Source organism: Oncorhynchus keta, unplaced genomic scaffold (genome assembly GCF_023373465.1).
Source record: "Oncorhynchus keta strain PuntledgeMale-10-30-2019 unplaced genomic scaffold, Oket_V2 Un_contig_7530_pilon_pilon, whole genome shotgun sequence".
Lineage (NCBI taxonomy): Eukaryota > Metazoa > Chordata > Actinopteri > Salmoniformes > Salmonidae > Oncorhynchus > Oncorhynchus keta.
Genome location: NW_026289513.1, coordinates 12,000 through 84,088, shown reverse-complemented (window position 1 = coordinate 84,088; position 72,089 = coordinate 12,000). Strand labels below are relative to the sequence as shown.

The window sequence follows — 72,089 nt, the reverse complement described above, 5'->3', positions numbered from 1 at the left end:
CTGGTCAGACAACAGACTATCACAAAGACGCTTGTTTTCCCTATCTTACCCACACCATGACCCCTCCCTATCTGCTGCCTGACGACAGGAAATCATGACTCCTGTAAGACTATCCTTCTAACTAAATCCCAGGGGAAGTCCCACAGAACGCAGTCATCACATGACCAATAACACCACAGCCAATATAATAACACCACCACAGTCATTACATGACCAATAGCACCACCACAGTCATTACATGACCAATAGCACCACCACAGTCATTACATGACCAATAGCACCAGTCATTACATGACCAATAGCACCAGTCATTACATGACCAATAACACCACAGCCAATATAATAACACCACCACAGTCATCACATGACCAATAACACCACAGCCAATATAATAACACCACCACAGTCATTACATGACCAATAGCACCACCACAGTCATTACATGACCAATAGCACCACCACAGTCATTACATGACCAATAGCACCAGTCATTACATGACCAATAGCACCAGTCATTACATGACCAATAGCACCAGTCATTACATGACCAATAGCACCAGTCATTACATGACCAATAGCACCAGTCATTACATGACCAATAACACCAGTCATTACATGACCAATAACACCAGTCATTACATGACCAATAACACCAGTCATTACATGACCAATAACACCAGTCATTACATGACCAATAACACCAGTCATTACATGACCAATAACACCAGTCATTACATGACCAATAACACCAGTCATTACATGACCAATAACACCAGTCATTACATGACCAATAACACCAGTCATTACATGACCAATAACACCAGTCATTACATGACCAATAACACCAGTCATTACATGACCAATAACACCAGTCATTACATGACCAATAACACCAGTCATTACATGACCAATAACACCAGTCATTACATGACCAATAACACCAGTCATTACATGACCAATAACACCAGTCATTACATGACCAATAACACCAGTCATTACATGACCAATAACACCAGTCATTACATGACCAATAACACCAGTCATTACATGACCAATAACACCAGTCATTACATGACCAATAACACCAGTCATTACATGACCAATAACACCAGTCATTACATGACCAATAACACCAGTCATTACATGACCAATAACACCAGTCATTACATGACCAATAGCACCACCACAGTCATTACATGACCAATAGCACCACCACAGTCATTACATGACCAATAACACCACCACAGTCATTACATGACCAATAACACCAGTCATTACATGACCAATAACACCAGTCATTACATGACCAATAACACCAGTCATTACATGACCAATAACACCAGTCATTACATGACCAATAACACCTGTCATTACATGACCAATAACACCAGTCATTACATGACCAATAACACCAGTCATTACATGACCAATAACACCAGTCATTACATGACCAATAGCACCACCACAGTCATTACATGACCAATAACACCAGTCATTACATGACCAATAACACCAGTCATTACATGACCAATAACACCAGTCATTACATGACCAATAACACCAGTCATTACATGACCAATAACACCAGTCATTACATGACCAATAACACCAGTCATTACATGACCAATAACACCAGTCATTACATGACCAATAACACCAGTCATTACATGACCAATAACACCAGTCATTACATGACCAATAACACCACCACAGTCATTACATGACTAATAACACCACATGACCACAGTCATTACATGACTAATAACACCAGTCATTACATGACCAATAACACCAGTCATTACATGACCAATAACACCAGTCATTACATGACCAATAACACCAGTCATTACATGACCAATAACACCAGTCATTACATGACCAATCATTAACACCAGTCATTACATGACCAATAACACCAGTCATTACATGACCAATAACACCAGTCATTACATGACCAATAACACCAGTCATTACATGACCAATAACACCAGTCATTACATGACCAATAACACCAGTCATTACATGACCAATAACACCAGTCATTACATGACCAATAACACCAGTCATTAGATGACCAATAACACCTGTTTTTACATGACCAATAACACCAGTCATTACATGACCAATAACACCAGTCATTACATGACCAATAACACCACAGTCATTACATGACTAATAACACCAGTCATTACATGACCAATAACACCACCACCACAGTCATTACATGACCAATAACACCTGTCATTACATGACCAATAACACCTGTCATTACATGACCAATAACACCTGTCATTACATGACCAATAACACCAGTCATTACATGACCAATAACACCAGTCATTACATGACCAATAACACCAGTCATTACATGACCAATAACACCAGTCATTACATGACCAATAACACCAGTCATTACATGACCAATAACACCTGTCATTACATGACCAATAACACCAGTCATTACATGACCAATAACACCAGTCATTACATGACCAATAACACCAGTCATTACATGACCAATAACACCTGTCATTACATGACCAATAACACCAGTCATTCTAATAAAAATATTTTATCAAACACTTTCTCCTGCAGGTGAAAGCTAATGATGTCAGTGTAGAAAACTTCAGCCGTGCCCTTCCAGCAGGGTAAGGCTCTGAGCTGTTATGAGCTGTTATCCCCAGTATCAGGCTGTGGGGTTCAGAGGTGGGCTGAGCAGGGCTGGGGCTGGAAGACATGGGGGCTGGGACTGAGCTGTTATCCCCAGTATCAGGCTGTCTCAGTGGGGTTCAGAGGTGGGCTGAGCAGGGTTGGAAGACATGGGGGCTGGGACTGAGCTGTTATCCCCAGTATCAGGCTGTCTCAGTGGGGTTCAGAGGTGGGCTGAGCAGGGTTGGAAGACATGGGGGCTGGGACTGAGCTGTTATCCCCAGTATCAGGCTGTCTCAGTGGGGTTCAGAGGTGGGCTGAGCAGGGTTGGAAGACATGGGGGCTGGGACTGAGCTGTTATCCCCAGTATCAGGCTGTCTCAGTGGGGTTCAGAGGTGGGCTGAGCAGGGTTGGGGCTGGAAGACATGGGGGCTGGGACTCTGAGCTGTTAAAAATATTTATTTAAATATTTTTTATAAATGTGAATATTTGTAGCTACTTTTTAAGTGAATATCGAAGTCGACTTGTGCAACACGTTATGAGACAAAAAGGGTTGTGTTCTTCATTTCACCTGTCATATATTGTTTGATTTTGAATCTTACTGGTAGTTCCCATACATGTGGTGTTTGTTAACAAGCACAACGACGAGACCAGAGCCTTGGGAGTCAAATAAAAAGGTTCCATTTTATTTTTAAGCCTAAAAGATAAAGTTGTGCAGCATGTGCCAGCTGATCTAGTTACAGGAGAGAATGCACAACTTGATGTTTGCCAGCTAGATATCTGATAACTATTAAGCTAACTGTCTAAAATATGCTAAATGCTCTGCCGTTGTGCATTTGGTTTGTTAATTTAGGAACTAGTTCACTACTTCCCAAATCAATTTTCTTGGTAACAGCAGAGAATTCCCTCCTGGATAAAGAGCCATGTTGTCTACTATCTGTTTTGGGCATGGAGCAAACAGTGAGTAGCATATTTTAGTTACTTGTATAACTTTATGGAGTTGGGATGTCTGTCCTGCAAATACTTTAGGTCAGAGACTGTAGAAAATGTTCGCAATGCTTTCGTTAGCATTTAGGTAGCTTTCTCTATGGGGATTTACATGTACTTGTTAGCATTGCTAAACCTTCAGATTACAGAGTATGAGTGGGGTTTGAAAACAGCGCCCCTTCTGTTCAGTGCCAGTATTACTGAATATCCCAGTAAGGCACAAGGTCTGTGTGACAAACCGCCAAAGACTACTATGATGTGTACTAAAAACTACTGCCCCTTACCTGGTTCCTCCAAACAGGATGATACGATCTCCCACCAAACAGCAGCACTGTCTCCTCCTGGGGCACGGACCTTTACCCTGAGGCTCCACCTTCTTCCATGAGAACGCCTGGAGGACACACACACACAATCATGTTTATCCACCACACCATGGCATTTCATCTTCGCTGATCCTCAACACTGGGGCCTCAAGACTGCGTTCTCAGCCCCCTCCTGTACTCCCTGTTCACCCATGACTGCATGGACAAGCACGCCTCCAACTCGATCATCAAGTTTGCAGACGACACAACAGTGTTAGGCCCACGACGAGGCGGCCTACAGGAAGGAGGTGAAGGCCCTTGGAGTGTGTTGTCAGGAAAATAACCTCACTCTCAACGTCAACAAAACAAAGGAGATGATCGTGGACTTCAGGAAACAGCAGAGGGAGAGGGTAGTAAGTTTTAAGTCCCTCTGCATACACATCACGGACAAACTGAAATGGTCCACCCACACAGACAGTGTGGTGAAGAAGGCACAAGTAGGCAGAAGAAATTTGGCTTGTCATCCAAAACCCTCTCAAACGTCTACAGATGCACAATCGAGCATCCTGTCAGGCTGTATCACCGCCTGGTACGGCAACTGCTCCGCCCACAACCGTAAGGCTCTCCAGAGGGTAGTGAGGTCTGCACAACGCATCACCGGGGTCAAACTACCTGCCCTATAGGACACCTATACCACGCTTGTGTAGTCAAATGAATCTATGATCGTATGCTCTCCATTTGTTGTTTGTATGCTGTTCTTTGTATGACATTTTAATATTTGATTATTAACCAATGATATTAATATATAATAATATAATAATAATAATATATGCCATTTAGCAGACGCTTTTATCCAAAGCGACTTACAGTCGTCATGTGTGCATACATTCTACGTATGGGTGGTCCCGGGAATCGAACCCACTACCCTGGCGTTACAAGCGCCATGCTCTACCAACTGAGCTACAGAATATTAGGCCACTCTTGGCCATGATTACAGACACCTGTGTGTTTTGGCACTACATAAACTAGTCATCCCGCAGTGTTTGTGATTATACCCTGATGAAGACAGCTTGGCTGTCAAAAGGTTGGTAATTACATTTTTGCATCTGAGCTCCTAGAGCGGCTCTCTTTTATTTTCCAGTTTTCTACTCCGCTAGCCAGCACCTCGTCTAAATAGGTGTGCGTTTCTTTTTCTTATAGGATGGAAAAGCTTTCCCAAAAAATACAAAGTAGCCTACTAGGGATCTCCCTGGGCTTTTCCTTCTGAGTACGGCAGGGGTCTGGAGGGGATTGTGTATACTTCTGGCCCTTCCTTGGACACTGTGCTAACTAACCTCCAAACGAGCTTCAATGCCATACAACACACCTTCCGTGGCCTCCAACTGCTCTTAAACGCTAGTAAAACCAAATGCATGCTTTTCAACCATTCGCTGCCTGCACCCGCACGCCCGACTAGCATCACTACCCTGGACGGTTCTGACTTAGATGATGTGGAGAACTACAAATACCTAGGTGTCTGGCTAGACTGTAAACTCTCCTTCCAGACTCATATTAAACATCTCCAATCAAAAATCATATCTAGAATAGGCTTTCTATTTCGCAACAGAATTTTTCACTCACGCCGCCAAACTTACCCTAGTAAAACTGACTATCCTACCGATCCTAGACTTCGGCGATATCATCTACAAAATAGCTTCCAATACTCTACTCAGCAAACTGGATGCAGTTTATCACAGTGCCATCCGTTTTGTTACTAAAGCACCTTATATCACCCACCACTGTGACCTGTATGCTCTAGTCGGCTGGCCCTCGCTACATATTAGTCGCCAGACCAACTGGCTCCAGGTCATCTATAAGTCTATGCTAGGTAAAGCTCTGCCTTATCTCAGTTCACTGGTCACGATAACAACACCCTCCCTCACCAGCTATCTGAGCAGCTAACCGATCACTGCAGCTGTACATAGTCCATCGGTATATAGCCCACCCAATCTACCTGCCTCATCCCCATACTGTTTTTATTTCATTTACTTTTCTGCTCTTTTGCACACCAATATCTCTACTTGCACATGGTCATCTGATCATTTATCACTCCTGTGTTAATCTGATAAATTGTAATTATTTGCTCCTACGGCCTATTTATTCCCTTACCTCCTCATGCATTTTGCACACATTGTATATAGACTTTCTTTTTTCGACTGCGTCATTGACTTGTTTATTGTGTTATTGGCGTGTTTATGTGTAACTCTGTGTTGTTGTCTGTGTCACACTGCTGTTGTTTCTGCCAAACTTGTTCTCAACTAGCCTACCTGGTTAAATAAAGGTGTTCTCAACTGGCCTACCTGGTTAAATAAAGGTGGAAATATATATATATTATGCCCCCCTTTGAACTCAGAGATTTTTGAACACCTGTTCAGTAACTAGCATTTTCCTCTAGACCAAAAAAATCCCTTGATTGATGCTTTTAAAATAATACAAAAGCCATGAACTTGTTTCTACATAGTGGTGCAGCCAGGTCATATTATGTGTGATTTAGAGAGCAAAAACAAAATTAATTGATTGGTAGCCTAGTGGTTAAGCGCATTGGGCCAGTAACCAAAAGGTTGCTGGTTTGAATCCTGAGCATATCTGGTGGAAGATCTGCCTAAGTGCCATTGAGCAAGGCACTTACCCCTAATTGCTCCAGTAATCATGTATTGTAATTAACACTGCACTATGTATTAGACCTAGATATTGTGTGGAGGACTAATATGTAGGCTGTTTGACATTTTAAATGCATTTGAGTCCTTGACTAATAATGTTCTGTACTATGTATTATGTCATGTGGACCCCAGGAAGATTAGTTGATGCTTTTGCAGGGGTAAATGAGGATCCTAAAAGGACCAATTACCATCTGCTAAATGAGGATCCTAATAAGGACCAATTACCATCTGCTAAATGGGGACCCCAATAAAGACCAATTACCATCTGCTAAATGAGGATCTAATAAGGACCAATTACCATCTGCTAAATGAGGATCCTAATAAGGACCAATTACCATCTGCTAAATGAGGATCCTAATAAGGACCAATTACCATCTGCTAAATGAGGATCCTAATAAGGACCAATTACCATCTGCTAAATGAGGATCCTAATAAAGACCAATTACCACCTGCTAAATGAGGATCCTAATAAGGACCAATTACCATCTGCTAAATGAGGATCCTAATAAAGACCAATTACCATCTGCTAAATGAGGATCCTAATAAGGACCAATTACCATCTGCTAAATGAGGATCCTAATAAAGACCAATTACCATCTGCTAAATGAGGATCCTAATAAAGACCCATTACCATCTGCTAAATGAGGATCCTAATAAGGACCAATTACCACCTGCTAAATGAGGATCCTAATAAGGACCAATTACCACCTGCTAAATGAGGATCTAATAAGGACCCATTACCATCTGCTAAATGAGGATCCTAATAAAGACCAATTACCATCTGCTAAATGAGGATCCTAATAAGGACCAATTACCATCTGCTAAATGAGGATCCGAATAAGGACCAATTACCATCTGCTAAATGAGGATCCTAATAAGGACCAATTACCATCTGCTAAATGAGGATCCTAATAAGGACCAATTACCATCTGCTAAATGAGGATCCGAATAAGGACCAATTACCATCTGCTAAATGAGGATCCTAATAAGGACCAATTACCATCTGCTAAATGGGGATCCTAATAAGGACCAAATCTGCCAAATGGTTGAAAAGTAAGGTCACGGTAATAGGTAGGTGGTAATAGGTCATGTGTATGGGGTAATAGGTCATGGGTATGGGGTAATGGGTAATAGGTGGGTGGTAATAGGTCATGGGTATGGGGTAATAGGTAGGTGGTAATAGGTAATGGATATGGGGCAATAGGTTATGAGTAATAAGTAGGTGGTAATAGGTAATGGGTATGGGGTAATAGGTAGGTGGTAATAGGTAATGGATATGGGGTAATAGGTGGGTGGTAATAGGTCATGGGTATGGGGTAATAGGTAATGGGTAATAGGTAGGTGGTAATAGGTCATGGATATGGGGTAATAGGTAATAGGTAGGTGGTAATAGGTAATGGGTATGAGGTAATAGGTAATGGGTAATAGGTAGTGGGTATGGGGTAATAGGTAATGGGTAATAGGTAGTGGGTATGGGGTAATAGGTAGGTGGTAATAGGTAATGGTATGGGGTAATAGGTAATGGGTAATAGATAGGTGGTAATGGGTATGGGGTAATAGGTAATGGGTAGGTGGTAATAGGTAATGGGTATGGGGTAATAGGTAGGTGGTAATGGGTAATAGGTAGGTGGTAATGGGTGTGGGGCAATAGGTAATGGGTAATAGGTAGGTGGTAATAGGTAATGGGTATGGGGTAATAGGTAATGGTTAATAGGTAGGTGGTAATAGGTAATGGTTAATAGGTAGGTGGTAATAGGTAATGGTTAATAGGTAGGTGGTAATAGGTAATGGTTAATAGGTAGGTGGTAATAGGTAATGGTTAATAGGTAGGTGGTAATAGGTAATGGTTAATAGGTAGGTGGTAATAGGTAATGGTTAATAGGTAGGTGGTAATAGGTCATGGTAATAGCTAGGTGGTAATAGGTAGTGGGTATGGGGTAATAGGTAATAGGTAATGGGTATGGGGTAATAGGTAATGGGTAATAGGAAGGTGGTAATAGGAAGGCGGTAATAGGTAATATGTAGGTGGCAATAGGTAATGGGTATGGGGTAATAGGTCATGGGTAATAGGTAGGTGGCAATATGTAATAGGTAGGTGGTAATAGGTAATGGATATGGGGTAATAGGTAATAGGTAGGTGGTGATAGGTAATGGGTATGGGGTAATAGGTAATGGGTAATAGCTAGGTGGTAATAGGTAATGGGTAATAGGTAGGTGGTAACAGGTAATGGGTATGGGGTAACAGGTAATGGGTAATAGGTAGGTGGTAATAGGTAATGGATATGGGGTAATAGGTAATGGGTAATAGGAAGGTGGTAATAGGTAATGGGTATGGGGTAATAGGTAATGGGTATGGGGTAGGTGGCAATATGTAATAGGTAGGTGGTAATAGGTAGGTGGTAATAGGTAATGGGTAATGGGTAATAGCTAGGTGGTAATAGGTAATGGGTATGGGGTAACAGGTAATAGGTAGGTGGTGATAGGTAATGGGTAATGGGTAATAGCTAGGTGGTAATAGGTAATGGGTAATAGGTAGGTGGTAATAGGTAATGGGTAATATGAAGGTGGTAACAGGTAATGGGTAATAGGAAGGTGGTAACAGGTAATGGGATGGGGTAACAGGTAATGGGTAATAGTGGGTGGGGTTATATCCTTCCTGTTTGGCCCTGTCCTGGGGTGTCCTCGGATGGGGCCACAGTGTCTCCTGTCCCCTCCTGTCTCAGCCTCCAGTATTTATGCTGCAGTAGTTTGTGTCGGGGGGCTGGGGTCAGTTTGTTAAATCTGGAGTACTTCTCCTGTCCTAATTCGGTGTCCTGTGTGAATCTAAGTGTGCGTTCTCTAATTCTCTCCTTTCTTTCTCTCTCTCGGAGGAACTCTCCATCCAGACCCATATCAAACATCTCCAATCGAAAATCAAATCAAGAGTCGGCTTTCTATTCCACAACAAAGCCTCCTTCACTCACGCTGCCAAACTTACCCTAGTAAAACTGACTATCCTACCGATCCTCGACTTCGGCGATGTCATCTACAAAATCGCTTCCAACACTCTACTCAGCAAACTGGATGCAGTTTATCACAGTGCCATCCGTTTTGTCACTAAAGCACCTTATACTACCCACCACTGCGACTTGTATGCTCTAGTCGGCTGGCCCTCGCTACATATTCGTCACCAGACCCTCTGGCTCCAGGTCATCTACAAGGCCATGCTAGGTAAAGCTCCGCCTTATCTCAGTTCACTGGTCACGATGGCAACACCCATCCGTAGCCCGCGCTCCAGCAGGTGTATCTCACTGATCATCCATAAAGCCAACACCTCATTCGGCCGCCTTTCGTTCCAGTACTCTGCTGCCTGTGACTGGAACGAATTGCAAAAATCACTGAAGTTGGAGACTTTTATCTCCCTCACCAACTTCAAACATCAGCTATCTGAGCAGCTAACCGATCGCTGCAGCTGTACATAATCTATTGGTAAATAGCCCACCCATTTTCACCTACCTCATCCCCACAGTTTTTATTTATTTACTTTTCTGCTCTTTGCACACCAATATCCCCACCTGTACATCTGATCATTTATCACTCCAGTGTTAATCTGCAATATTGTAATTATTCCCCTACCTCCTCATGCCTTTTGCACACATTGTATATAGACTCCCCCTTTTTTCTACTGTGTTATTGACTTGTTAATTGTTTACTCCATGTGTAACTCTGTGTTGTCTGTTCACACTGCTATGCTTTATCTTGGCCAGGTCGCAGTTGCAAATGAGAACTTGTTCTCAACTAGCCTACCTGGTTAAATAAAGGTGAAATAAAAATAAATAAAAAATTGATAATAGGTAGGTGGTAATAGGTAATGGGTATGGGGTAATGGGTAATAGGTATGGGGTAATGGGTAATAGGTATGGGGTAATAGCTAATAGCTAATGGGTAGGTGGTAATGGGTAGGTGGTAATGGGTAGGTGGTAATAGGTCATGGGTAGGTGTTAATAGGTCATGGGTAGGTGTTAATAGGTCATGGGTAGGTGTTAATAGGTCATGGGTAGGTGTTAATAGGTAATGGGTAGGTGGTAATAGGTAATAGGTAGGTGGTAATAGGTAGGTGGTAATAGGTAGGTGGTAATAGGTAGGTGGTAATAGGTAGGTGGTAATAGGTAGGTGGTAATAGGTAGGTGGTAATAGGTAGGTGGTAATAGGTAGGTGGTAATAGGTAGGTGGTAATAGGTCATGGGTAATGGGTAGGTGGTAATAGGTCATGGGTAATGGGTAGGTGGTAATAGGTCATGGGTAATGGGTAGGTGGTAATAGGTCATGGGTAATGGGTAGGTGGTAATAGGTGATGGGTAATAGGTAATATGTCGGTGGTAATAGGTCGGTGGTAATAGGTCGGTGGTAATAGGTAATGGGTATGGGGTAATAGGTCATAGGTAAGTGGTAATAGGTAGGTGGTAATAGGTAATGGGTAATAAGTAGGTGGTAATAGGTAGGTGGTAATAGGTAATGGGTAATAAGTAGGTGGTAATAGGTAGGTGGTAATAGGTAATGGGTATGGGGTAATAGGTCATAGGTAGGTGGTAATAGGTAATGGGTAATAGGTAGGTGGTAATAGGTAATAGGTAGGCGGTAATAGGTAATAGGTAGGCGGTAATGGGTAATAGGTAGGCGGTAATAGGTAATAGGTAATAGGTAAGTGGTAATAGGTAATGGGTAATAGGTAGGTGGTAATAGGTAATGGGTAATAGGTAGGTGGTAATAGGTAAAGGTAGGTGATTATAGGTAATGGATATGGGGTAATAGGTAATGGGTAATAGGTAGGTGGTAATAGGTAATGGGTAATAGGTAGGTGGTAATAGGTAAAGGTAGGTGATAATAGGTAATGGATATGGGGTAATAGGTAATGGGTAATAGGTAGGTGGTAATAGGTCATGGGTATGGGGTAATAGGTAGGTGGTAATAGGTATGGGGTAATAGGTCATGGGTAATAGGTAGGTGGTAATAGGTAGGTGGTAATAGGTCATGGCTATGGGTAATAGGTAGGTGGTAATGGGTAATAGGTAGGTGGTAATAGGTAATGGGTATGGGGTAATAGATAATAGGTATGGGGTAATAGGTAAGTGGTAATGGGTAATATGTAGGTGGTAATAGGTAATGGGTAAAAGGTAGGTGGTAATTGGTATGGGGTAATAGGTAGGTGGTAATAGGTAGGTGGTAATAGGTATGGGGTAATAGGTAGGTGGTAATAGGTAATAGGTATGGGGTAAAAGGTAGGTGGTAATAGGTATGGGGTAATAGGTAATAGGTAATAGAGGTGGTAATAGGTAGGTGGCTGTGTTGTATCTCTATTTAGAAGTAGACGGCCTCAGGTAGTTAATGTTACATAAACCTGATCTAGTCTCTATTGAACTCTTCAATTCATTCATCTGGTCCCTTTATTTAGAACAGACAAAGAGGACGATAGGACAGAGAGAGAGGTTACAGCCAGGAGGACAACATTAGTTTATTAATATAGAACTTTGTGCATCAGAAACAGCATAACCTCTTTTTCTCTCTCTCTCCACTCTGTGTGGCAGATAGATCAGTGACTGTGTGGCTGCTCAGTATTCAATCATCCCTTATAAGGCTTCACCATGGACCCACGATGGCAACAAGCTGTTCAAGCCTTTCAGCGCCATAGATCAAGGCCTGAACAGAGAGGTTGTGCTGCCATCTAGTGGACAGATTTAGAACAGCGGGAATAGATGGCTCAGTGACACAGTGCCCCAAATGGCACCATATCCCCTATAGATCACTACAGGCCCTGGTCAAAAGCAGTGCACAGACCCGAAACGGTCAGTCCCTACCCTACCCAGGCCCGCGATGTTCAGTCCCTGCCTGTCCTACCAACCCAACACTAGCTCCCTGTCTGTCCAACAAACCCACATGACTGTCCTCCCAACCCACATGCCTGTCCTACCAACCCAACACTAGCTCCCTGTCTGTCCAACAAACCCACATGACTGTCCTCCCAACCCACATGCCTGTCCTACCAACCCAACACTAGCTCCCTGTCTGTCCAACAAACCCATATGCCTGTCCTCCCAACCCAACACTAGCTCCCTGCCTGTCCTCCCAACCCACATGCCTGTCCTACCAACCCAACACTAGCTCCCTGCCTGTCCTCCCAACCCACATGACTGTCCTACCAACCCAACACTAGCTCCCTGCCTGTCCTCCCAACCCAACACTAGCTCCCTGCCTGTCCTCCCAACCCAACACTAGCTCCCTGCCTGTCCTCCCAACCCACATGCCTGTCCTACCAACCCAACACTAGCTCCCTGCCTGTCCTCCCAACCCACATGCCTGTCCTACCAACCCAACACTAGCTCCCTGCCTGTCCTCCCAACCCACATGACTGTCCTACCAACCCAACACTAGCTCCCTGCCTGTCCTCCCAACCCAACACTAGCTCCCTGCCTGTCCTCCCAACCCAACACTAGCTCCCTGCCTGTCCTCCCAACCCACATGCCTGTCCTACCAACCCAACACTAGCTCCCTGCCTGTCCTACCAACCCACATGCCTGTCCTACCAACCAAACACTAGCTCCCTGCCTGTCCTACCAACCCACATGACTGTCCTACCAACCCAACACTAGCTCCCTGCCTGTCCTACCAACCCAACAATAGCTCCCTGCCTGTTCTAACAACCCACATGACTGTCCTACCAACCCAACACTAGCTCCCTGCCTGTCCTACCAACCCAACAATAGCTCCCTGCCTGTTCTACCAACCCAAACAAACATCTTTCTGGTAAGAAGAGGGGCAGGGACGTATGCTTTATGGTTAACGGGACGTGGTGTGGTCACAACAACATACAGGAATTCAAGTCCTTCTGTTCACCTGATTTAGAATTCCTCACAATCAAATGTAGACCACATTATCTACCAAGGGAATTCTCTTCGATTATAATCACAGCCGTATATATTCCCCCAAGCAGACACATCGATGGCTCTGAACGAACTTTATTTGACTCTTTGCAAACTGGAATCCATATATCCGGAGGCTGCATTCATGGTAGCTGGGGATTTTAACAAAGCTAATCTGAAAACAAGACTCCATAAATTTTATCAGCATATCGATTGCGCAACCAGGGCTGGAAAAACCTTGGATCATTGTTACTCTAACTTCCGCGACGCATATAAGGCCCTGCCCCGCCCTCCTTTCGGAAATGCTGACTACGACTCCATTTTGCTGATCGCTGCCTACAGACAGAAACTAAAACAAGAAGCTCCCACGCTGAGGTCTGTCCAACGCTGGTCCGACCAATCTGATTCCACACTCCAAGACTGCTTCCATCACGTGGACTGGGATATGTTCCGTATTGAGTCAGATGACAACATTGACGAATACGCTGATTCGGTTTGCGAGTTCATCAGAACGTCCGTTGATGATGTCGTTCCCATAGCAACGATTAAAACATTCCCAAACCAGAAACCGTGGATTGATGGCAGAATTTGAGTGAAACTGAAAGCGCGAACCACTGCTTGTAATCAGGGCAAGGTGACTGGAAACATGACAGAATACAAACAGTGTAACTATTCCCTCCGCAAGGCTATCAAACAAGCTAAGCGTCAATACAGAGACAAAGTAGAATCTCAATTCAACGGCTCGGACACAAGAGGTATGTGACAGGGTCTACAGTCAATCACGGACTACAAGAAGAAACCCAGCCCAGTCACGGACCAGGATGTCTTGCTCCCAGGCAGACTAAATAACTTTTTTGCCCGCTTTGAGGACAATACAGTGCCACTGACACGGCCCGCAACTAAAACATGCGGACTCTCCTTCACTGCAGCCGACGAGAGGAAAACATTTAAACGTGTTAACCCTCGCAAGGCTGCATTCCCAGACGGCATCCCCAGCCGCGCCCTCAGAGCATGTACAGACCACCTGGCTGGTGTGTTTACGGACATATTCAATCAATCCCTATACCAGTCTGCTGTTCCCACATGCTTCAAGAGGGCCACCATTGTTCCTGTTCCCAAGAAAGCTAAGGTAACTGAGCTAAACGACTACCGCCCCGTAGCACTCACTTCCGTCATCATGAAGTGCTTTGAGAGACTAGTCAAGGACCATATCATCTCCACCTTACCTGACACCCTAGACCCACTCCTACCAACACAACACTAGCTCCCTGCCTGTCCTACCAACACAACACTAGCTCCCTGCCTGTCCTACCAACACAACACTAGCTCGTACGTATCCTACCAAACCTCAGAGCGTAGAATGGATGGAGAATTGTATGTTCTTAGAACGGTTGATCACCTGGGTTGAACTTCCAGAGGTCATTGAAGTGTCGGTCCAGACGAGCGTTATAGCCCCCAAATATATACAGCTCCCCGTTGTAGGAAACTGGAGGAAAAGGAAACAGGAAAATGAATATAACATGAACATACAGGGGAAATGTATTTCTGTTTAAAAAACATATTCCTTCATATGACAAGTATCAAGGTCACACAGCCACCCACCCTAAAGACACAAACACACCTCAACAGGAATAGTGGAGCCCTAAAGACACAAACACACCTCAACAGGAATAGTGGAGCCCTAAAGACACAAACACACCTCAACAGGAATAGTGGGGCCCTAAAGACACAAACACACCTCAACAGGAATAGTGGGGCCCTAAAGACACAAACACACCTCAACAGGAACAGTGGAGCCCTAAAGACACCCCAACAGGAACAGTGGGGCCCTAAAGACACCCCAACAGGAACAGTGGGGCCCTCAAGACACCCCAACAGGAACAGTGGGGCCCTCAAGACACCCCAACAGGAACAGTGGGGCCCTCAAGACACCCCAACAGGAACAGTGGGGCCCTCAAGACACCCCAACAGGAACAGTGGGGCCCTCAAGACACCCCAACAGGAACAGTGGGGCCCTCAAGACACCCCAACAGGAACAGTGGGGCCCTCAAGACACCCCAACAGGAACAGTGGGGCCCTAAAGACACCCCAAAGGAACAGTGGGGCCCTAAAGACACCCCAACAGGAGCCGTGGGACCCTAAAGACACCCCTACAGGAGCAGTGGGGCCCTAAAGACACCCCAACAGGAACAGTGGGGCCCTAAAGACACCCCAACAGGAACAGTGGGGCCCTAAAGACACCCCAACAGGAACAGTGGGGCCCTAAAGACACCCCAACAGGAACAGTGGGGCCCTAAAGACACCCCAACAGGAACAGTGGGGCCCTAAAGACACCCCAACAGGAACAGTGGGGCCATCAAGACACCCCAACAGGAACAGTGGGGCCCTCAAGACACCCCAACAGGAACAGTGGGGCCCTCAAGACACCCCAACAGGAACAGTGGGGCCCTCAAGACACCCCAACAGGAACAGTGGGGCCCTCAAGACACCCCAACAGGAACAGTAGGGCCCTAAAGACACCCCAAAAGGAACAGTGGGGCCCTAAAAACACCCCAACAGGAGCCGTGGGGCCCTAAAGACACAAACACACCCCAACAGGAACAGTGGGGCCCTAAAGACACCCCAACAGGAACAGTGGGGCCCTAAAGACACCCCAACAGGAACAGTGGGGCCCTAAAGACACCCCAACAGGAACAGTGGGGCCCTAAAGACACCCCAACAGGAACAGTGGGGCCCTAAAGACACCCCAACAGGAACAGTGGGGCCCTAAAAACACCCCAACAGGAACAGTGGGGCCCTAAAAACACCCCAACAGGAACAGTGGGGCCCTAAAAACACCCCAACAGGAACAGTGGGGCCCTAAAGACACCCCAACAGGAACAGTGGGGCCCTAAAGACAACCCAACAGGAACAGTGGGGCCCTAAAGACACCCCAACAGGAACAGTGGGGCCCTAAAGACACCCCAACAGGAGCCGTGGGGCCCTAAAGACACCCCAACAGGAACAGTGGGGCCCTAAAGACACCCCAACAGGAACAGTGGGGCCCTAAAGACACCCCAACAGGAACAGTGGGGCCCTAAAGACACCCCAACAGGAACAGTGGGGCCCTAAAAACACCCCAACAGGAACAGTGGGGCCCTAAAGACACCCCAACAGGAACAGTGGGGCCCTAAAGACACCCCAACAGGAACAGTGGGGCCCTAAAAACACCCCAACAGGAACAGTGGGGCCCTAAAAACACCCCTACAGGAACAGTGGGGCCCTAAAAACAACCCAACAGGAACAGTGGGGCCCTAAAGACACCCCAACAGGAACAGTGGGGCCCTAAAGACAACCCAACAGGAACAGTGGGGCCCTAAAAACAACCCAACAGGAACAGTGGGGCCCTAAAAACACCCCAACAGGAACAGTGGGGCCCTAAAAACAACCCAACAGGAACAGTGGGGCCCTAAAAACAACCGAACAGGAACAGTGGGGCCCTAAAGACACCCCAACAGGAACAGTGGGGCCCTAAAGACAACCCAACAGGAACAGTGGGGCCCTATAAACAACCCAACAGGAACAGTGGGGCCCTAAAAACAACCCAACAGGAGCAGTGGGACCCTAAAGACAACCCAACAGGAACAGTGGGGCCCTCAAGACACCCCAACAGGAACAGTGGGGCCCTCAAGACACCCCAACAGGAACAGTGAGGCCCTCAAGACACCCCAACAGGAACAGTGGGGCCCTCAAGACACCCCAACAGGAACAGTGGGGCCCTAAAGACACCCCAACAGGAACAGTGGGGCCCTAAAGACACCCCAACAGGAACAGTGGGGCCCTAAAGACACCCCAACAGGAACAGTGGGGCCCTAAAGACACCCCAACAGGAACAGTGGGGCCCTAAAGACAACCCAACAGGAACAGTGGGGCCCTAAAGACACCCCAACAGGAACAGTGGGGCCCTAAAGACAACCCAACAGGAACAGTGGGGCCCTAAAGACACCCCAACAGGAACAGTGGGGCCCTAAAGACACCCCAACAGGAACAGTGGGGCCCTAAAGACACCCCAACAGGAACAGTGGGGCCCTAAAGACACCCCAACAGGAACAGTGGGGCCCTAAAGACAACCCAACAGGAACAGTGGGGCCCTAAAGACACCCCAACAGGAGCCGTGGTGCCCTAAAAACACCCCAACAGGAACAGTGGGGCCCTAAAGACAACCCAACAGGAACAGTGGGGCCCTAAAAACACCCCAACAGGAACAGTGGGGCCCTAAAAACCCCCAACAGGAACAGTGGGGCCCTAAAAACACCCCAACAGGAACAGTGGGGCCCTAAAGACACCCCAACAGGAACAGTGGGGCCCTAAAAACACCCCAACAGGAACAGTGGGGCCCTAAAGACACCCCAACAGGAACAGTGGGGCCCTAAAAACACCCCAACAGGAGCAGTGGGACCCTAAAGAGACCCCAACAGGAATAGTGGGGCCCTAAAAACACCCCAACAGGAACAGTGGGGCCCTAAAAACACCCCAACAGGAGCAGTGGGGCCCTAAAACACCCCAACAGGAACAGTGGGGCCCTAAAACACCCCAACAGGAGCAGTGGGACCCTAAAGAGACCCCAACAGGAATAGTGGGGCCCTAAAAACACCCCAACAGGAACAGTGGGGCCCTAAAAACACATAAACACACCCCATATGACAGCGAGACTGAAAGGTCATGGAGGAGAGAACTGCAATCAATTACATAATGACATCATAAAAGTAAGAAAGCGGGACAATTTTACCCTTCTCTGTTGAACTTATAATGAATGCATTACCATTAGTCTTCTCTGTTGAACTTATAATGAATGCATTGACATTTAAGTCTTCTCTGTTGAACTTATAATGAATGCATTGACATTAAAGTCTTCTCTGTTGAACTTATAATGAATGCATTGACATTAAAGTCTTCTCTGTTGAACTTATGAATGCATTGACATTAAAGTCTTTTAATTGCCACGGTTCATTACTGAAAGTGCTTTAGAGTTCAACGCTGCCAAAATGCTATAATAACAGTTAAAAGGTTGAAAAATGCAACGTCTGTCTGTGTGTGTGTCTGTCTGTGTCTCTTACAGGCTGAGTGGCTACGTCGTCCCTCTGGTGGGAGCTGAGCAGTAGCAGTGTTCAGCCAGCTGTTGGTCTCTGTATCAAACACCTTTATCTTGTTGCAGTAGATCTCATTACTTGAGTGGAACGGACCGAAGCGATCTGCTCTGCCTCCAAACACAAACATCTTAGTGCCAATGATGGTGGCAGAGTGGAAGTCCCTCCAACGAGCTGGAGTACCCTGGAGAGGAGAGAGGAGAGAGAAGAGGGGAAAGAGAGAGGGGAGGGGGATAGAGGAGAAGAGAGGAGAGAGAGAAGAGGAAGGGGGAAGAGAGAGGGGAGGGGGATAGAGGAGGAGAGGAGAGAGAAGAGAGAGAGGAGGGGGAAAGAGAGAGGAGAGGGGGATAGAGGAGAAGAGAGAGAGAAGAGGGGGAAGAGAGAGAGGGGAGGGGGGATAGAGGAGAAGAGAGGAGAGAGAAGAGAGAGGAAAGAGAGGGTGGGGGGAAAGAGGAGAAGAGAGGAGAGAGAAGAGGGGAGGGATAGAGAGAAGAGGAGAGAGGGAAGTGGGCAGAGAGGAGAGAGAGAAGGGTGGAGAGGGGAGGAGAGAAGAGCGGGAAGAGATGCGGACAGGGGAGAGGAGAAGGGCGGAGAGAGTGAAGAGGGGCGGACAGGGGAGAGGAGAAGGGCGGAGAGGGAGGAGAGTTAGTGGTGATGTGACAGAGAAGAAGTCCCTCCAAAAAGCAGGATTATACTAGAATAGAGGAGAGAATCTCCTTCAACATATCTAATGCCATAACATTCAGTCTATAATCCTGTTCAAGGCCCCATGCAGTCAAACATGTGATTTACCTGTGGTATACAGTGCATTCAGAAAGTATTCATACCCTTTCACTTATTACACATTTAGTTGTTACAGCCTGAATTCATCACGGATTAAATAATAGTTTCTGTTTCACCCATCTACACACAATACCCCATAATGACAAAAGTAAACATGTTTTAGAATTATTAATATTATTTTTTTTTTTTTACATTTATTGAAATTGAAATAAAAAATAAAGAAATATCATTTACATAAGTAATTTTGACATGGAGTCAATGCTGAGACCAAGGTATCTTTCCAGATGAGTCCTGTATTGCACCACAATGCAATAAACACACTGAACTACTGTCATGACATGGCCCTCTTTGGGTAGTGGCTTCCCCTCTCTCCCTCCTACACCCAGGTTCTGTTATCTCAGGTCGTAAATTTCTGGAGGAGACACTCTCCTTCATTCGGTATAGAGAGTTTCATAGTAGAACAAAGGAACTTGAGATCTGAACAATATCAATGTTTTGGAGAATGTATTAAAACGGTCAGTGGAGAAGCCATCTACGACCCGGTCAGTTTTGTTTCATGTTTGTTACCATAACTCTTAAAACATGTGCCTCCGTTATGAGGTTTGCATCTAATTATTGTATAAAATGAATGAGTAGAGATGAAACGATTTGTGAAATGATGTAAGGTGATGTTAGGTGGAGCATTGGCTACACGGCGGGAAATTGTTAAACTCAGACTATCGATCCTGACAGAATAAGAGCAAATCTTAGATACTAATTACTAGTCTGCAGCTAGAAATTGTCAACCTGGGATGCGAAGATCGACACCGCCGAAACATCTAATCTAGGAGAAAATTCCTGAATGGTACTCTGAAGTACCCATTCTAACCATAAAAGACTTCAGGAAAGAGAAAGATGCTGGGATGAACTTTCCAACAGAAAACGGACGATGCCAAAGGAGATCATGACGACAGTGGGCGTAAATATATGTTGATTGCAGTTATTCCCGAATGAGTGAGCGTTCATGTGCAAAGGATTAGCATCTCAATTAATATAATTATCAACTGTGTGTAGTGAGCCCTCTGTTCTTTCCCGCCTGTTTTCAGTCCACACCCACTTCCCTCTGTCCACCAAGCCGTCATATCAGCTTAGCCCACTAGGGAACCTCCACTATCATTTCCTTGTAACCATATCTACTGTTTGTTTATGCATTTCTGTGATTATTTAGTTAGTCGGCAAATAAATGATTAAGACAATTGGTGTATGGATGATTCATAGTAAAGACTGGGTTCGTGCAGATAACCAACAATATACGATGTTTGGAATGAGACTAACGTGAGTTAAAGAATAATTCATTAACCAGAAGACTAATTGATCAGATATTAAAATATCTGAAGAGTTATATTAGGAAAATTATAACTTTGTAATCTGAAGATTTTCCTTGGTGCCCCGACTTCCTAGTTAATTACATTTACACGATCAGTTTAACCTTTTCCTAAAGGTGCTTTTCCTTAACTTCTTGAGTGTAGGGGGCAGGATTTTCGTTTTGGGAACAAAAAAAACATACCCATTTGAAACTGCCTATTTCTCAGGCCCAGAAACTAGAATATGCATATAATTGGCAGATTAGGATAGAAAACACTCTAAAGTTTCCAAAACTGTCAAAATATTGTCTGTGAGTATAACAGAACTGATAATGCAGGCGAAAACCTGAGGAAAATCAAACCAGGAAGTGCCTTCTATTTTGAAAGCTCCATGTTCCATAGCCTGCCTTCGCTCCATTTAAAGAGATTTCAACCAGATTCCGTTTCCTACGGCTTCCTCAATGTGTCAACAGTCTTTAGACATAGTTTCAGCATTTTATTTTGAAAAATGAGCAAGAAAGATAACATTGTGTCAGGTGTTCGCATGAGTTTTGCTTGCGCAACAGCTTGGGCAGCAATCGTCTCTCCCTCTCCTACTGAAAAAGACAGTTGCGGTGATATATTATCGATTATATATTTTAAAAACAACCTGAGGATTGATTATAAAAACGTTTGACATGTTTCTTTGGACATTACGGATAGTATTTGGAATTTTCGTCTGCGTTGTGGTGACCGCTCTTTCCTGTGGATTTCTGAACATAATGCGCCAAACAAACTGAGGTATTTAGGATATAAAAATAATCTTTATGGAACAAAAGGAACATTTATTGTGTAACTGGGAGTCTCGTGAGTGAAAACATCCGAAGATCATCAAAGGTAGGTGATTAATTTTTATTGCTTTTCTGATTTTCGTGACCAAGCTACCTTGATGCTAGGTGTTCATAATGTTTTGTCTAGTGATCGATAAACTTTTCCATTTTTTTTTCAAGATTTTCAAAATCTGACACGACAGGTGGATTAACATCAAGCTAAACTGTGTTTTGCTATATTGCACTTGTGATTTCGTGAATATAAATATTTTTTGTAATATTATTTGAATGTGGCGCTCTGCAATTTAACGGTTGTTGATGACAATTGTCCCGCTAACGGGATGGGTAGCATCAAGAAGTTAAACATTCTGGCATAAAGTGTTTGATGACATGTACAACCTCTGGTAGTGGTGTGTGAGGGACTATTGAAGTAATAGTGAATATTAGCGCATGTTCGCGGTACACCTGGTAATCCGTCTGTCCCTGCGACATTGTGAATGTTGACCTGTTTAAAAAGTCTTACCTACATTGGCTACGGAGAGCGTGATCACACAGTCTTCCAGAACAGCTGATACTCTCATGCATGCTTCAGTGTTATTTGCCTCGAAGCGAGAATAGAAGTTATTTAGCTCGTATGGTAGGCTCGTGTCACTGGGCAGCTCGCGGCTGTGCTTTCCTTTGTAGTCCGTAATAGTTTGCAGCCTCTGGCACATCCGACGAGCGTCGGAGCCGGTGTAGTAGGATTGAATCTTAATCCTGTATTGATGCTTTGCCTGTTTGATGTTTTTATTTGAGGGCATAGCGGGATTTCTTATAAGCTCCTTGAAAGCGGCAGCTATACTGTACATGTTGCATATATCATTTTGTTCAGTATAATATTGTCCAAAATAACAGCAATATGTTCCCTCCGAATTTTCCCCTATCACTACATAACACTTTACAGTTTTCACCCTGTAGTGATATCGTTTTCAGCAGGCAAGGTATGGGCAGGGTAACAGTATAATGTAGTGTAAAATTATCTCCCTTTTAGTTCTTGGCTGATTACCAGAGGATATTTAAGGGCCTTTCTGTTATGTCCACTCAATAAAACTGGACTGGTAACGCCAACCCCCAGGAAGTGAAATGGTCTCAACTGGGCTAGTAAGGCCAACCCCCAGGAAGTGAAATGGTCTCAACTGGACTAGTAACACCAACCCCCAGGAAGTGAAATGGTCTCAACTGGACTAGTAACACCAACCCCAGGAAGTGAAATGGTCTCAACTGGACTAGTAACGCCAACCCCAGGAAGTGAAATAGTCTCAACTGGACTAGTAACACCAACCCCCAGGAAGTGAAATGGTCTCAACTGGACTAGTAACGCCAACCCCAGGAAGTGAAATGGTCTCAACTGGACTAGTAACACCAACCCCCAGGAAGTGAAATGGTCTCAACTGGACTAGTGACGCCAACCCCAGGAAGTGAAATAGTCTCAACTGGACTAGTAACACCAACCCCCAGGAAGTGAAATGGTCTCAACTGGACTAGTAACGCCAACCCCCAGGAAGTGAAATGGTCTCAACTGGACTAGTAACGCCAACCCCCAGGAAGTGAAATGGTCTCAACTGGACTAGTAACGCCAACCCCCAGGAAGTGAAATGGTCTCAACTGGACTAGTAACACCAACCCCCAGGAAGTGAAATAGTCTCAACTGGACTGGTAATGCCAACCCCCAGGAAGTGAAATGGTCTCAACTGGACTAGTAACACCAACCCCCAGGAAGTGAAATAGTCTCAACTGGACTAGTAACACCAACCCCAGGAAGTGAAATAGTCTCAACTGGACTAGTAACACCAACCCCAGGAAGTGAAATAGTCTCAACTGGACTAGTAACACCAACCCCCAGGAAGTGAAATGGTCTCAACTGGACTAGTAACGCCAACCCCCAGGAAGTGAAATGGTCTCAAACTGGACTAGTAACGCCAACCCCAGAAAGTGAAATGGTCTCAACTGGACTAGTAACGCCAACCCCCAGGAAGTGAAATAGTCTCAACTGGACTAGTAACACCAACCCCCAGGAAGTGAAATGGTCTCAACTGGACTAGTAACGCCAACCCCCAGGAAGTGAAATGGTCTCAAACTGGACTGGTAATGCCAACCCCCAGGAAGTGAAATGGTCTCAACTGGACTAGTAACACCAACCCCAGGAAGTGAAATGGTCTCAAACTGGACTGGTAATGCCAACCCCCAGGAAGTGAAATGGTCTCAACTGGACTAGTAACACCAACCCCAGGAAGTGAAATGGTCTCAACTGGACTAGTAACACCAACCCCCAGGAAGTGAAATAGTCTCAACTGGACTAGTAACACCAACCCCAGGAAGTGAAATGGTCTCAACTGGACTAGTAACGCCAACCCCCAGGAAGTGAAATAGTCTCAACTGGACTGGTAATGCCAACCCCCAGGAAGTGAAATGGTCTCAACTGGACTAGTAACGCCAACCCCCAGGAAGTGAAATGGTCTCAAACTGGACTAGTAACGCCAACCCCAGGAAGTGAAATGGTCTCAACTGAACTAGTAACGCCAACCCCAGGAAGTGAAATGGTCTCAACTGGACTGGTAATGCCAACCCCAGGAAGTGAAATGGTCTCAACTGGACTAGTAACACCAACCCCCAGGAAGTGAAATGGTCTCAACTGGACTAGTAACGCCAACCCCCAGGAAGTGAAATGGTCTCAAACTGGACTGGTAATGCCAACCCCCAGGAAGTGAAATGGTCTCAACTGGACTAGTAACGCCAACCCCAGGAAGTGAAATGGTCTCAACTGGACTAGTAACACCAACCCCCAGGAAGTGAAATGGTCTCAAACTGGACTGGTAATGCCAACCCCCAGGAAGTGAAATGGTCTCAACTGGACTAGTAACGCCAACCCCAGGAAGTGAAATGGTCTCAACTGGACTAGTAACACCAACCCCAGGAAGTGAAATGGTCTCAACTGGACTAGTAACACCAACCCCCAGGAAGTGAAATGGTCTCAACTGGACTAGTAACACCAACCCCAGGAAGTGAAATAGTCTCAACTGGACTAGTAACGCCAACCCCAGGAAGTGAAATGGTCTCAACTGGACTAGTAACACCAACCCCCAGGAAGTGAAATGGTCTCAACTGGACTAGTAACGCCAACCCCAGGAAGTGAAATGGTCTCAAACTGGACTGGTAATGCCAACCCCAGGAAGTGAAATGGTCTCAACTGGACTAGTAACGCCAACCCCCAGGAAGTGAAATGGTCTCAACTGGACTAGTAACACCAACCCCAGGAAGTGAAATGGTCTCAAACTGGACTGGTAATGCCAACCCCCAGGAAGTGAAATGGTCTCAACTGGACTAGTAACGCCAACCCCAGGAAGTGAAATGGTCTCAACTGGACTAGTAACACCAACCCCCAGGAAGTGAAATGGTCTCAACTGGACTAGTAACACCAACCCCCAGGAAGTGAAATAGTCTCAACTGGACTAGTAACGCCAACCCCCAGGAAGTGAAATGGTCTCAACTGGACTAGTAACGCCAACCCCCAGGAAGTGAAATGGTCTCAACTGAACTAGTAACGCCAACCCCCAGGAAGTGAAATGGTCTCAACTGGACTAGTAACACCAACCCCCAGGAAGTGAAATGGTCTCAACTGGACTAGTAACACCAACCCCCAGGAAGTGAAATGGTCTCAACTGGACTAGTAACACCAACCCCCAGGAAGTGAAATAGTCTCAACTGGACTAGTAACACCAACCCCAGGAAGTGAAATGGTCTCAACTGGACTAGTAACGCCAACCCCCAGGAAGTGAAATAGTCTCAACTGGACTAGTAACACCAACTCCCAGGAAGTGAAATGGTCTCAACTGGACTAGTAACGCCAACCCCAGGAAGTGAAATGGTCTCAAACTGGACTAGTAACGCCAACCCCCAGGAAGTGAAATGGTCTCAAACTGGACTGGTAATGCCAACCCCCAGGAAGTGAAATGGTCTCAACTGGACTAGTAACACCAACCCCCAGGAAGTGAAATGGTCTCAACTGGACTAGTAACGCCAACCCCAGGAAGTGAAATGGTCTCAACTGGACTAGTAACACCAACCCCAGGAAGTGAAATAGTCTCAACTGGACTAGTAACACCAACCCCCAGGAAGTGAAATGGTCTCAACTGGACTAGTAACGCCAACCCCCAGGAAGTGAAATAGTCTCAACTGGACTAGTAACACCAACCCCCAGGAAGTGAAATGGTATCAACTGGACTAGTAACGCCAACCCCCAGGAAGTGAAATGGTCTCAAACTGGACTAGTAACGCCAACCCCAGGAAGTGAAATGGTCTCAACTGAACTAGTAACGCCAACCCCAGGAAGTGAAATGGTCTCAACTGGACTAGTAACGCCAACCCCCAGGAAGTGAAATGGTCTCAACTGGACTAGTAACACCAACCCCCAGGAAGTGAAATGGTCTCAACTGGACTAGTAACGCCAACCCCCAGGAAGTGAAATAGTCTCAACTGGACTAGTAACACCAACCCCCAGGAAGTGAAATGGTCTCAACTGGACTAGTAACGCCAACCCCAGGAAGTGAAATGGTCTCAAACTGGACTAGTAACACCAACCCCCAGGAAGTGAAATGGTCTCAAACTGGACTAGTAACACCAACCCCCAGGAAGTGAAATAGTCTCAACTGGACTAGTAACACCAACCCCCAGGAAGTGAAATAGTCTCAACTGGACTAGTAACACCAACCCCCAGGAAGTGAAATAGTCTTGTAGTAAAACGCCAAATGGATCTACCTCCTGGTCCTCTTCCCCTGTCTTACCCACCAAGGGTAGAGACAGAGATGACCTCGCCTACTGAAATACCGGATTGGGCAAAGCCACCAGAGGACGACTCAAGCCAACCAACTACTGAACCTGACTGGTGTCAGGAAGAATCGCCCTCTGCCTCAAGTGACACCTCTGAATGGGAACAGCTGATATAATAATAATAATCAGCAATGAGTCTTATTATTATTATTATATTATTATTATTATTATTATATTATTATTATTATTATTATTATTATATTATTATTATTATTATTATATTATTATTATTATTATTATTATTATATTATTATTATTATTATTATATTATTACTGATAGAGTGAGGGCACTGTCATGAACAGAGGCCCATATATGCACTGTAAGAAAAGTGTTTCCTCATTGTTGCAAGAGCAATGGGCTCTGTCATAACCAGAGGCCCATATATGCACTGTAAGAAAAGTATTTCCTGTTGTAAGATATGTCATCACCCTCTCTGCTCTGAGGGAATGGGAGGAGCAGCAGATCGGGTGCAGAGAATCAAAAGGTATATAAAGAGACATTTGCCATTACTTTGGCGCTGACTTCTTGAATTCTGAATTCATTTAGACAACCATTTGACTTTCGGGTAAATTGACACCTGACTCAAATTACTTAAAAGATTCTAACTTGTTGGATCTGAGAAGTGACTCTCCGATATACCGTTTAACTATTGACCAGTTGTTTTGTCGCTTTGCGCCAGGCGCGTGGGTGCTGATGCAAATATATCCAGAAGTGTTCTCCGGAACCTCTCGATTGAGCTCAGCATCTCGACCTTGTTATGGGCCACTGACACTGCGGTAGTTCAACGGGTTTAACTATTGACCAGTTGTTTTGTCGCTTTGCGCCAGGCGCGTGGGTGCTGATGCAAATATATCCAGAAGTGTTCTCCGGAACCTCTCGATTGAGCTCAGCATCTCGACCTTGTTGCGAGCCACTGACACTGCGGTAGTTCAACGGGGTTGAGAGGCACTCTAGTCTTCAAGGTTATCCCTTGCTTTCTCTTATGGATGTCTGAATTGACCCTGTGATTTTGCGCCAGGCGCGTGGGTGTTGATGCAAATATATCCAGAAGTGTTCTCCGGAACCTCTCGATTGAGCTCAGCATCTCGACCTCGTTGCGGACACAGACTTTTTGGTATTCTATTTGGGGCAGGGAATCACCAGCGGGTTCTCCCATCCAGTCCAAACTTGAATCTCTCAATTTAGCAAAGCACCGACTCCAAGTCAACCTTTCAGCCAGTAGAGGGAAGTCGCTACTAACTAAATTCTAAAAGAACTCTGACCGATTGAAACTCTGCTCCTGATCTCGTGGGTCTCCTCGTCATCTCTCAAAGGTAATTAAATAACTATTACAAGTATTTAATATAGAGATAAGTGTTATCATTGTACCAGGCATTTTATAAGAGCATTAAGTCAATTGCATGTTTTGATTAACGCTGTGTGTGACCGAGTAACAATTGTGTATTTTGAAGTGTGTTTGATTGTAAAAGACAAAAACAGAGTGTTTTCAAAAATAAATGGTAGTCTTATTTTGTCTCGAGTAAACGGATCTCTCAAAGACAGTTAACGGCACGGGAGATAACAACTCTGACACTCCCCGCTACCGGGACACTGGAAACGGAGATCAGTGCTCGATGACAGAATGAGTTACTATTAAAAGACAAAGAGGAAGGTGTGTCCAGTAGTGATTCATTTAATTGTCTTATCGATCTATCTAAGTTTTATTTTCCAAGCGATACATAGCCGACGGGCAGAGTAGTGAGACTAAGTTGACTAAAGGTCCTCACACTTTAAACTAGATACATCACAGAGGGGAAACACTCAACCACAGGGAAATCATATAGAGACTGGTAGGACTAGTGCTTAATAATAACTCAAGGACCAATTAGTGGTGAAACAAAGAGTCTAGAGGATAAAGGTGGGGTTCGCACATCCCAGCTAGAGCTAGACCGTTGAGAGTGACAAGGCAAAAGACCTCTCTACGCGGACAACGCCCGATATAGAAAGAGAGGCAGGGCTACGCGAGCGGTCCTGGTTATACCGAGATAACCTGAAGTACCTATAGTGCCCTGTCCAATCCAGGGAACGGGACGCTAACCACCTCTAGCAACCCCGCTGCCGGCCAAGGGGCGGGGCCGAAGGTTTCGTATCGCGACAGTCTCAACTGGACTAGTAACACCAACCCCAGGAAGTGAAATAGTCTCAACTGGACTAGTAACACCAACCCCCAGGAAGTGAAATAGTCTCAACTGGACTAGTAACACCAACCCCAGGAAGTGAAATAGTCTCAACTGAACTAGTAACACCAACCCCAGGAAGTGAAATGGTCTCAACTGGACTAGTAACACCAACCCCAGGAAGTGAAATAGTCTCAACTGGACTAGTAACACCAACCCCCAGGAAGTGAAATGGTCTCAACTGGACTAGTAACGCCAACCCCAGGAAGTGAAATAGTCTCAACTGGACTAGTAACACCAACCCCCAGGAAGTGAAATGGTCTCAACTGGACTAGTAACACCAACCCCCAGGAAGTGAAATAGTCTCAACTGGACTAGTAACACCAACCCCCAGGAAGTGAAATGGTCTCAACTGGACTAGTAACGCCAACCCCCAGGAAGTGAAATAGTCTCAACTGGACTAGTAACACCAACCCCCAGGAAGTGAAATGGTCTCAACTGGACTAGTAACACCAACCCCAGGAAGTGAAATGGTCTCAACTGGACTAGTAACACCAACCCCAGGAAGTGAAATAGTCTCAACTGGACTAGTAACACCAACCCCCAGGAAGTGAAATAGTCTCAACTGGACTAGTAACACCAACCCCAGGAAGTGAAATGGTCTCAACTGGACTAGTAACGCCAACCCCAGGAAGTGAAATAGTCTCAACTGGACTAGTAACACCAACCCCCAGGAAGTGAAATGGTCTCAACTGGACTAGTAACGCCAACCCCCAGGAAGTGAAATGGTCTCAAACTGGACTGGTAACGCCAACCCCCAGGAAGTGAAATGGTCTCAACTGGACTAGTAACGCCAACCCCCAGGAAGTGAAATGGTCTCAACTGGACTAGTAACACCAACCCCCAGGAAGTGAAATGGTCTCAACTGGACTAGTAACGCCAACCCCCAGGAAGTGAAATGGTCTCAACTGGACTAGTAACGCCAACCCCCAGGAAGTGAAATGGTCTCAACTGGACTAGTAACGCCAACCCCAGGAAGTGAAATGGTCTCAAACTGGACTGGTAATGCCAACCCCCAGGAAGTGAAATGGTCTCAACTGGACTAGTAACACCAACCCCCAGGAAGTGAAATGGTCTCAACTGGACTAGTAACGCCAACCCCCAGGAAGTGAAATGGTCTCAACTGGACTAGTAACGCCAACCCCCAGGAAGTGAAATGGTCTCAACTGGACTAGTAACGCCAACCCCCAGGAAGTGAAATGGTCTCAACTGGACTAGTAACGCCAACCCCCAGGAAGTGAAATGGTCTCAACTGGACTAGTAACGCCAACCCCCAGGAAGTGAAATGGTCTCAACTGGACTAGTAACGCCAACCCCCAGGAAGTGAAATGGTCTCAAACTGGACTGGTAATGCCAACCCCCAGGAAGTGAAATGGTCAGAGGTTAGGGTTGGGTAACTCACCCTTGCGTTGACTAGTGACCAGGCCATGGTGGTAGTGTCCAGCTTGTGAATGTCATTAGAGAAGCAGTCAGCCTGGAAGACAGAAGAGAACAGGGGAATGTCATGGTAACACCAAACAAACAGAGGAGCTTCCCCAGGACACACGGGTCAGGGTTAGAGGTCAAGGATTCTTACCAGCTGCTCATACCCTCCAAAGATGTACATGGCCTTCCCCAGGATGCAGGCTGAGTGGCCGTCTCTCGCTCCCGGAACCGTCCCAGATATCTTAGGGGTGAACCACCGGTGGTTGTCTGGGGACCAAACAGGCATGTTATTCAGGAGATACTGTTCTAGAGGCTGCAGCTGTCGATACACCAAGTGGAAACATCTAACCCACATAGCTAGCCAGGCAGGTGTTAGAGCTTGGTCTGCTGTATTCCTTCCAACAATGGGTGTATCTCCACTTCCAAATCAAGCCGACATACAACACAAACCATCAGGTGTACTTACTGACGTGGAAGGCATAGAGGACATTGCAGGCCCCCTCCGTGTCATTACGACCCCCCCAGATGTAGATGGTATCGTCCAGCAGCACGGCTGTGTGACCGTAACGCATGTAGGGGACATCCCTGGCATGTTCTCTACCACCTGTTCTCACTGGAGGCAACTTCATCCACCGCAGAGAAACTAGAGAGAGGACACCGAGTATTACTACAGAGAGACACGAGGCATGTTCCCTACCACCTGTTCTCACTGGAGGCAACTTCATCCACCGCAGACAAACTGGAGAGAGGAGACCGAGACGAGTATTACTACAGAGAGACACACTAGTATTACTACAGAGAGACACGAGTATTACTACAGAGAGACACTAGTATTACTACAGAGAGACACGAGTATTACTACAGAGAGACACGAGTATTACTACAGAGACACAAGTATTACTACAGAGAGACACGAGTATTACTACAGAGAGACACGAGTATTACTACAGAGAGACACACGAGTATTACTACAGAGACACTAGTATTACTACAGAGACACTAGTATTACTACAGAGAGACTAGTATTACTACAGAGAGACTAGTATTACTACAGAGACACTAGTATTACTACAGAGACACTAGTATTACTACAGAGACACTAGTATTACTACAGAGACACACTAGTATTACTACAGAGACACACTAGTATTACTACAGAGACACACTAGTATTACTACAGAGACACACTAGTATTACTACAGAGACACACTAGTATTACTACAGAGAAAATAGAGAGAAGAGACTGACACGAGTATTACTACAGAGAGACTAGTATTACTTCAGAGAGGCACTAGTATTACTACAGAGACGCACTAGTATTACTACAGAGACACACTAGTATTACTACAGAGACACACTAGTATTACTACAGAGACACACTAGTATTACTACAGAGACACACTAGTATTACTACAGAGACACACTAGTATTACTACAGAGACACACTAGTATTACTACAGAGAAAATAGAGAGAAGAGACTGATACGAGTATTACTACAGAGAGACTAGTATTACTTCAGAGACACTAAAGAGAAGAGACCGAGACGAGTATTACTACAGAGAGACACTAGTATTACTACAGAGACACTAGAGAGAAGAGACCAAGACAAGTATTACTACAGAGAGACACTAGTATTACTACAGAGAGAGAGACACTAGTATTACTACAGAGACACTAGTATTACTACAGAGACACTAGTATTACTACAGAGACACTAGTATTACTACAGACAGACACGAGTGGAGACCATTATAGCAGCAATGTTCCTACATCTAGTAGAAAACCTTCCCAGAAGAGTGGAGGCTGTTATAGCAGCAATGTTCCTACATCTAGTGGAAAGCCTTCCCAGAAGAGTGGAGGCTGTTATAGCAGCAATGTTCCTACATCTAGTGGAAAGCCTTCCCAGAAGAGTGGAGGCTGTTATAGCAGCAATGTTCCTACATCTAGTAGAAAACCTTCCCAGAAGAACTCCTTATTAACACCCATGATTTTGGAATGAGATGTTGGAGGAGCAGATGTCCACATACCAAAAGTATCTTTATAATGGAGTTTCAAAACAACTTAATTGTTTGATTGTAAAAGAAAATCAAAACCTGTTTCGTCATCTAGCTCTTCTTGGAAAGATGAATCATCAGAAACAGCCAGCGTCTCCTGACCCTCCTGTCTCAGCCTCCAGTATTTATGCTGCAGTAGTTTATGTGTCGGGGGCTAGGGTCAGTTTGTTTTATCTGGAGTACTTCTCCGGTCCTATTCGGTGTCCTGTGTGAATTTAAGTGTGCTCTCTAATTCTCTCTTTCTTTCTCTCTCTCGGAGGACCTGAGCCCTAGGACCATGCCTCAGGACTACCTGACATGATGACTCCTTGCTGTCCCCAGTCCACCTGGCCATGCTGATGCTCCAGTTTCAACTGTTCTGCCTTATTATTATTTGAACATGCTGGTCATGTTCTCTTATAATCTCCACCCGGCACAGCCAGAAGAGGACTAGCCACCCCACATAGCCTGGTTCCTCTCTAGGTTTATAATCTCCACCCGGCACAGCCAGAAGAGGACTGGCCACCCCACATAGCCTGGTTCCTCTCTAGGTTTCTTCCTAGGTTTTGGCCTTTCTGGGGAGTTTTTCCTAGCCACCGTGCTTCTACACCTGCATTGCTTGCTGTTTGGGGTTTTAGGCTGGGTTTCTGTACAGCACTTTGAGATATCAGCTGATGTACGAAGGGCTATTTAAATAAATGTGATTTGATTGTAATGTTTTCGCCATCTCAGATAGCTCCCTGTAGAAACTAGTACCGCCCTCGTTTTGAAAAGCCTGCCTTTGAGGGTGGGAACAAGGAAGTAGGGTTCCCGTCAGGCTGTAGTCTTTACAAAGCCAGGGAAAATGTGTCAACCTACATATCCCGCATTGTCCTGGCAGATAGCAACATCGTTGAGACAGCCATGTCTACTCTCTGCTAGCCTGAAAAAGGCCATAACTGATGCTACAAAACATGACTTCACTCATTTTTAGATCAGACAGCAGGTTCTACCAACCAATGCATCTCCCGGAAAGAAAATTACACCACAAATAGTGTCAAGCAGTGAAGGTTCTCTTTATTCAGCTGTGCTGAAAAACACCTGTGAGTGTGTGACAGACAGACAAAGTTTATAAACAGATTAGGACTAGATGGTGTGGAACCCAAGAGAGGTGCTGGAGGTTAGACCTCCGGATCTTCTATACCTACTGTCCCCATTCCCCACGTCCCGCTCTTCTATACCTACTGTCCCCATTCCCCACGTCCCGCTCTTCTATACCTACTGTGCCCATTCCCCACATCCCGCTCTTCTATACCTACTGTCCCCATTCCCCACATCCCGCTCTTCTATACCTACTGACCCCATTCCCCACATCCGGCTCTTCTATACTTACTGACCCCATTCCGCACGTCCCGCTCTTCTATACTTACTGACCCCATTCCCCACGCCCGGCTCTTCCAGATTGACTTCCTTTCTTCCACACTCATCTGAAGAACTACACTACTTCATAATGACCGACAGATACTGATGTCACCATGACATCAGAGTGCAAAATGATAGATCTTAAGATGAAAGTGGTTAGATTTCAATATCAAAGGACTGGCCATTTGAAGTTGAGAAAACTAGAGGTAATTTAGGGAAAGACGAGGCAAGATACTGAATCTTAGGAATCGATTCCTAGCGGAATTGAAGCTTGACACCCAGAAATGGGAGTTGACACCGGGCAAGGAGTCGAGGAATCGATTATTTTGGAGTCGGCTTCCCACCACTATTCAGAAGCGGCATTCCTTTGCAGACAAGTTAAATACCCGTTCATTGGCTCTTCGAAACTACAGTATCTCCAAAGAAGGTTTCGTGGCGGCATTTAAAAGCCCCTAGTGTATACCCTTTCAGACAAACAAACATGCGGTAGCGGAGGCGCTTTCAAGGCGCCACAATCCATATGTCTGAAAGAGTTAGGCTATATGAATGGAGTAGGCTAGTTGAGGATGAGCTAAGACGTTCTTCTTGCACAGCATGTAAACGTTTTAATCGAATATTAATATTAATCTGACAGTTCACAACAATCACATTGTTGTGTGAATGTAACCATACAGCAACAAACATCGTAATAGTAATAATTATATAAATGTTTTAATTGTGTCTGAATTAAGACTAATCAGAGATTGTTTGTGGATGACATGGAGTCAGTCACTGACCAAATCACTACAGTATCAAAAAAGAGGGATCAAAAAGCAGGACTCGTGCAAAGATGCCATGATAATAATACAGTACAATTGTTACTCAACAGGCAAGGATATAGCGCATCAGTGTTCCCAGTACAATAAACACATAATATGATATATTATCACTTTCTAAAGTGGAGGTGAGGTATATCAAATTTGAGAAATATATAAATATTAGGATGAGCAATGTCGGAGTGGCATTGACTAAAAAAACAGTAGAATAGAATACAGTATATACATATGAAATAAAGTAAAGCAGTACAGTATGTAAACTACGGAGCTGTGAGGGGAACGGCACCTCAGTACCTCCAGGCTCTGATCAGGCCCTACACCCAAACAAGGGCACTGCGTTCATCCACCTCTGGCCTGCTCGCCTCCCTACCACTGAGGAAGTACAGTTCCCGCTCAGCCCAGTCAAAACTGTTCGCTGCTCTGGCTCCCAATGGTGGAACAAACTCCCTCACGACGCCAGGACAGCGGAGTCAATCACCACCTTCCGGAGACACCTGAAACCCCACCTCTTTAAGGAATACCTAGGATAGGATAAAGTAATCCTTCTCACCCCCTTAAAAGATTTAGATGCACTATTGTAAAGTGGCTGTTCCACTGGATGTCATAAGGTGAATGCACCAATTTGTAAGTCGCTCTGGATAAGAGCGTCTGCTAAATGACTTAAATGTAATGTAAATGTAACGAGCATGCATGGGACATACTTAGAACTGACGGAACCTAAGCCTAGACAGTCATATCATTAATAATCAAGCTCTGTTTGGTCTATAACAATAACCTACCTGTGTTGAAGACATGTACATCTATCTGTCTCAGCGTCTCATAGTCGTCTCCAGAGCAGTACCCTCCGAAGGAGTACACCTTGTGTCCCATGGAGACGGCAGCATGGTTCACCCTCCGCGGCCCTCCGTCCAGGTGGGTCGTCCAGCGCCACATCCCACACCACGCCCCTCCACTCAGCGAGCACCGCACCTGTCCTCCTCACCCTGGCAGCCCGTCACCCAGTGCTACACCATCACCTTGTGTTCTGCTGCCACCTCATCCACCCTCAGACACTACCTACCCAGACAGAGAGAGAAGAGAGGTGTTACAGCCATTCAGACACACACTACCTACCCAGACAGAGAGAGAAGAGAGGTGTTACAGCCATTCAGACAGACACTACCTACCCAGACAGAGAGAGAAGAGAGGTGTTACAGCCATTCAGACACACACTACCTACCCAGACAGAGAGAGAAGAGAGGTGTTACAGCCATTCAGACACACACTACCTACCCAGACAGAGGTTAGATGTTACAGCATTCCTACACCATCACAGTCTTAACCAGAACGACTTAGTCAAATGCATTCAACTAAGCAAGGTCAAAACCCACATCACAGTCATTGCAAGTAAAGCACCATTGTAGGTGTGAGTATGTTAAAAAAGCATTAACTCTGAGTAGAATTTAAGATGACTGAGAAGGAGGTATGAAGACAGCCCTCTGGGGTTCATTTCTGTTCGGCTGTTGACAGCTCCTCAGGCCCCTGTACTATCCATGCTAGGTGGTCACTGGTTGGGCCTCTGCTAGGAGGTGGTCACTGGTTGGGCCTCTGCTAGGAGGTGGTCACTGGTTGGGCCTCTGCTAGGAGGTGGTCACTGGTTGGGCCTCTGCTAGAAGGGTATTATAGGAGGTGGTCACTGGTTGGGCCTCTGCTAGGAGGGTATTATAGGAGGTGGTCACTGGTTGGGCCTCTGCTAGGAGGGTATTCTAGGAGGTGGTCACTGGTTGGGCCTCTGCTAGGAGGGTATTATAGGAGGTGGTCACTGGTTGGGCCTCTGCTAGGAGGTGGTCACTGGTTGGGCCTCTGCTAGGAGGGTATTATAGGAGGTGGTCACTGGTTGGGCCTCTGCTAGAAGGGTATTATAGGAGGTGGTCACTGATTGGGCCTCTGCTAGGAGGTGGTCACTGGTTGGGCCTCTGCTAGGAGGGTATTATAGGAGGTGGTCACTGGTTGGGCCTCTGCTAGGAGGTGGTCACTGGTTGGGCCTCTGCTAGGGTATTATAGGAGGTGGTCACTGGTTGGGCCTCTGCTAGGAGGGTATTATAGGAGGTGGTCACTGGTTGGGCCTCTGCTAGGAGGTGGTCACTGGTTGGGCCTCTGCTAGGAGGGTATTCTAGGAGGTGGTCACTGGTTGGGCCTCTGCTAGGAGGGTATTCTAGGAGGTGGTCACTGGTTGGGCCTCTGCTAGGAGGTGGTCACTGGTTGGGCCTCTGCTAGGAGGTGGTCACTGGTTGGGCCTCTGCTAGGAGGTGGTCACTGGTTGGGCATCTGCTAGGAGGTGGTCACTGGTTGGGCCTCTGCTAGGAGGTGGTCACTGGTTGGGCCTCTGCTAGGAGGTGGTCACTGGTTGGGCCTCTGCTAGGAGGTGGTCACTGGTTGGGCCTCTGCTAGGAGGTGGTCACTGGTTGGGCCTCTGCTAGGAGGTGGTCACTGGTTGGGCCTCTGCTAGGAGGTGGTCACTGGTTGGGCCTCTGCTAGGAGGTGGTCACTGGTTGGGCCTCTGCTAGGAGGTGGTCACTGGTTGGGCCTCTGCTAGGAGGTGGTCACTGGTTGGGCCTCTGCTAGGAGGTGGTCACTGGTTGGGCCTCTGCTAGGAGGTGGTCACTGGTTGGGCCTCTGCTAGGGAGGTGGTCACTGGTTGGGCCTCTGCTAGGAGGTGGTCACTGGTTGGGCCTCTGCTAGGAGGTGGTCACTGGTTGGGCCTCTGCTAGGATGTGGTCACTGGTTGGGCCTCTGCTAGGAGGGTATTATAGGAGGTGGTCACTGGTTGGGCCTCTGCTAGGAGGGTATTATAGGAGGTGGTCACAGGTTGGGCCTCTGCTAGGATGTGGTCACTGGTTGGGCCTCTGCTAGGAGGGTATTATAGGAGGTGGTCACTGGTTGGGCCTCTGCTAGGAGGGTATTATAGGAGGTGGTCACAGGTTGGGCCTCTGCTAGGAGGGTATTATAGGAGGTGGTCACTGGTTGGGCCTCTGCTAGGAGGGTATTCTAGGAGGTGGTCACTGGTTGGGCCTCTGCTAGGAGGTGGTCACTGGTTGGGCCTCTGCTAGGAGGTGGTCACTGGTTGGGCCTCTGCTAGGAGGTGGTCACTGGTTGGGCCTCTGCTAGGAGGTGGTCACTGGTTGGGCCTCTGCTAGGAGGTGGTCACTGGTTGGGCCTCTGCTAGGAGGTGGTCACTGGTTGGGCCTCTGCTAGGAGGTGGTCACTGGTTGGGCCTCTGCTAGGAGGTGGTTACTGGTTGGGCCTCTGCTAGGAGGTGGTCACTGGTTGGGCCTCTGCTAGAAGGGTATTATAGGAGGTGGTCACTGGTTGGGCCTCTGCTAGAAGGGTATTATAGGAGGTGGTCACTGGTTGGGCCTCTGCTAGGAGGGTATTATAGGAGGTGGTCACTGGTTGGGCCTCTGCTAGGAGGGTATTATAGGAGGTGGTCACTGGTTGGGCCTCTGCTAGGAGGGTATTCTAGGAGGTGGTCACTGGTTGGGCCTCTGCTAGGAGGGTATTATAGGAGGTGGTCACTGGTTGGGCCTCTGCTAGGAGGGTATTCTAGGAGGTGGTCACTGGTTGGGCCTCTGCTAGGAGGTGGTCACTGGTTGGGCCTCTGCTAGGAGGTGGTCACTGGTTGGGCCTCTGCTAGGAGGTGGTCACTGGTTGGGCCTCTGCTAGGAGGTGGTCACTGGTTGGGCCTCTGCTAGAAGGGTATTATAGGAGGTGGTCACTGGTTGGGCCTCTGCTAGGGAGGGTATTCTAGGAGGTGGTCACTGGTTGGGCCTCTGCTACAAAGGTATTCTAGGAGGTGGTCACTGGTTGGGCCTCTGCTAGAAGGGTATTATAGGAGGTGGTCACTGGTTGGGCCTCTGCTAGAAGGGTATTATAGGAGGTGGTCACTGGTTGGGCCTCTGCTAGAGGTGGTCACTGGTTGGGCCTCTGCTAGGAGGGTATTCTAGGAGGTGGTCACTGGTTGGGCCTCTGCTAGGAGGGTATTCTAGGAGGTGGTCACTGGTTGGGCCTCTGCTAGGAGGGTATTCTAGGAGGTGGTCACTGGTTGGGCCTCTGCTAGGAGGGTATTATAGGAGGTGGTCACTGGTTGGGCCTCTGCTAGGAGGGTATTATAGGAGGTGGTCACTGGTTGGGCCTCTGCTAGGAGGGTATTATAGGAGGTGGTCACTGGTTGGGCCTCTGCCAGGAGGTGGTCACTGGTTGGGCCTCTGCTAGGAGGGTATTATAGGAGGTGGTCACTGGTTGGGCCTCTGCTAGGAGGGTATTATAGGAGGTGGTCACAGGTTGGGCCTCTGCTAGGAGGGTATTATAGGAGGTGGTCACTGGTTGGGCCTCTGCTAGGAGGGTATTATAGGAGGTGGTCACTGGTTGGGCCTCTGCTAGGAGGGTATTCTAGGAGGTGGTCACTGGTTGGGCCTCTGCTAGGAGGTGGTCACTGGTTGGGCCTCTGCTAGGAGGTGGTCACTGGTTGGGCCTCTGCTAGAAGGGTATTATAGGAGGTGGTCACTGGTTGGGCCTCTGCTAGAAGGGTATTATAGGAGGTGGTCACTGGTTGGGCCTCTGCTAGGAGGGTATTATAGGAGGTGGTCACTGGTTGGGCCTCTGCTAGGAGGGTATTATAGGAGGTGGTCACTGGTTGGGCCTCTGCTAGGAGGGTATTCTAGGAGGTGGTCACTGGTTGGGCCTCTGCTAGGAGGTGGTCACTGGTTGGGCCTCTGCTAGGAGGTGGTCACTGGTTGGGCCTCTGCTAGAAGGGTATTATAGGAGGTGGTCACTGGTTGGGCCTCTGCTAGGAGGGTATTCTAGGAGGTGGTCACTGGTTGGGCCTCTGCTACGAAGGTATTATAGGAGGTGGTCACTGGTTGGGCCTCTGCTAGGAGGTGGTCACTGGTTGGGCCTCTGCTAGGAGTGTATTATAGGAGGTGGTCACTGGTTGGGCCTCTGCTAGGAGGGTATTCTAGGAGGTGGTCACTGGTTGGGCCTCTGCTAGGAGGGTATTATAGGAGGTGGTCACTGGTTGGGCCTCTGCTAGGAGGGTATTATAGGAGGTGGTCACTGGTTGGGCCTCTGCTAGGAGGGTATTCTAGGAGGTGGTCACTGGTTGGGCCTCTGCTAGGAGGGTATTCTAGGAGGTGGTCACTGGTTGGGCCTCTGCTAGGAGGTGGTCACTGGTTGGGCCTCTGCTAGGAGGTGGTCACTGGTTGGGCCTCTGCTAGGAGGTGGTCACTGGTTGGGCCTCTGCTAGGAGGTGGTCACTGGTTGGGCCTCTGCTAGGAGGTGGTCACTGGTTGGGCCTCTGCTAGGAGGTGGTCACTGGTTGGGCCTCTGCTAGGAGGTGGTCACTGGTTGGGCCTCTGCTAGGAGGTGGTCACTGGTTGGGCCTCTGCTAGAAGGGTATTATAGGAGGTGGTCACTGGTTGGGCCTCTGCTAGGAGGGTATTCTAGGAGGTGGTCACTGGTTGGGCCTCTGCTACAAAGGTATTCTAGGAGGTGGTCACTGGTTGGGCCTCTGCTAGAAGGGTATTATAGGAGGTGGTCACTGGTTGGGCCTCTGCTAGGAGGTGGTCACTGGTTGGGCCTCTGCTAGGAGGGTATTATAGGAGGTGGTCACTGGTTGGGCCTCTGCTAGGAGGGTATTCTAGGAGGTGGTCACTGGTTGGGCATCTGCTAGGAGGGTATTCTAGGAGGTGGTCACTGGTTGGGCCTCTGCTAGGAGGGTATTCTAGGAGGTGGTCACTGGTTGGGCCTCTGCTAGGAGGGTATTATAGGAGGTGGTCACTGGTTGGGCCTCTGCTAGGAGGTGGTCACTGGTTGGGCCTCTGCTAGGAGGGTATTATAGGAGGTGGTCACTGGTTGGGCCTCTGCTAGGAGGGTATTATAGGTGGTCACAGGTTGGGCCTCTGCTAGGAGGGTATTATAGGAGGTGGTCACTGGTTGGGCCTCTGCTAGGAGGGTATTATAGGAGGTGGTCACTGGTTGGGCCTCTGCTAGGAGGGTATTCTAGGAGGTGGTCACTGGTTGGGCCTCTGCTAGGAGGTGGTCACTGGTTGGGCCTCTGCTAGGAGGTGGTCACTGGTTGGGCCTCTGCTAGAAGGGTATTATAGGAGGTGGTCACTGGTTGGGCCTCTGCTAGGAGGGTATTCTAGGAGGTGGTCACTGGTTGGGCCTCTGCTACAAAGGTATTCTAGGAGGTGGTCACTGGTTGGGCCTCTGCTAGAAGGGTATTATAGGAGGTGGTCACTGGTTGGGCCTCTGCTAGGAGGTGGTCACTGGTTGGGCCTCTGCTAGGAGGGTATTATAGGAGGTGGTCACTGGTTGGGCCTCTGCTAGGAGGGTATTCTAGGAGGTGGTCACTGGTTGGGCCTCTGCTAGGAGGGTATTATAGGAGGTGGTCACTGGTTGGGCCTCTGCTAGGAGGGTATTATAGGAGGTGGTCACTGGTTGGGCCTCTGCTAGGAGGTGGTCACTGGTTGGGCCTCTGCTAGGAGGTGGTCACTGGTTGGGCCTCTGCTAGGAGGGTATTATAGGAGGTGGTCACTGGTTGGGCCTCTGCTAGGAGGGTATTATAGGAGGTGGTCACAGGTTGGGCCTCTGCTAGGAGGGTATTATAGGAGGTGGTCACTGGTTGGGCCTCTGCTAGGAGGGTATTATAGGAGGTGGTCACTGGTTGGGCCTCTGCTAGGAGGGTATTATAGGAGGTGGTCACTGGTTGGGCCTCTGCTAGGAGGTGGTCACTGGTTGGGCCTCTGCTAGGAGGTGGTCACTGGTTGGGCCTCTGCTAGGAGGTGGTCACTGGTTGGGCCTCTGCTAGAAGGGTATTATAGGAGGTGGTCACTGGTTGGGCCTCTGCTAGGAGGGTATTATAGGAGGTGGTCACTGGTTGGGCCTCTGCTAGGAGGGTATTATAGGAGGTGGTCACTGGTTGGGCCTCTGCTAGGAGGGTATTCTAGGAGGTGGTCACTGGTTGGGCCTCTGCTAGGAGGTGGTCACTGGTTGGGCCTCTGCTAGGAGGTGGTCACTGGTTGGGCCTCTGCTAGAAGGGTATTATAGGAGGTGGTCACTGGTTGGGCCTCTGCTAGGAGGGTATTCTAGGAGGTGGTCACTGGTTGGGCCTCTGCTACGAAGGTATTCTAGGAGGTGGTCACTGGTTGGGCCTCTGCTAGAAGGGTATTATAGGAGGTGGTCACTGGTTGGGCCTCTGCTAGGAGGTGGTCACTGGTTGGGCCTCTGCTAGGAGTGTATTATAGGAGGTGGTCACTGGTTGGGCCTCTGCTAGGAGGGTATTCTAGGAGGTGGTCACTGGTTGGGCCTCTGCTAGGAGGGTATTCTAGGAGGTGGTCACTGGTTGGGCCTCTGCTAGGAGGGTATTCTAGGAGGTGGTCACTGGTTGGGCCTCTGCTAGGAGGGTATTATAGGAGGTGGTCACTGGTTGGGCCTCTGCTAGGAGGGTATTATAGGAGGTGGTCACTGGTTGGGCCTCTGCTAGGAGGGTATTATAGGAGGTGGTCACTGGTTGGGCCTCTGCTAGGAGGGTATTCTAGGAGGTGGTCACTGGTTGGGCCTCTGCTAGGAGGTGGTCACTGGTTGGGCCTCTGCTAGGAGGGTATTATAGGAGGTGGTCACTGGTTGGGCCTCTGCTAGGAGGGTATTATAGGAGGTGGTCACTGGTTGGGCCTCTGCTAGGAGGTGGTCACTGGTTGGGCCTCTGCTAGGAGGGTATTATAGGAGGTGGTCACTGGTTGGGCCTCTGCTAGGAGGGTATTCTAGGAGGTGGTCACTGGTTGGGCCTCTGCTAGGAGGGTATTCTAGGAGGTGGTCACTGGTTGGGCCTCTGCTAGGAGGGTATTCTAGGAGGTGGTCACTGGTTGGGCCTCTGCTAGGAGGGTATTATAGGAGGTGGTCACTGGTTGGAACTCTGCTAGGAGGGTATTCTAGGAGGTGGTCACTGGTTGGGCCTCTGCTAGGAGGTGGTCACTGGTTGGGCCTCTGCTAGGAGGGTATTATAGGAGGTGGTCACTGGTTGGGCCTCTGCTAGGAGGTGGTCACTGGTTGGGCCTCTGCTAGGAGGTGGTCACTGGTTGGGCCTCTGCTAGGAGGGCATTATAGGAGGTGGTCACTGGTTGGGCCTCTGCTAGGAGGTGGTCACTGGTTGGGCCTCTGCTAGGAGGGTATTATAGGAGGTGGTCACTGGTTGGGCCTCTGCTAGGAGGGTATTCTAGGAGGTGGTCACTGGTTGGGCCTCTGCTAGGAGGTGGTCACTGGTTGGGCCTCTGCTAGGAGGTGGTCACTGGTTGGGCCTCTGCTAGAAGGGTATTATAGGAGGTGGTCACTGGTTGGGCCTCTGCTAGAAGGGTATTATAGGAGGTGGTCACTGGTTGGGCCTCTGCTAGAGGTGGTCACTGGTTGGGCCTCTGCTACGAAGGTATTCTAGGAGGTGGTCACTGGTTGGGCCTCTGCTAGAAGGGTATTATAGGAGGTGGTCACTGGTTGGGCCTCTGCTAGGAGGTGGTCACTGGTTGGGCCTCTGCTAGGAGGGTATTATAGGACGTGGTCACTGGTTGGGCCTCTGCTAGGAGGGTATTATAGGAGGTGGTCACTGGTTGGGCCTCTGCTAGGAGGGTATTATAGGAGGTGGTCACTGGTTGGGCCTCTGCTAGGAGGTGGTCACTGGTTGGGCCTCTGCTAGGAGGGTATTATAGGAGGTGTTCACTGGTTGGGCCTCTGCTAGAAGGGTATTATAGGAGGTGGTCACTGGTTGGGCCTCTGCTAGGAGGTGGTCAATGGTTGGGCCTCTGCTAGGAGGGTATTATAGGAGGTGGTCACTGGTTGGGCCTCTGCTAGGAGGTGGTCACTGGTTGGGCCTCTGCTAGGAGGGTATTATAGGAGGTGGTCACTGGTTGGGCCTCTGCTAGGAGGGTATTATAGGAGGTGGTCACTGGTTGGGCCTCTGCTAGGAGGGTATTATAGGAGGTGGTCACTGGTTGGGCCTCTGCTAGAGGGTATTATAGGAGGTGGTCACTGGTTGGGCCTCTGCTAGGAGGTGGTCACTGGTTGGGCCTCTGCTAGGAGGGTATTATAGGAGGTGGTCACTGGTTGGGCCTCTGCTAGGAGGGTATTATAGGAGGTGGTCACTGGTTGGGCCTCTGCTAGGAGGGTATTATAGGAGGTGGTCACTGGTTGGGCCTCTGCTAGAAGGGTATTATAGGAGGTGGTCACTGGTTGGGCCTCTGCTAGGAGGGTATTATAGGAGGTGGTCACTGGTTGGGCCTCTGCTAGGAGGGTATTATAGGAGGTGGTCACTGGTTGGGCCTCTGCTAGGAGGTGGTCACTGGTTGGGCCTCTGCTAGGAGGGTATTATAGGAGGTGGTCACTGGTTGGGCCTCTGCTAGGAGGGTATTATAGGAGGTGGTCACAGGTTGGGCCTCTGCTAGGAGGGTATTATAGGAGGTGGTCACTGGTTGGGCCTCTGCTAGGAGGGTATTCTAGGAGGTGGTCACTGGTTGGGCCTCTGCTAGGAGGTGGTCACTGGTTGGGCCTCTGCTAGAAGGGTATTATAGGAGGTGGTCACTGGTTGGGCCTCTGCTAGAAGGGTATTATAGGAGGTGGTCACTGGTTGGGCCTCTGCTAGGAGGGTATTATAGGAGGTGGTCACTGGTTGGGCCTCTGCTAGGAGGGTATTATAGGAGGTGGTCACTGATTGGGCCTCTGCTAGGAGGGTATTATAGGAGGTGGTCACTGGTTGGGCCTCTGCTAGGAGGGTATTCTAGGAGGTGGTCACTGGTTGGGCCTCTGCTAGAAGGGTATTATAGGAGGTGGTCACTGGTTGGGCCTCTGCTAGGAGGGTATTCTAGGAGGTGGTCACTGGTTGGGCCTCTGCTACGAAGGTATTCTAGGAGGTGGTCACTGGTTGGGCCTCTGCTAGAAGGGTATTATAGGAGGTGGTCACTGGTTGGGCCTCTGCTAGGAGGTGGTCACTGGTTGGGCCTCTGCTAGGAGGGTATTATAGGAGGTGGTCACTGGTTGGGCCTCTGCTAGGAGGGTATTCTAGGAGGTGGTCACTGGTTGGGCCTCTGCTAGGAGGGTATTCTAGGAGGTGGTCACTGGTTGGGCCTCTGCTAGGAGGGTATTATAGGAGGTGGTCACTGGTTGGGCCTCTGCTAGGAGGGTATTCTAGGAGGTGGTCACTGGTTGGGCCTCTGCTAGGAGGGTATTATAGGAGGTGGTCACTGGTTGGGCCTCTGCTAGGAGGTGGTCACTGGTTGGGCCTCTGCTAGGAGGGTATTATAGGAGGTGGTCACTGGTTGGGCCTCTGCTAGGAGGGTATTATAGGAGGTGGTCACAGGTTGGGCCTCTGCTAGGAGGGTATTATAGGAGGTGGTCACTGGTTGGGCCTCTGCTAGGAGGGTATTATAGGAGGTGGTCACTGGTTGGGCCTCTGCTAGGAGGGTATTCTAGGAGGTGGTCACTGGTTGGGCCTCTGCTAGGAGGTGGTCACTGGTTGGGCCTCTGCTAGAAGGGTATTATAGGAGGTGGTCACTGGTTGGGCCTCTGCTAGAAGGGTATTATAGGAGGTGGTCACTGGTTGGGCCTCTGCTAGGAGGGTATTATAGGAGGTGGTCACTGGTTGGGCCTCTGCTAGGAGGGTATTATAGGAGGTGGTCACTGGTTGGGCCTCTGCTAGGAGGGTATTCTAGGAGGTGGTCACTGGTTGGGCCTCTGCTAGGAGGTGGTCACTGGTTGGGCCTCTGCTAGGAGGTGGTCACTGGTTGGGCCTCTGCTAGGAGGTGGTCACTGGTTGGGCCTCTGCTAGGAGGTATTATAGGGTGATCACTGGTTGGGCCTCTGCTAGGAGGGTATTATAGGAGGTGGTCACTGGTTGGGCCTCTGCTAGGAGGGTATTATAGGAGGTGGTCACTGGTTGGGCCTCTGCTAGGAGGGTATTATAGGAGGTGGTCACTGGTTGGGCCTCTGCTAGGAGGGTATTCTAGGAGGTAGTCACTGGTTGGGCCTCTGCTAGGAGGTGGTCACTGGTTGGGCCTCTGCTAGAAGGGTATTATAGGAGGTGGTCACTGGTTGGGCCTCTGCTAGGAGGGTATTCTAGGAGGTGGTCACTGGTTGGGCCTCTGCTACGAAGGTATTCTAGGAGGTGGTCACTGGTTGGGCCTCTGCTAGAAGGGTATTATAGGAGGTGGTCACTGGTTGGGCCTCTGCTAGGAGGTGGTCACTGGTTGGGCCTCTGCTAGGAGGGTATTATAGGAGGTGGTCACTGGTTGGGCCTCTGCTAGGAGGGTATTCTAGGAGGTGGTCACTGGTTGGGCCTCTGCTAGGAGGGTATTCTAGGAGGTGGTCACTGGTTGGGCCTCTGCTAGGAGGGTATTATAGGAGGTGGTCACTGGTTGGGCCTCTGCTAGGAGGGTATTCTAGGAGGTGGTCACTGGTTGGGCCTCTGCTAGGAGGGTATTATAGGAGGTGGTCACTGGTTGGGCCTCTGCTAGGAGGTGGTCACTGGTTGGGCCTCTGCTAGGAGGGTATTATAGGAGGTGGTCACTGGTTGGGCCTCTGCTAGGAGGGTATTATAGGAGGTGGTCACAGGTTGGGCCTCTGCTAGGGAGGGTATTATAGGAGGTGGTCACTGGTTGGGCCTCTGCTAGGAGGGTATTATAGGAGGTGGTCACTGGTTGGGCCTCTGCTAGGAGGGTATTCTAGGAGGTGGTCACTGGTTGGGCCTCTGCTAGGAGGTGGTCACTGGTTGGGCCTCTGCTAGAAGGGTATTATAGGAGGTGGTCACTGGTTGGGCCTCTGCTAGAAGGGTATTATAGGAGGTGGTCACTGGTTGGGCCTCTGCTAGGAGGGTATTATAGGAGGTGGTCACTGGTTGGGCCTCTGCTAGGAGGGTATTCTAGGAGGTGGTCACTGGTTGGGCCTCTGCTAGGAGGTGGTCACTGGTTGGGCCTCTGCTAGGAGGTGGTCACTGGTTGGGCCTCTGCTAGGAGGTGGTCACTGGTTGGGCCTCTGCTAGGAGGTGGTCACTGGTTGGGCCTCTGCTAGGAGGTGGTCACTGGTTGGGCCTCTGCTAGGAGGTGGTCACTGGTTGGGCCTCTGCTAGGAGGTGGTCACTGGTTGGGCCTCTGCTAGGAGGGTATTATAGGAGGTGGTCACTGGTTGGGCCTCTGCTAGGAGGTGGTCACTGGTTGGGCCTCTGCTAGGAGGTGGTCACTGGTTGGGCCTCTGCTAGGAGGGTATTATAGGAGGTGGTCACTGGTTGGGCCTCTGCTAGGAGGGTATTATAGGTGGTCACTGGTTGGGCCTCTGCTAGGAGGGTATTCTAGGAGGTGGTCACTGGTTGGGCCTCTGCTAGGAGGTGGTCACTGGTTGGGCCTCTGCTAGGAGGGTATTATAGGAGGTGGTCACTGGTTGGGCCTCTGCTAGGAGGGTATTCTAGGAGGTGGTCACTGGTTGGGCCTCTGCTAGGAGGTGGTCACTGGTTGGGCCTCTGCTAGGAGGGTATTCTAGGAGGTGGTCACTGGTTGGGCCTCTCTGCTACGAAGGTATTCTAGGAGGTGGTCACTGGTTGGGCCTCTGCTAGAAGGGTATTATAGGAGGTGGTCACTGGTTGGGCCTCTGCTAGGAGGTGGTCACTGGTTGGGCCTCTGCTAGGAGGTGGTCACTGGTTGGGCCTCTGCTAGAAGGGTATTATAGGAGGTGGTCACTGGTTGGGCCTCTGCTAGGAGGGTATTATAGGAGGTGGTCACTGGTTGGGCCTCTGCTAGGAGGGTATTATAGGAGGTGGTCACTGGTTGGGCCTCTGCTAGGAGGGTATTATAGGAGGTGGTCACTGGTTGGGCCTCTGCTAGGAGGGTATTCTAGGAGGTGGTCACTGGTTGGGCCTCTGCTAGGAGGTGGTCACTGGTTGGGCCTCTGCTAGAAGGGTATTATAGGAGGTGGTCACTGGTTGGGCCTCTTCTAGGAGGGTATTCTAGGAGGTGGTCACTGGTTGGGCCTCTGCTACGAAGGTATTCTAGGAGGTGGTCACTGGTTGGGCCTCTGCTAGAAGGGTATTATAGGAGGTGGTCACTGGTTGGGCCTCTGCTAGGAGGTGGTCACTGGTTGGGCCTCTGCTAGGAGGGTATTATAGAGGTGGTCACTGGTTGGGCCTCTGCTAGGAGGGTATTCTAGGAGGTGGTCACTGGTTGGGCCTCTGCTAGGAGGGTATTCTAGGAGGTGGTCACTGGTTGGGCCTCTGCTAGGAGGGTATTCTAGGAGGTGGTCACTGGTTGGGCCTCTGCTAGGAGGGTATTCTAGGAGGTGGTCACTGGTTGGGCCTCTGCTAGGAGGGTATTATAGGAGGTGGTCACTGGTTGGGCCTCTGCTAGGAGGTGGTCACTGGTTGGGCCTCTGCTAGGAGGGTATTATAGGAGGTGGTCACTGGTTGGGCCTCTGCTAGGAGGGTATTATAGGAGGTGGTCACAGGTTGGGCCTCTGCTAGGAGGGTATTATAGGAGGTGGTCACTGGTTGGGCCTCTGCTAGGACGGTATTATAGGAGGTGGTCACTGGTTGGGCCTCTGCTAGGAGGGTATTCTAGGAGGTGGTCACTGGTTGGGCCTCTGCTAGGAGGTGGTCACTGGTTGGGCCTCTGCTAGAAGGGTATTATAGGAGGTGGTCACTGGTTGGGCATCTGCTAGAAGGGTATTATAGGAGGTGGTCACTGGTTGGGCCTCTGCTAGGAGGGCATTCTAGGAGGTGGTCACTGGTTGGGCCTCTGCTAGGAGGTGGTCACTGGTTGGGCCTCTGCTAGGAGGTGGTCACTGGTTGGGCCTCTGCTAGGAGGTGGTCACTGGTTGGGCCTCTGCTAGGAGGTGGTCACTGGTTGGGCCTCTGCTAGGAGGTGGTCACTGGTTGGGCCTCTGCTAGGAGGTGGTCACTGGTTGGGCCTCTGCTAGGAGGTGGTCACTGGTTGGGCCTCTGCTAGGAGGTGGTCACTGGTTGGGCCTCTGCTAGGAGGTGGTCACTGGTTGGGCCTCTGCTAGGAGGGTATTATAGGAGGTGGTCACTGGTTGGGCCTCTGCTAGGAGGTGGTCACTGGTTGGGCCTCTGCTAGGAGGTGGTCACTGGTTGGGCCTCTGCTAGGAGGTGGTCACTGGTTGGGCCTCTGCTAGGAGGGTATTATAGGAGGTGGTCACTGGTTGGGCCTCTGCTAGGAGGTGGTCACTGGTTGGGCCTCTGCTAGGAGGGTATTATAGGTGGTCACTGGTTGGGCCTCTGCTAGGAGGGTATTCTAGGAGGTGGTCACTGGTTGGGCGTCTGCTAGGAGGTGGTCACTGGTTGGGCCTCTGCTAGGAGGGTATTCTAGGAGGTGGTCACTGGTTGGGCCTCTGCTAGGAGGTGGTCACTGGTTGGGCCTCTGCTAGGAGGGTATTCTAGGAGGTGGTCACTGGTTGGGCCTCTGCTACGAAGGTATTCTAGGAGGTGGTCACTGGTTGGGCCTCTGCTAGAAGGGTATTATAGGAGGTGGTCACTGGTTGGGCCTCTGCTAGGAGGTGGTCACTGGTTGGGCCTCTGCTAGGAGGGTATTCTAGGAGGTGGTCACTGGTTGGGCCTCTGCTAGGAGGGTATTATAGGAGGTGGTCACTGGTTGGGCCTCTGCTAGGAGGGTATTCTAGGAGGTGGTCACTGGTTGGGCCTCTGCTAGGAGGTGGTCACTGGTTGGGCCTCTGCTAGGAGGTGGTCACTGGTTGGGCCTCTGCTAGGAGGTGGTCACTGGTTGGGCCTCTGCTAGGAGGTGGTCACTGGTTGGGCCTCTGCTAGGAGGTGGTCACTGGTTGGGCCTCTGCTAGGAGGTGGTCACTGGTTGGGCCTCTGCTAGGAGGTGGTCACTGGTTGGGCCTCTGCTAGGAGGTGGTCACTGGTTGGGCCTCTGCTAGGAGGTGGTCACTGGTTGGGCCTCTGCTAGGAGGTGGTCACTGGTTGGGCCTCTGCTAGGAGGTGGTCACTGGTTGGGCCTCTGCTAGGAGGTGGTCACTGGTTGGGCCTCTGCTAGGAGGTGGTCACTGGTTGGGCCTCTGCTAGGAGGTGGTCACTGGTTGGGCCTCTGCTAGGAGGGTATTCTAGGAGGTGGTCACTGGTTGGGCCTCTGCTAGGAGGGTATTATAGGAGGTGGTCACTGGTTGGGCCTCTGCTAGGAGGGTATTCTAGGAGGTGGTCACTGGTTGGGCCTCTGCTAGGAGGTGGTCACTGGTTGGGCCTCTGCTAGAAGGGTATTATAGGAGGTGGTCACTGGTTTGGGCCTCTGCTACAAGGGTATTATAGGAGGTGGTCACTGGTTGGGCCTCTGCTAGGAGGTGGTCACTGGTTGGGCCTCTGCTAGGAGGTGGTCACTGGTTGGGCCTCTGCTAGGAGGTGGTCACTGGTTGGGCCTCTGCTAGGAGGTGGTCACTGGTTGGGCCTCTGCTAGGAGGTGGTCACTGGTTGGGCCTCTGCTAGGAGGTGGTCACTGGTTGGGCCTCTGCTAGGAGGTGGTCACTGGTTGGGCCTCTGCTAGGAGGTGGTCACTGGTTGGGCCTCTGCTAGGAGGTGGTCACTGGTTGGGCCTCTGCTAGGAGGTGGTCACTGGTTGGGCCTCTGCTAGGAGGTGGTCACTGGTTGGGCCTCTGCTAGGAGGTGGTCACTGGTTGGGCCTCTGCTAGGAGGTGGTCACTGGTTGGGCCTCTGCTAGGAGGTGGTCACTGGTTGGGCCTCTGCTAGGAGGTGGTCACTGGTTGGGCCTCTGCTAGGAGGTGGTCACTGGTTGGGCCTCTGCTAGGAGGTGGTCACTGGTTGGGCCTCTGCTAGGAGGTGGTCACTGGTTGGGCCTCTGCTAGGAGGTGGTCACTGGTTGGGCCTCTGCTAGGAGGTGGTCACTGGTTGGGCCTCTGCTAGGAGGTGGTCACTGGTTGGGCCTCTGCTAGGAGGTGGTCACTGGTTGGGCCTCTGCTAGGAGGTGGTCACTGGTTGGGCCTCTGCTAGGAGGTGGTCACTGGTTGGGCCTCTGCTAGGAGGTGGTCACTGGTTGGGCCTCTGCTAGGAGGTGGTCACTGGTTGGGCCTCTGCTAGGAGGTGGTCACTGGTTGGGCCTCTGCTAGGAGGTGGTCACTGGTTGGGCCTCTGCTAGGAGGTGGTCACTGGTTGGGCCTCTGCTAGGAGGTGGTCACTGGTTGGGCCTCTGCTAGGAGGTGGTCACTGGTTGGGCCTCTGCTAGGAGGTGGTCACTGGTTGGGCCTCTGCTAGGAGGTGGTCACTGGTTGGGCCTCTGCTAGGAGGTGGTCACTGGTTGGGCCTCTGCTAGGAGGTGGTCACTGGTTGGGCCTCTGCTAGGAGGTGGTCACTGGTTGGGCCTCTGCTAGGAGGTGGTCACTGGTTGGGCCTCTGCTAGGAGGGTATTATAGGAGGTGGTCACTGGTTGGGCCTCTGCTAGGAGGTGGTCACTGGTTGGGCCTCTGCTAGGAGGTGGTCACTGGTTGGGCCTCTGCTAGAGGGTATTATAGGAGGTGGTCACTGGTTGGGCCTCTGCTAGGAGGGTATTATAGGTGGTCACTGGTTGGGCCTCTGCTAGGAGGGTATTCTAGGAGGTGGTCACTGGTTGGGCCTCTGCTAGGAGGTGGTCACTGGTTGGGCCTCTGCTAGGAGGGTATTCTAGGAGGTGGTCACTGGTTGGGCCTCTGCTAGGAGGTGGTCACTGGTTGGGCCTCTGCTAGGGGGTATTCTAGGAGGTGGTCACTGGTTGGGCCTCTGCTACGAAGGTATTCTAGGAGGTGGTCACTGGTTGGGCCTCTGCTAGAAGGGTATTATAGGAGGTGGTCACTGGTTGGGCCTCTGCTAGGAGGTGGTCACTGGTTGGGCCTCTGCTAGGAGGTGGTCACTGGTTGGGCCTCTGCTAGAAGGGTATTATAGGAGGTGGTCACTGGTTGGGCCTCTGCTAGGAGGGTATTATAGGAGGTGGTCACTTGTTGGGCCTCTGCTAGGAGGGTATTATAGGAGGTGGTCACTGGTTGGGCCTCTGCTAGGAGGGTATTATAGGAGGTGGTCACTGGTTGGGCCTCTGCTAGAGGGTATTCTAGGAGGTGGTCACTGGTTGGGCCTCTGCTAGGAGGTGGTCACTGGTTGGGCCTCTGCTAGAAGGGTATTATAGGAGGTGGTCACTGGTTGGGCCTCTGCTAGGAGGGTATTCTAGGAGGTGGTCACTGGTTGGGCCTCTGCTACGAAGGTATTCTAGGAGGTGGTCACTGGTTGGGCCTCTGCTAGAAGGGTATTATAGGAGGTGGTCACTGGTTGGGCCTCTGCTAGGAGGTGGTCACTGGTTGGGCCTCTGCTAGGAGGGTATTATAGGAGGTGGTCACTGGTTGGGCCTCTGCTAGGAGGGTATTCTAGGAGGTGGTCACTGGTTGGGCCTCTGCTAGGAGGGTATTCTAGGAGGTGGTCACTGGTTGGGCCTCTGCTAGGAGGGTATTCTAGGAGGTGGTCACTGGTTGGGCCTCTGCTAGGAGGGTATTATAGGAGGTGGTCACTGGTTGGGCCTCTGCTAGGAGGGTATTCTAGGAGGTGGTCACTGGTTGGGCCTCTGCTAGGAGGGTATTATAGGAGGTGGTCACTGGTTGGGCCTCTGCTAGGAGGTGGTCACTGGTTGGGCCTCTGCTAGGAGGGTATTATAGAGGTGGTCACTGGTTGGGCCTCTGCTAGGAGGGTATTATAGGAGGTGGTCACAGGTTGGGCCTCTGCTAGGAGGGTATTATAGGAGGTGGTCACTGGTTGGGCCTCTGCTAGAGGGTATTCTAGGAGGTGGTCACTGGTTGGGCCTCTGCTAGGAGGGTATTCTAGGAGGTGGTCACTGGTTGGGCCTCTGCTAGGAGGTGGTCACTGGTTGGGCCTCTGCTAGAAGGGTATTATAGGAGGTGGTCACTGGTTGGGCCTCTGCTAGAAGGGTATTATAGGAGGTGGTCACTGGTTGGGCCTCTGCTAGGAGGGTATTATAGGAGGTGGTCACTGGTTGGGCCTCTGCTAGGAGGGTATTCTAGGAGGTGGTCACTGGTTGGGCCTCTGCTAGGAGGTGGTCACTGGTTGGGCCTCTGCTAGGAGGTGGTCACTGGTTGGGCCTCTGCTAGGAGGTGGTCACTGGTTGGGCCTCTGCTAGGAGGTGGTCACTGGTTGGGCCTCTGCTAGGAGGTGGTCACTGGTTGGGCCTCTGCTAGGAGGTGGTCACTGGTTGGGCCTCTGCTAGGAGGTGGTCACTGGTTGGGCCTCTGCTAGGAGGTGGTCACTGGTTGGGCCTCTGCTAGGAGGGTATTATAGGAGGTGGTCACTGGTTGGGCCTCTGCTAGGAGGTGGTCACTGGTTGGGCCTCTGCTAGGAGGTGGTCACTGGTTGGGCCTCTGCTAGGAGGTGGTCACTGGTTGGGCCTCTGCTAGGAGGGTATTATAGGAGGTGGTCACTGGTTGGGCCTCTGCTAGGAGGTGGTCACTGGTTGGGCCTCTGCTAGGAGGGTATTATAGGTGGTCACTGGTTGGGCCTCTGCTAGGAGGGTATTCTAGGAGGTGGTCACTGGTTGGGCCTCTGCTAGGAGGGGTGGTCACTGGTTGGGCCTCTGCTAGAGGGTATTCTAGGAGGTGGTCACTGGTTGGGCCTCTGCTAGGAGGTGGTCACTGGTTGGGCCTCTGCTAGGAGGGTATTCTAGGAGGTGGTCACTGGTTGGGCCTCTGCTACGAAGGTATTCTAGGAGGTGGTCACTGGTTGGGCCTCTGCTAGAAGGGTATTATAGGAGGTGGTCACTGGTTGGGCCTCTGCTAGGAGGTGGTCACTGGTTGGGCCTCTGCTAGGAGGGTATTCTAGGAGGTGGTCACTGGTTGGGCCTCTGCTAGGAGGGTATTCTAGGAGGTGGTCACTGGTTGGGCCTCTGCTAGGAGGGTATTATAGGAGGTGGTCACTGGTTGGGCCTCTGCTAGGAGGGTATTATAGGAGGTGGTCACTGGTTGGGCCTCTGCTAGGAGGGTATTATAGGAGGTGGTCACTGGTTGGGCCTCTGCTAGGAGGGTATTCTAGGAGGTGGTCACTGGTTGGGCCTCTGCTAGGAGGTGGTCACTGGTTGGGCCTCTGCTAGGAGGTGGTCACTGGTTGGGCCTCTGCTAGGAGGTGGTCACTGGTTGGGCCTCTGCTAGGAGGTGGTCACTGGTTGGGCCTCTGCTAGGAGGTGGTCACTGGTTGGGCCTCTGCTAGGAGGTGGTCACTGGTTGGGCCTCTGCTAGGAGGTGGTCACTGGTTGGGCCTCTGCTAGGGGTAGGTGGTCACTGGTTGGGCCTCTGCTAGGAGGTGGTCACTGGTTGGGCCTCTGCTAGGAGGTGGTCACTGGTTGGGCCTCTGCTAGGAGGTGGTCACTGGTTGGGCCTCTGCTAGGAGGTGGTCACTGGTTGGGCCTCTGCTAGAGGGTATTATAGGAGGTGGTCACTGGTTGGGCCTCTGCTAGGAGGTGGTCACTGGTTGGGCCTCTGCTAGGAGGGTATTATAGGAGGTGGTCACTGGTTGGGCCTCTGCTAGGAGGGTATTATAGGAGATGGTCACTGGTTGGGCCTCTGCTAGGAGGGTATTATAGGAGGTGGTCACTGGTTGGGCCTCTGCTAGGAGGGTATTCTAGGAGGTGGTCACTGGTTGGGCCTCTGCTAGGAGGGTATTCTAGGAGGTGGTCACTGGTTGGGCCTCTGCTAGGAGGGTATTATAGGAGGTGGTCACTGGTTGGGCCTCTGCTAGGAGGGTATTCTAGGAGGTGGTCACTGGTTGGGCCTCTGCTAGGAGGTGGTCACTGGTTGGGCCTCTGCTAGAAGGGTATTATAGGAGGTGGTCACTGGTTGGGCCTCTGCTAGGAGGGTATTCTAGGAGGTGGTCACTGGTTGGGCCTCTGCTACGAAGGTATTCTAGGAGGTGGTCACTGGTTGGGCCTCTGCTAGAAGGGTATTATAGGAGGTGGTCACTGGTTGGGCCTCTGCTAGGTGGTGGTCACTGGTTGGGCCTCTGCTAGGAGGGTATTATAGGAGGTGGTCACTGGTTGGGCCTCTGCTAGGGAGGGCATTCTAGGAGGTGGTCACTGGTTGGGCCTCTGCTAGGAGGGTATTCTAGGAGGTGGTCACTGGTTGGGCCTCTGCTAGGAGGGTATTCTAGGAGGTGGTCACTGGTTGGGCCTCTGCTAGGAGGGTATTATAGGAGGTGGTCACTGGTTGGGCCTCTGCTAGGAGGGTATTCTAGGAGGTGGTCACTGGTTGGGCCTCTGCTAGGAGGGTATTATAGGAGGTGGTCACTGGTTGGGCCTCTGCTAGGAGGTGGTCACTGGTTGGGCCTCTGCTAGGAGGGTATTATAGGAGGTGGTCACTGGTTGGGCCTCTGCTAGGAGGGTATTATAGGAGGTGGTCACAGGTTGGGCCTCTGCTAGGAGGGTATTATAGGAGGTGGTCACTGGTTGGGCCTCTGCTAGGAGGGTATTATAGGAGGTGGTCACTGGTTGGGCCTCTGCTAGGAGGGTATTCTAGGAGGTGGTCACTGGTTGGGCCTCTGCTAGGAGGTGGTCACTGGTTGGGCCTCTGCTAGAAGGGTATTATAGGAGGTGGTCACTGGTTGGGCCTCTGCTAGAAGGGTATTATAGGAGGTGGTCACTGGTTGGGCCTCTGCTAGGAGGGTATTATAGGAGGTGGTCACTGGTTGGGCCTCTGCTAGGAGGGTATTCTAGGAGGTGGTCACTGGTTGGGCCTCTGCTAGGAGGTGGTCACTGGTTGGGCCTCTGCTAGGAGGTGGTCACTGGTTGGGCCTCTGCTAGGAGGTGGTCACTGGTTGGGCCTCTGCTAGGAGGTGGTCACTGGTTGGGCCTCTGCTAGGAGGTGGTCACTGGTTGGGCCTCTGCTAGAGGTGGTCACTGGTTGGGCCTCTGCTAGGAGGGTATTATAGGAGGTGGTCACTGGTTGGGCCTCTGCTAGGAGGTGGTCACTGGTTGGGCCTCTGCTAGGGAGGTGGTCACTGGTTGGGCCTCTGCTAGGAGGTGGTCACTGGTTGGGCCTCTGCTAGGAGGGTATTATAGGAGGTGGTCACTGGTTGGGCCTCTGCTAGGAGGTGGTCACTGGTTGGGCCTCTGCTAGGAGGGTATTATAGGTGGTCACTGGTTGGGCCTCTGCTAGGAGGTATTCTAGGAGGTGGTCACTGGTTGGGCCTCTGCTAGGAGGTGGTCACTGGTTGGGCCTCTGCTAGGAGGGTATTCTAGGAGGTGGTCACTGGTTGGGCCTCTGCTAGGAGGTGGTCACTGGTTGGGCCTCTGCTAGGAGGGTATTCTAGGAGGTGGTCACTGGTTGGGCCTCTGCTACGAAAGGTATTCTAGGAGGTGGTCACTGGTTGGGCCTCTGCTAGAAGGGTATTATAGGAGGTGGTCACTGGTTGGGCCTCTGCTAGGAGGTGGTCACTGGTTGGGCCTCTGCTAGGAGGGTATTATAGGAGGTGGTCACTGGTTGGGCCTCTGCTAGGAGGGTATTCTAGGAGGTGGTCACTGGTTGGGCCTCTGCTAGGAGGGCATTCTAGGAGGTGGTCACTGGTTGGGCCTCTGCTAGGAGGGTATTATAGGAGGTGGTCACTGGTTGGGCCTCTGCTAGGAGGGTATTATAGGAGGTGGTCACTGGTTGGGCCTCTGCTAGGAGGGTATTATAGGAGGTGGTCACTGGTTGGGCCTCTGCTAGGAGGGTATTATAGGAGGTGGTCACTGGTTGGGCCTCTGCTAGGAGGGTATTGTAGGAGGTGGTCACTGGTTGGGCCTCTGCTAGGAGGGTATTCTAGGAGGTGGTCACTGGTTGGGCCTCTGCTAGGAGGTGGTCACTGGTTGGGCCTCTGCTAGGAGGTGGTCACTGGTTGGGCCTCTGCTAGGAGGTGGTCACTGGTTGGGCCTCTGCTAGGAGGTGGTCACTGGTTGGGCCTCTGCTAGGAGGGTATTATAGGAGGTGGTCACTGGTTGGGCCTCTGCTAGGAGGTGGTCACTGGTTGGGCCTCTGCTAGGAGGGCATTATAGGAGGTGGTCACTGGTTGGGCCTCTGCTAGGAGGGTATTATAGGAGGTGGTCACTGGTTGGGCCTCTGCTAGGAGGGTATTATAGGAGGTGGTCACTGGTTGGGCCTCTGCTAGGAGGGGTATTCTAGGAGGTGGTCACTGGTTGGGCCTCTGCTAGGAGGGTATTCTAGGAGGTGGTCACTGGTTGGGCCTCTGCTAGGAGGGTATTCTAGGAGGTGGTCACTGGTTGGGCCTCTGCTAGGAGGGTATTATAGGAGGTGGTCACTGGTTGGGCCTCTGCTAGGAGGGTATTCTAGGAGGTGGTCACTGGTTGGGCCTCTGCTAGGTGGTCACTGGTTGGGCCTCTGCTAGGAGGGTATTCTAGGAGGTGGTCACTGGTTGGGCCTCTGCTAGGAGGTGGTCACTGGTTGGGCCTCTGCTAGGAGGGTATTCTAGGAGGTGGTCACTGGTTGGGCCTCTGCTAGGAGGGTATTATAGGAGGTGGTCACTGGTTGGGCCTCTGCTAGGAGGGTATTATAGGAGGTGGTCACTGGTTGGGCCTCTGCTAGGAGGGTATTCTAGGAGGTGGTCACTGGTTGGGCCTCTAAATCCAAAAGTTCCCTTTACAATGGCCTCCTTACCCCCTCTGACAACATAACACTAAAAAGAGTGGCGCATAAAAACAGATTGTCAGAGATATGTACGCAGAGGAACACGAAGCTTTCCACCTTGTCCACTACGGTCCTATTGATACGGATAGGGGGCTGCTCCCTCTGCTGCTTCCTGAAGTCCAAGATCAGCTCCTTCGTTTTGTTGAGGGAAAGGTTATTTTCTTGACACCACACTCCGAGGGCCCTCACCTCCTCCCTGTAGGCCGTCTCGTCGTTGTTGCTAATCAAGCCTACCACTGTAGTGTCGTCTGCAAACTTGATGATTGAGTTGGAGGCGTGCTTGTCCATGCAGTCATGGGTGAACAGGGAGTACAGGAGGGGGCTCAGAACGCACCATTGTGGGGCCCCGTGTTGAGGATCAGCGAAGTGAAGGTGTTGTTTCCTACCTTCACCACCTCGGGGCGACCCGTCAGAAAGTCCAGGACCCAGTTGCACAGGGCGGAGTTCAGATACAGACCCTTGAGCTTAATGATGAGCTTGGAGGGTACTATGGTGTTGAATGCTGAGCTATAGTCAATGAACAGCATTCTTACATAGGTATTCCTCTTAATCCCTACAATATACATTGATTAACCTTTAAGCATGGGTACTTTCTGTTTGAGCTTCAGCCTATAGGAAGGGAGGACAAAAATAGAGTTGTGACCCGATTTGCCAAAGGGAGGGCGGGGGAGGGCCTTGTAGGCATCCCGGAAGGGGAAGTAGCAGTGGTCGAGTGTTTTTCCAGCACGAGTACTACAGTCAATGTGTTGATAGAACTTCGGTAGTTTTCCTCAAATTTGCTTTGTTAAAATCCTCAGCTACAATAAATGCGGCCTCAGTTCCTTGAGGGCCATCGTGGGAATATACATGGCTGTGACTACCTCTTGGGAGGTACCTCTTGGGAGGTAATACAGTCGGCATTTGATTGTGAGGTATTCTAGGTCGGGTGAACAAAAGGACTTGAGTTTCTGTATGTCACAATCACAGTAGTAAATCATGAAACATACACTACCGCGTTTCTTCTTCCCAGAGAGTTCTTAATTCCTGTCTGCGCAATGTACTGAGAACCCAGCTGGCTGTATGGATGGGGACAGTATATCCCGAGAGAGCCATGTTCCCGTGAAACAGAGTATGTTACGGTCAAGTGATGTCTCTCTGGAAGGAGATCTCGCCCTGAGCTCGTCTACTTTATGGTCCAGAGACTTAACATTAGCGAGTAATAGAAATCCACCTCGATTAACGCTTCGCCAGCGGCGTCTTGGAGCAGCCTCTGGGATACGTTCAATTGCCCTGGAGGGTACGAACAAAGGATCCAACTTGGGAAAGTGGTATTCCTGGTCGTAATGCTGAAGAGTTACCACCACGCTGATATCCAAAAGTTATTTCTGGCTGTATGTCGTAACACAAAAAACGTTCTTGGCTAATAATGTAAGAAATAACACAAATATTTTTTAAATATATGTCTGTCTGCGCCATCATCGTCAGCATATAGCACGTTCTATGGGAAGGTCATCGAAACCCAGCATATAGCACGTTCTATGGGGCGGTCATCGAAACCCAGCATATAGCACGTTCTATGGGGCGGTCAGAAACCCAGCATATAGCACGTTCTATGGGACGGTCATCGGCATATAGCACGTTCTATGGGACGGTCGCCGAAACCCAGCATATAGCACGTTCTATGGGACGGTCATCGAAACCCAGCATATAGCAGGTTCTATGGGACGGTCATCGAAACCCAGCATATAGCACGTTCTATGGGACGGTCATCGAAACCCAGCATATAGCACGTTCTATGGGACGGTCATCGAAACCCAGCATATAGCACGTTCTATGGGACGGTCATCGAAACCCAGCATATAGCACGTTCTATGGGACGGTCATCGAAACCCAGCATATAGCACGTTCTATGGGACGGTCATCGAAACCCAGCATATAGCACGTTCTATGGGACGGTCATCGAAACCCAGCATATAGCACGTTCTATGGGATGGTCATAAACTGTATTAATTTATGTCTGAGATATGAACATGACTGGGGATTCAAACATCGGCATCTACTCATCATCATCTTGTACCTGGTCTACCTCACATTTTTGTTCGACATGTGGTGTCATCGGGAAAAGCCTGTATCAACCCTTGATACAGTTTGCAAATCAACTTTTGAGGTTTGTCAGAATAGCATCTAGCTTGTCCAGTGTTTAATGCACAGAGAATAAAAGTGTTCCATTTGTAAAAATTGACCTCACCTCTGTTACAGACTGGTCTTCCCTGGCTGCCTGATCCTGCTGAAACCCCTGTCACTCTCTGATCCTCCTAAAATGAAGCATGGCAAAGAATGACCTTGGTGTATATTTATACAATATATTATCCAAGAACAGAATCAATGGTTGAATAATTGAAATGACCAGCATTGCCAGATCCCAGACTGTAGCTACTGTAGGTCTACCCGGGGTCATTCTCGTGAAACCATTCAAATACCAAGTAATGATTTTAAATGTAAAACATGGAAGTTAGTAATATAACAAAATATCATAATAAAGATGTTGTTCTCTACCTTGCACAAAGAGTAATTTCAATAAAAATATTCTGGAAAAAAAATAATGGATGTTCTACTAGATGTTTTCAAATGACAGAAATTAATAACTGAATATTTCTGTATAATAATAATAATAATGAAAAGATAGTGGAAAAATCGAAGTACCCCTGACTGACGTTCTCACCTCCACAACATGTTTGAAGGACTTGAATGAAGCAACACGTCTGCCACTACCTTCAACATGGCTACCAGGTAAGCAGATATCTTTATATTTCTCCAGTTAAAAAGTTAAACATTCTCTTGTCAGACTGCGTACACGACACTATTGATTATCATTACAGATACAGGTAGTTTTCCACAATTAGAAAAAAAGTTTGATTTAAAATGTTCTATGAAAATATACTTAAATAATGCCTAATTATGTACATTGAATAACAATTTGCTTAGTCATCATGTCTTCTCTATTGTTAGCAAAACATGCCAAGTTTCCTCATCCTCAGCAACACCATTCTCATTTACCGCTACAATTTAAGGCCAGTTGCAGTAGAGAGAACTTCTGTTTTCGGTAATGAGAAATGTATCATACAGACTATTTTTAAATAAATAGAACTGCAAGAAGGTCCCTTAGAAATCTGGATTCCCAATGAAATCTCATTGAAAAGAGAGTGACTTCAAAAAACGTAAAGGTTTGTCCTCGGGTTTCGCCTGCTAAATAAGTTCTGTTATACTCACAGACATGACTCAAACAGTTTGAGTGTTTTCTATCCAAATGTACTAATAATATGCATATCTTTATCTTCTGTGGATGAGTAGCAGGAAGTTGAATTTGGGCATGCATTTCATCCGGACGTGAAAATACTGGCCCCTGTCACCAAGAAGTCACCGTGCCAGCTACATCAGTCACCGTGCCAGCTACATCAGTCACCGTGCCAGCTACATCAGTCACCGTGCCAGCTACATCAGTCAACTGCTCTGTTGTATTTTAAAACTCTGAACTACGATCAACTCTCCCGTCCTGATCCAGCCAGCCTTCCAGAACTTTTGCCTTCACACAGCCTGTCATCCCGCTCTGTGGTGTGGTCCTAAATCTAGCCTTCTACCTGACCGTTCAGAGACGTGGCCACAGCCTACCAGACCGCTCAGAGACGTGGCCACAGCCTACCAGACCGCTCAGAGGCGTGGCCACAGCCTACCAGACCGCTCAGAGGCGTGGCCACAGCCTACCAGACCGCTCAGAGGCGTGGCCACAGCCTACCAGACCGCTCAGAGGCGTGGCCACAGCCTACCTGACCGCTCAGAGACATGGCCACAGCCTACCAGACCGCTCAGAGAGGTGGCCACAGCCTACCAGACCGCTCAGAGAGGTGGCCACAGCCTACCAGACCGCTCAGAGACGTGGCCACAGCCTACCAGACCGCTCAGAGACGTGGCCACAGCCTACCAGACCGCTCAGAGACGTGGCCACAGCCTACCAGACCGCTCAGAGACGTGGCCACAGCCTACCAGACCGCTCAGAGACGTGGCCACAGCCTACCAGACCGCTCAGAGACGTGGCCACAGCCTACCAGACCGCTCAGAGACGTGGCCACAGCCTACCAGACCGCTCAGAGACGTGGCCACAGCCTACCAGACCGCTCAGAGACGTGGCCACAGCCTACCAGACCGCCAGAGACGTGGCCACAGCCTACCAGACCGCTCAGAGACGTGGCCACAGCCTACCAGACCGCTCAGAGACGTGGCCACAGCCTACCAGACCGCTCAGAGACGTGGCCACAGCCTACCAGACCGCTCAGAGACGTGGCCACAGCCTACCAGACCGCTCAGAGACGTGGCCACAGCCTACCAGACCGCTCAGAGAGGTGGCCACAGCCTACCAGACCGCTCAGAGACGTGGCCACAGCCTACCAGACCGCTCAGAGACGTGGCCACAGCCTACCAGACCGCTCGGAGACGTGGCCACAGCCTACCAGACCGCTCAGAGGCGTGGCCACAGCCTACCAGACCGCTCAGAGACGTGGCCACAGCCTACCAGACCGCTCAGAGACGTGGCCACAGCCTACCAGACCGCTCAGAGACGTGGCCACAGCCTACCAGACCGCTCAGAGACGTGGCCACAGCCTACCAGACCGCTCAGAGACGTGGCCACAGCCTACCAGACCGCTCAGAGACGTGGCCACAGCCTACCAGACCGCTCAGAGACGGGCCACAGCCTACCAGACCGCTCAGAGACGTGGCCACAGCCTACCAGACCGCTCAGAGACGTGGCCACAGCCTACCAGACCGCTCAGAGACGTGGCCACAGCCTACCAGACCGCTCAGAGACGTGGCCACAGCCTACCAGACCGCTCAGAGGCGTGGCCACAGCCTACCAGACCGCTCAGAGGCGTGGCCACAGCCTACCAGACCGCTCAGAGACGTGGCCACAGCCTACCAGACCGCTCAGAGACGTGGCCACAGCCTACCAGACCGCTCAGAGACGTGGCCACAGCCTACCAGACCGCTCAGAGACGTGGCCACAGCCTACCAGACCGCTCAGAGACGTGGCCACAGCCTACCAGACCGCTCAGAGACGTGGCCACAGCCTACCAGACCGCTCAGAGACGTGGCCACAGCCTACCAGACCGCTCAGAGGCGTGGCCACAGCCTACCAGACCGCTCAGAGGCGTGGCCACAGCCTACCAGACCGCTCAGAGGCGTGGCCACAGCCTACCAGACCGCTCAGAGGCGTGGCCACAGCCTACCAGACCGCTCAGAGGCGTGGCCACAGCCTACCAGACCGCTCAGAGACGTGGCCACAGCCTACCAGACCGCTCAGAGGCGTGGCCACAGCCTACCAGACCGCTCAGAGGCGTGGCCACAGCCTACCAGACCGCTCAGAGGCGTGGCCACAGCCTACCAGACCGCTCAGAGACGTGGCCACAGCCTACCAGACCGCTCAGAGAAGTCCTGATAGTCCTTAAGCACACTGTTGACGCTTTGTGAAAGTTTCACCCCCTGGTAATGGAGGTTAGGTACAATGGGACTTTTTGTAAAAGGACTTCATAAAATGAAAACATAGCAATGTATCAACCAACTGTCTGGTAGAGAACGCAGTGATGACATCCAAGAGGGCTAACCAACTGTCTGGTAGAGAACGCAGTGATGACATCCAAGAGGGCCAACCAACTGTCTGGTAGAGAACGCAGTGATGACATCCAAGAGGGCCAACCAACTGTATGGTAGAAAAGACAGTGATGACATCCAAGAGGGCCAACCAACTGTCTGGTAGAGAACGCAGTGATGACATCCAAGAGGGCTAACCAACTGTCTGGTAGAGAACGCAGTGATGACATCCAAGAGGGCCAACCAACTGTCTGATAGAGAACGCAGTGATGACATCCAAGAGGGCCAACCAACTGTCTGGTAGAGAACGCAGTGATGACATCCAAGAGGGCCAACCAACTGTATGGTAGAAAACATGGTGATGACATCCAAGAGGGCCAACCAACTGTCTGATAGAGAACGCAGTGATGACATCCAAGAGGGCCAACCAACTGTATGGTAGAAAACATGGTGATGACATCCAAGAGGGCCAACCAACTGTCTGATAGAGAACGTGGTGATGACATCCAGAGGGCCAACCAACTGTCTGGTAGAAAACATGGTGATGACATCCAAGAGGGCCAACCAACTGTCTGGTAGAAAACATGGTGATGACATCCAAGAGGCCAAATCCAACTGTCTGGTAGAAAACATGGTGATGAAATCCAAGAGGGCCAACCAACTGTCTGGTAGAGAACATGGTGATGACATCCAAGAGGGCCAACCAACTGTCTGGTAGAGAACATGGTGATGACATCCAAGAGGGCCAACCAACTGTCTGGTAGAAAACACAGTGATGACATCCAAGAGGGCCAACCAACTGTCTGGTAGAGAACGAAGTGATGACATCCAAGAGGGCCAACCAACTGTCTGGTAGAAAACATGGTGATGACATCAAGAGGGCCAACCAACTGTCTGGTAGAGAACGCAGTGATGACATCCAAGAGGGCCAACCAACTGTCTGGTAGAGAACATGGTGATGACATCCAAGAGGGCCAACCAACTGTCTGGTAGAAAAGACAGTGATGACATCCAAGAGGGCCAACCAACTGTCTGGTAGAAAACATGGTGATGACATCCAGAGGGCCAACCAACTGTCTGATAGAACGCAGTGATGACATCCAAGAGGGCCAACCAACTGTCTGGTAGAAAACATGGTGATGACATCCAAGAGGGCCAACCAACTGTATGGTAGAGAACGCAGTGATGACATCCAAGAGGGCTAACCAACTGTCTGGTAGAGAACGAGGATGACATCCAAGAGGGCCAACCAACTGTCTGGTAGAGAACGCAGTGATGACATCCAAGAGGGCTAACCAACTGTCTGGTAGAACGCAGTGATGACATCCAGAGGGCCAACCAACTGTATGGTAGAAAACGTGGTGATGACATCCAAGAGGCCAACCAACTGTATGGTAGAAAACATGGTGATGACATCCAAGAGGGCCAACCAACTGTCTGATAGAAAACGTGGTGATGACATCCAAGAGGGCCAACCAACTGTCTGGTAGAAAACATGGTGATGACATCCAAGAGGGCCAACCAACTGTCTGGTAGAAAACATGGTGATGAAATCCAAGAGGGCCAACCAACTGTCTGGTAGAGAACATGGTGATGACATCCAAGAGGCCAACCAACTGTCTGGTAGAAAACATGGTGATGACATCCAAGAGGGCCAACCAACTGTCTGGTAGAAAACATGGTGATGACATCCAAGAGGGCCAACCAACTGTCTGATAGAGAACGCAGTGATGACATCCAAGAGGGCCAACCAACTGTCTGGTAGAAAACGTGGTGATGACATCCAAGAGGGCCAACCAACTGTCTGGTAGAAAACATGGTGATGACATCCAAGAGGGCCAACCAACTGTCTGGTAGAAAACGAGTGATGACATCCAAGAGGGCCAACCAACTGTCTGGTAGAAAACATGGTGATGACATCAAGAGGGCCAACCAACTGTATGGTAGAAAACATGGTGATGACATCCAAGAGGGCCAACCAACTGTCTGATAGAAAACACAGTGATGACATCCAGAGGGCCAACCAACTGTCTGGTAGAAAACATGGTGATGACATCCAAGAGGGCCAACCAACTGTATGGTAGAAAACATGGTGATGACATCCAAGAGGGCCAACCAACTGTCTGATAGAAAGACAGTGATGACATCCAAGAGGGCCAACCAACTGTCTGGTAGAGAACGCAGTGATGACATCCAAGAGGGCCAACCAACTGTCTGATAGAGAACGCAGTGATGACATCCAAGAGGGCCAACCAACTGTCTGGTAGAAAACGTGGTGATGACATCCAAGAGGGCCAACCAACTGTCTGGTAGAAAACATGGTGATGACATCCAAGAGGGCCAACCAACTGTCTGGTAGAAACGCAGTGATGACATCCAAGAGGGCCAACCAACTGTATGGTAGAAAAGACAGTGATGACATCCAAGAGGGCCAACCAACTGTTTAGAAAAGACAGTGATGACATCCAGAGGGCCAACCAACTGTCTGGTAGAAAACATGGTGATGACATCCAAGAGGGCCAACCAACTGTCTGGTAGAGAACGCAGTGATGACATCAAGAGGGCCAACCAACTGTCTGGTGAGAACACAGTGATGACATCCAAGAGGGCCAACCAACTGTCTGGTAGAGAACGCAGTGATAAGCACTATTGGCAGCACCTTATAGAAAGCAGCCCATTTTTCTTCTCAAGCTTCAGATCAATGTGGACATAATCAACAGTACAAATGATTAAATTATCAGAATTATTTTTTTATGCGCTCTAGAGAACATCATATACTTAGTTACCTGCAATCAATACTAATCTCAGGTCAATAACGTTTTGATGTAATACAATGAAGGCAGACTGTAGTTCAGATAGTGGTCAAGAAGTATGTGTGAGTGTGTGTTTTCCTTATGCCAAGAAGTCAAGACGTGTGTGTGTGTGTGTGTGTGTGTGTGTGTGTGTGTGTGTGTGTGTGTGTGTGTGTGTGTGTGTGTGTGTGTTTCCTTATGCCAAGAAGTCAAGACGTGTGTGTCTGGGTGAGAGAGCCAGGGCAACCTCTGGGTGAGAGAGCCAGGGCAACCTCTGGTGAGAGAGCCAGGGCAACCTCTGGGTGAGAGAGCCAGGGCAACCTCTGGGTGAGAGAGCCAGGGCAACCTCTGGGTGAGAGAGCCAGGGCAACCTCTGGGTGAGAGAGCCAGGGCAACCTCTGGGTGAGAGAGCCAGGGCAACCTCTGGGTGAGAGAGCCAGGGCAACCTCTGGGTGAGAGAGCCAGGGCAACCTCTGGGTGAGAGAGCCAGGGCAACCTCTGGGTCCCCACAATCCATCTCAAAGCTAGTCAGTTAACAGCACACTGATACATCAGAAAGTAGAGGGGAGGGAGACCAATTAACTGCCATTTTCCTACTCTGTTGACATGGGACTAAGTCCATTTGTCATAAGAAGCAAAAGGTCAACTCTGAGTTTGAAAAGGCTTCAGCCTAGGCCTGGAAAGGTATTCACTCCAGACAATATGACCTCTCTCTTTTAAAACCATCTGAGGGGAAATGCTGCCAGTGGAATGTTTGCAGTCTACTCAGTTTCAACATCGTGGTTAATGACCTTACGTCAAATCAAATAGTATTTGCCACATGCGCGAATAGAACAGCTGTTGACCTTATCATCATGAAATGCTGAATACAACAGCTGTTGACCTTATCATCATGAAATGCTGAATACAACAGCTGTTGACCTTATCATCATGAAATGCTGAATACAACAGCTGTTGACCTTATCATCATGAAATGCTGAATACAACAGCTGTTGACCTTATCATCATGAAATGCTGAATACAACAGCTGTTGACCTATCATCATGAAATGCTGAATACAACAGCTGTTGACCTTATCATCATGAAATGCTGAATACAACAGCTGTTGACCTATCATCATGAAATGCTGAATACAACAGCTGTTGACCTTATCATCATGAAATGCTGAATACAACAGCTGTTGACCTTATCATCATGAAATGCTGAATACAGCTGTTGACCTTATCATCATGAAATGCTGAATACAACAGCTGTTGACCTTATCATCATGAAATGCTGAATACAACAGCTGTTGACCTTATCATCATGAAATGCTGAATACAACAGCTGTTGACCTTATCATCATGAAATGCTGAATACAACAGCTGTTGACCTTATCATCATGAAATGCTGAATACAACAGCTGTTGACCTTATCATCATGAAATGCTGAATACAACAGCTGTTGACCTTATCATCATGAAATGCTGAATACAACAGCTGTTGACCTATCATCATGAAATGCTCAATACAACAGCTGTTGACCTTATCATCATGAAATGCTCAATACAACAGCTGTTGACCTTATCATCATGAAATGCTCAATACAACAGCTGTTGACCTTATCATCATGAAATGCTGAATACAACAGCTGTTGACCTTATCATCATGAAATGCTGAATACAACAGCTGTTGACCTTATCATCATGAAATGCTGAATACAACAGCTGTTGACCTTATCATCATGAAATGCTGAATACAACAGCTGTTGACCTTATCATCATGAAATGCTGGGAATACAACAGCTGTTGACCTTATCATCATGAAATGCTGAATACAACAGCTGTTGACCTTATCATCATGAAATGCTGAATACAACAGGTGTTCACCTTACCATGAATTGCTTACTTACAAGCCCTTAACCAACAATGCAGTTCAAGGAATAGAGTTAAGAAAATATTTGCAGGAATAAATAAAGTAGGAAATAAAATAAAAAGTAATACAATGAAATAACGAGGCTATAAACAGGGGGTACCGAGTCAATGTGACATGCTGGTAGAAATTAGGTAAAACAGATTTAAGTTTCCCTGCAATAAAGTCCCCGGCCACTAGGAGCACCGCTTCTGGATGAGCACTTTCTTGTTTGGTTATGACCTTACACAGCTCATTGAGTGGAGTCTTAGCGCCAGCATCGGTTTGTGGTGGTAAATAGACAGCTACGAATAATATAGATGAGAACTCCTCTTGGTAGATAGTGTGGTCTACTAATATTAATAATAATAATAATATATGCAATCTAGCGGGCATGTGTGCATACCTTGAGACTTCTTTAATATTAGACATTGCGCACCAGCTGTTACTGACAAATACACATACACCCCTCCCTCGTCTTACCAGACGTAGCTGCTCTGTCCTGCCGATGCACGGAGAAGCAAGCCAGCTCTATATTATCCATGTCGTCGTTCAGCCACGACTCGGTGACACATAAGATATTAGTTTAATATCCCTTGGTAGGATAGTCTTAATCCAGATCAAGTTTATTTTCCCACGATTGCATGTTGCCAATAGTACTGATGGTAGTGGTGGTTTACCCACACGCCTACGAATTCTCACATGGCACCCCGACCTCCGCCCCCGTTTTCTCAGTCTTTTATTCCTGTGAATGACTGGGGGATTTGGGGGCTTATCTCAAGAAAGCAGTATTTCCTGAGCGTTGGACTCATAAAATAAAACAAAACTTTGTCCAGTTTGAGGTGAGTAATCACTGTTCTTATGTCAAGAAGCTCTGGACATCATCTGCTAGTTTTTTTGTTTGTTTCACCTTTATTTAACCAGGTAAGCTAGTTGAGAACAAGTTCTCATGAATAACAGAGTGCAATACTCCCTGATGTCTCTCAATGTCAGACATACTAGTTGGGTAATAATATGCGATGATCACTGAAATTGACTGGCATAGACAATGCAGATCCAGTTAGCCAATCTGTCTAGAACTAGCTAGGTATAGATAACTACCAAGTACACTGCCCAAACAAAGTCCCCAGTCCTAAAACATAACCCACCCCTGTCCTCAAAACATAACCCATGTCCCTCTCCTCTGCAGAACATTGCTGGCTAGTTGTGCCTAACTACCAGGTACACTGCCAAAACCCCACCCCCAGTCCTACAAACATATCCCCTGGAATAAGTCCCAAATGTCACTCTCCCACTATATAGTGCACTACTATAGCGCACTCAAAATCAGAGCTCTATGGACTATTTGGGAATAGGGTGCCATTTAGGACTCAGCGAGATCCACTCTCAACCAGTGTGTGTCTGCTGTTCCCAGTGACCTCTAACAGCTCTTATAAATAAACCCTCAGAGGACTAATAATGCACACCCTTCTATTTCCAGATGACCTCAAGGATAAAGGCCCCTATTACAAGACATGCTACTACTAAGTTACTGATTTCATTATCTAAATGGTTCCTTACCTAGCAAGACAGACAGAAATATGATTGAGCTAGCTAAGATCTGAGTTTCTCCTAGCTATCTAAACGTTTGTGCAAGTGTCAAAGTCGTTAGCTAACTTGGATAGTTAGCAATGATCTGTTGCCGTCTGACAAATAACATATTAAGCTACCAACCTCTGGCTAGATTAGCAAAACCAAACAGTTAGGTTTGACTGATTAAATAATGTCCACACAGTTCCAGAATAAATGTCAACTTTGCGAGTGCAAGCTAACCTAGCTAGCTACCTCTCACCCAGCCAACTAACTAACGTTAGCAATTCACCTCATATCAAGAGCAGCCAGCTAACGATAGCTAGCTTAGTAAAAGTAGCTACGCTAGCTACCCAGCCAGCTAGTTTAGCCAACCAGCTAACTTATCTAACTTTAGTTGGGATATAACGTTAGTAGACAACACTGAACATGACCAAAACAAAAAAAACATAGGATGTTAGCTATGAAGATATCTAACGTTGGCCATTTGTAAAAATTAACGTTATCTAGCTAGCAAGCCAGCTATCCAAAATGTGCTATGCAAGCTAGATAGCTATCAAACTTGACAGCTAACGACCCACATCTATTACACAATTAATGACCAATTAACAAAAGGTTAGTAAGATAATCGTGTATTATTACCCAAAGGTGTCGCTCTGAGTTAACGCGAACATGTATTCGCTACAGTTATTCGTAACCAACATTACCTTGAAACCAGGCGGTCCTTCTCAGGCCTTCTGACGCAATGTTTACGGTGTCAGACTTCTTCTCCGACTTCGACAAAATGGCGCTCCGCAAACAGACGTTAAAGCGTCATTCCGCCACCTACTGTGCTGAAGTGTGTGGTCAATCACAGTTCAAATCATATCAAATTGTATTTTATTAGTAACATGCGCCGAATTCAACAAGTGTAGTAGGCCTTACAGTGAAATGCTTACTTACGAGCCCTAACCAACAATACAGGTTAAAAAAAAAATACAGATAAGAATAAGAAATAAAAGTAACAACTAATTGAAGAGCAGCAGTAAAATATCAATAGCGAGACTATTTTTTTATTTCACCTTTATTTAACAAGGTAGGCTAGTTGAGAACAAGTTCTCATTTACAACTGCGACCTGGCCAAGATAAAGCATAGCAGTGTGAACAGACAACACAGAGTTACACATAGATGAAACAATGAACAAGTCAATAACACAGTAGGAAAAAAGGTCTATATACATTGTTGCAAAAGGCATGAGGAGGTAGGCAATAAATAGGCCATAAGAGCGAATAATTACAATTTATCAGATTAACACAGAAGTGATAAATGATCAGATGATCATGTGCAAGTAGAGATATTGGTGTGCAAAAGAGCAGAAAAGTAAATAAAATAAAAACAGTATGGGGATGAGGCAGGTAGATTGGGTGGGCTATATACCGATGGATAGCAGATGTTTAAAGTTGGTGAGGGAAATAAAAGTCTCCAATATATATACATATATATACTATATATATATACTATATTCAAGGGGGTACCGGTACAGAGTCAATGTGCGGGGGCACAGGTTGGTTGAGGTAATATGTACATATAGGTAGAGTTATTAAAGTGACTGTATAGATGATAACGACAGAAAGTAGCAGCAGAGTAAAAGAGAGGGGGGCAATGCACTTAGTCTGGGTAGCCATTTGATTAGCTGTTCAGGAGTCTTATGGCTTGGGGGTAGAAGCTGTTTAGAAGCCTCCAAGACTTCGCGCTCCGGTACAGCTTGCCATGTGTGTAGCAGACAGAACAGTCTATGACTAGGGTGGCTGGAGTCTTTGACAATTTTTTTTGGGCCTTCCTCTGACACCGCCTGGTATATAGGTACTGGAAGGCAGTAAGCATGGCCCCGGTGATGTACTGGGCGTTCGCACTACTCTCTGCAGTGCCTTGTGGTCAGAAGGCCGTGCAGTTGCCATACCAGGCCGGTGATGCAACCAGTCAGGATGCTCTCGATGGTGCAGCTGTAGAACCTTTTGGGGATCTGAGGACCAATGACAAATATTTTCAGTCTTCTGAGGGGAATAGGTCTTGTCGTGCACTCTTCACAATTGTCTTGGTGTGCTTGGACCATGTTAGTTTGTTGGTGATGTGGACACCAAGGAACTTGAAAGCTCTCAACCTGCTCCACTACAGCCCCGTCGATGAGAATGGGGGTGTGCTTGGTCCTCTTTTTCCAATCACCACCTTCGAGACACCTGAAACCCCACCTCTTCAAGGAATACCTAGGATAGGGTAAGTAAGTAGGTAATCTTCTCCCCCAACAAGACTTAGATGCAAGTGGCTGTTCACTGGTTGTCATAGTGTATGCACCAATTTGTAAGTCGCTCTGGATAAGAGCGTCTGCTAAATGACTTAAATGTATAAATGTAAATGTAGTCACAATCATCTCCTTTGTCTTGATCACATTGAGGAGAGGTTGTTGTCCTGGCACCACAAGGCCAGGTCTCTGACCTCCTCCCTATGAGATGTCTCGTCGTTGTTGGTGATCAGGCCTACCACTGTTGTGTCATCGGCAAACTCAATGATCAAATCAGATCAAATGTATTTATAATGCCCTTCTTACATCAGCTGATATCTCAAAGTGCTGTACAAACCAGCCTAAAACTCAAACACCAAACAATGCAGGTGTAGAAGCACGGCTAGGAAAAACTCCATAGAAAGGCCAAAAACCTAGGAAGAAACCTAGAGAGGAACCAGGCAATGAGGGGTGGCCAGTCCTATTCTGACTGTGCCGGTGCAGAAAATAACAGAAAAAACACTTAAGTTGTTTTTGTGGTATCTGTATTTTACTATTTATATTTTTGAAAACTTTTACTTCACTACATTCCTAAATAAAATAATGTACTTTTTGGTCCTGTAGCTCAGTTGGTAGAGCATGGCGCTTGTAACGCCAGGGTAGTGGGTTCGATCCCGGGACCACCCATACGTAGAATGTATGCACACATGACTGTAAGTCGCTTTGGATAAAAGCGTCTGCTAAATGGCATATATTACTCACCATACATTTTCCCTGACACCCAAAAAGTACTCGTTACATTTTTAATGCTTAGCAGTACAGGAACATGGTCCAATTCACACACTTATCAAGAGAACATCCCTGGAC

At 49.1% G+C, this 72,089-nt stretch overlaps 1 protein-coding gene across 1 annotated transcript; it reads right to left on the bottom strand.

Annotated features, from left to right (window-relative positions):
• Window positions 1-14,915: 14,915 nt before the first annotated feature.
• LOC118378033 (kelch domain-containing protein 3) lies at window positions 14,916-67,897 on the bottom strand. The gene is made up of 8 exons (XM_052511788.1): window positions 67,879-67,897; window positions 59,323-59,389; window positions 35,132-35,408; window positions 30,569-30,745; window positions 30,254-30,369; window positions 30,080-30,151; window positions 18,630-18,843; window positions 14,916-15,019 (listed from the first exon to the last, which is right to left on the bottom strand). The coding sequence occupies exons 3-8, from the start codon at window positions 35,283-35,285 to the stop codon at window positions 14,916-14,918; spliced, it is 837 nt and encodes a 278-aa protein (XP_052367748.1). The 5' UTR covers window positions 35,286-35,408; window positions 59,323-59,389; window positions 67,879-67,897.
• Between the last annotated feature and the right edge of the window lie 4,192 nt (window positions 67,898-72,089).

Bases quoted from the DNA above. Each gene is read 5' to 3' on its own strand.
- LOC118378033 (XM_052511788.1), bottom strand. From the start codon at position 35,285: ATGTGGCGCTGGACGACCCACCTGGACGGAGGGCCGCGGAGGGTGAAC. The intron at 30,370-30,568 runs GTAAGTACACCT...TTTGGTCCCCAG, and splicing joins CCTCTATGCCTTCCACGTCA to ACAACCACCGGTGGTTCACC. The intron at 15,020-18,629 runs GTAAGAGACACA...CTTTTCCTCCAG, and splicing joins ACGACGTAGCCACTCAGCCT to TTTCCTACAACGGGGAGCTG.